The sequence below is a fragment of the Nicotiana tabacum genome, chromosome 22 (assembly GCF_000715075.1).
Source record: "Nicotiana tabacum cultivar K326 chromosome 22, ASM71507v2, whole genome shotgun sequence".
Classification (NCBI taxonomy): Eukaryota; Viridiplantae; Streptophyta; class Magnoliopsida; order Solanales; family Solanaceae; genus Nicotiana; species Nicotiana tabacum.
The window spans coordinates 210,331,926-210,404,014 of record NC_134101.1 but is presented as its reverse complement, the minus strand read 5'-3'; the positions used below and the strand labels follow the sequence as shown (position 1 = coordinate 210,404,014).

Sequence of the window (72,089 nt, the reverse complement as noted above, 5' to 3'; positions counted from 1 at the left end):
CATGCCTAACAAGATTGGCGCCCATAGCGTGAGGGCACGATCAGAGTCGGACCCTCCCAAATCATTTTCAAGAGCAGTTTCTGATCCCATTTCCTCAACAAAACCTTGTTGACAAATGGGACATTTCAATTCCACCTCCATTGCGGGGTCCACCCTCCTTGAACACTGATGACACCAATATCTTGATGCTCCTCTTCCATCCATTTTAATCTTCTTTTTCTGTCAAACAAACAACAGATAAGTTCATAAAAATTTCACCCCTTCATTCAAAAAATAAAATACTACAAATGAGAAAAATGGATATGGAGAATTGAAAAATAAATAAAAGAATGTAACAAGAGTGTATAAAAGTTTGAGCCTAGCCAACAACAGATAGTTCATAAAACTTTTATCCCCTTGTTGAAAAAAATACACAAAAGAAAATCCAATAAGAAAATCGATTCTTTTAGGAAAAAGCAAGAATGACTGAGTCTAATATTAACAAGATCCTAGCATCAAATATTAGGGCCTTTATTCTCTGTCAAACAAAAAAAATCCAAGCAACAACAAGAAAAAGTTCACAAATATTTGAGCCCTTTATCGCAAAAACATACCAAAAAAAAAAAGGACATGGGAATGCAAAAAATAAAAAAACATATTAAAAATGGAGAAAAGCCATATCAAGTTGCTGAGGAAGAATCTAAGCTTAGGTGATCTTACCTTTGTTTAAGAAGCTGGAAGCAGAAATTAGCAAAATTGCCGAGCTGAAAACAAGAAAAATAAAACTCTATTATTTGAAACAATTTTTTGCAGATCTAGCTCAAAGTTAGAGATATAAAAATGTACAAATTAAATAATTTTAAATGGGGTTTAAATACCTAATAAACAGGATTTTGAACAAACAAAGGTTAGGTAAAGATGAGAAATAAATAATAGAAGGCTCTGGAAGTTTCAAGAAAGTTGTGATAATTTCTTTATCCAGCAGCCATTGATGATTACAACAAAGAAATGGACATTAAATTAAAAATGGAGAAGTCAACAAATTAAAGCGAGAAGATAACTCTAAAAACGTGTACACGTTAACATACACAAATAAATTAATTACCAGAAAGTAAAAAAAAAAACTTCAAGAGGGCTCTCTGTATTTCGATTTTGCTTCTTTTGTTGTTTGTTTGTGAGCTTCTTTTCTGAGTTTAACGCGTTTTTGTGTTTCTCTTTTTATGTGGGGCCTACATGAATCAGCGACAACCCCCACTTGCTTTCTGATTTATGGATTTAAAAAATTAGCCGTTTAATTTACTCCTTCATTTTTTTAGTTTATTTTTATTCTTACCATTCAAAAAGTGGTGATTCTAAATTTCATGAAGTAAGGCATCTAATTTTGGATGGAAATCATTTATTCCCGCCAGCTTTATGTTAAAATTAAATTAATTTTTTTAATTTTAAATATATACATTCTTCTCCTCCTTTTTCAAAAATCCGATTTCAAGGTGAGAAAATGGAAAAAAAGATAACAAAGGATATTGTATTACAAGTTAGCGATTTATTTATTTGCATTTTGAATAAATTTAGAATAACAATAATTATAGGTAAAATACATAAGGTGATTAAAAAAATTTAAAAAAAAAACACAAAGCTATAATGAATTTCATGAAAAGTGAAAAACATACAAAAAATGAGAATAAGATGTTTTGTAGAAAAAGATAGAAGGTTGATATTTTGGAAGGTTGAATTAACAATGTCTTTCAGAAAATCACCTCCCAATATTTGGATTATGAGAGCAAAGAACGTCTGTGGTGTAAGTCATAAAGTTTGAGGAGGAGTTTGATTTTCAACGGAAAATTGGAGAAAATAATTTTTACCTTATTTAATATTTAATAATAATTTATTATTTTTAAATAATATTCATATATGTAACTACTATATTATAACCATGTTTTTATACTTAAACAGTATTTATGAAAATCTTAGTACTAAAAGATATCTATAACTGCGTAGTTTGTTTTTTCATTTCAGTATTAGTGCTCAGTTAGTTGCTGAAGGGGATTGTATGGACCATTTTTCTTTATATTCCATCTCCTCCATTATTTCTTTAGCATGTGACTAGTAGATCCTTCTTTTCTTCCTTTTGTTATTCTAAAAGAAATATAATTTTCTGATATATTGAACAACATATATAGAACAGATGTTATACGTTCTTTCTACCGGAATAATATCTGATTGCACAAAATTCATTTTATTTTCCTTTAGAAAATTTTGAATCTCCTTGTAATTACTTATTTTTGGAGGATATCTAGAACTGCTTGTTTCTCTTCTTCAAATTAAGAGGGTAATTTATAACGCCCAACTCTTGTCCTAAAAAGGGTAAGTGATTGCTACAAATATAATCCAGTCTAAAAGCCCGGAATCGAATACCATAGAGAACTAAGGTTTATGATAGAAATTATTAACTACATAAAGTACTATAAGTAAAAATTCTTATAAGGCGCACTTTAGTGTGAATAACTAAAATACGTCATCAGCCATGGGAGGGCGAGGAAGACCTAAGAAAACTGTCACGAAGATCCAACTAGCTGAATTCATAGCAACAACGAGCAGAAACAACGAATCGAACAAATCAACTCCAAATCAAGGTGCACAAAATCGAGATCTGGAGGCGATAACACTAAAGACAGAAAGGACTGAAACAGCGAGTACAAGTAAGAACTTGAATGAGCAATTTACGGCAAAACAAGCTAAAATACAACAGGAAAAAGTACAAAACTCGAATAACACAAGTAGTAAAAAAGATGATGGAACGCATGCAGAGGAAATCCACATTGAAAAACAACCTATCACGATAGAAGCAAATGCAGAGAAAGTCAATAAAGGTAAATCATGGGCAAATTTAGTCGTTGGTAACACGTTTGCTGCTAGAGGAATGAGACTATCGTTCGTGGCACCAGTGATACAAAATGGTGAGAAAATAGTCGAATTGCAAAACGAGGAAATCGAAAAGGAAGCTGAGAAGTGGAAAACATCAGTTATCATGTATGTGGTGGGAGTTACACCAAGTATTAGAGCAATTGAGAGGTTTATTGCATCGCAATGGAATTTTGTAGCAAAACCAAAGGTGTACCACCACAACGATGGATTTTTTGTTGTGAGATTCAAAAATGAAGAGGAGAGGAATGAAGTACTCTACTCAGGCCCATGTACAATCCAAAATAGACCAGTAATCACTAAGGCATGGACAACAGATTTTGATTTCAATGAAAAAGTGCTGAAAACTCTGCCGTTATGGGTTAAATTACCAAATCTGCTACTGAACTGCTGGGGAATGGATTCACTGAGCCGTATAGGGAGTGGGTTAGGAATTCCGATATATGCAGATGAATGTACAACAAGAGTGTAAAGGATATCCTATGCTAGAATCCTTGTGGAAATGGACATTACCAAACCATTACCAACAAAGATAACAGTCAAGGATCCGAATGGTAGACAATTTGATCAGCCAGTTGTCTATGATTGGAAACCAATATATTGTAGTACTTGCTTACAATTAGGACATAACTGCCAAACTAAACAAGCACAAGCTCTGATGAACAAGCAGCAGAAGATGAAGCCGGAATGGAAACCAAAAGAGCAAGAGAAGCAAGGAAGCATGAATCATAGGGCACAAAAAGCAGAAGGACATACAGAACAAGTGCCAAAACTGTAGAATGCAATGAAAGCAACAATGGAAGAAAACAAAGGATGGAAAGCAGCAAAAGGTAAATCAGCCACAAAGAATTCCCAAGCAGCACCAGCAAGAGAAATACTAGTGGGTAATGGATTTGATATTCTAACAGAAGCAAGCTCTAATGATATAAACAAGGAAAAAGAGGGCAATGTAGTTATGGGGGAGGTGTGCAGGTTGGGATAACAAACAATATAGTGCAATGCAATTAGTTACTTGGAATGTTAGGGGTATGAATAAGCTATATAAGCAAAAGGAGATGTATAAGTTTATTAAAGATCATAATATTAGTATTATAGCTATTATAGAGCATAGAGTACAAGAAAAGTTTTCAAAAAAAATTATCCAAAAAATAGCTCCTAGATGGGAGTGGTGTACAAACTATGATGGAGGAGGGAAGGGTAGAGTATGGGTGATATGGGATCCAGCAGAAATAAGATTCATTATGAAGGAAGTTAAACCACAGTACATACATGGGGAGGTAGTGGTACTAGACACAAGGCTAGAATTTGATTTCACAGCAATTTATGGGTTGCATACAGTGGAGGCAAGGAAAAGTCTATGGAGAGATTTAACAAGCTGGAACCATTATCAGAGGAAATCATGGTTATGTATGGGAGACTACAATGCAATAAGGGCAGTAGAGGACAGAATTAATGGCAGCACAGTCCATGAGAATGAAATAAGAGATTTCAATAACTTCTTAATTGATACAGGAATGTGTGAAATGAGAACTGTTGGCAGGGAATACACATAGACTAATACCCATGTGTTTAGCAGAATTGACAGGGCAATTATAAATGCTGAATGGATAAGCACCATGCCAAAAGTAGATGCAGTGATCATGGATCCTTTATTCTCAAATCATTCCCCATTATGTGTCAAGATTGGAGAGGAACAAAAGTCCCCAAAACCTTTAAAATTCTTCAATTGTCTAGCTGAGCATAAGGATTTTTTAGATGTAGTAGGGGAAGCATGGAATAAAACACTAAACACAGGCAGAATGGCAGAAGTCTGGAGAAAGCTGAAGAAGTTAGATATGCACTAAAGAGGCTGAATACAAAAGAATTCAAAGCACTAGATTTGAAGGTTAGAAATGCAAGACAAAGGTTACAGGAGTTACAAGGGCAGATGGGAACTACAAGTGCAGCAACACAGAGGTCTGAAGAAGAGAAAGAGCTAAAGAAGTAATTGGAAAAATGTATAACTATAGAGGAAAGTATATATAAGCAGAAATCTAGGAATCAATGGCTGAAGCTAGGGACCACAATACAGCTTTCTTTTTTGTTAACATGAAGAATAGAGTAAATCAAAATAAGATTAGAAGTCTCAAAAATACAGCTGGTGAAATTATTCAGTCTAGAAAAGCAATAGAAATGGAAATAGTGGGATTCTACAAAGGGTTATTGGGAGCAGCAGTTGATAGCATACCAGCCATTCAACCAAGCATCATGAAGAAGGGCAATGTAGTAGACAGAAAGCAACAGTTAAAACTAATTGAAGATGTTACTATGGAAGAGATACAATTTGTAGAACATTCTTATGGACTTGAAGAACAGAGGCTTCAAAAAGAGCCTTGCTATCATGGAAAAAAGTGTGTTCACTAAAGTCAGCAGGTGGTTTCAATGTTATGGATATTCAAATATGGAACAGAGCTGCCATTTGCAAATTATTATGGAACCTATACAAAAAGAAGGACAAGTTATGGGTCCAATGGGTCTATCTATATTATGGGAAGAAAAAGGAAGTTTGGGAGTGCAAACCAAAGAATACCTCATGGATGGTACAAAAAATAATCAAAGCAAAGAGCTACATAGAAGAAGCAGGAACCAACAAGGAAGAAGTAATAGAATGGAACTACTTCTCTATCAAGAAGTGTTATAATAGCATGCGTGGGCAATATCAAAAGGTATCATGGAGGTGACTAACATGCAACAACCTAGGAGCTCCAAAGTGGATTTTTGTGCTGAGTTTAGCTATACAAAATAGGCTATTCACAAGAAGCAGACTACACAGATGGGGGATTACAGATGAAGTAAGTTATCCTATATGTACTGAAGCAGAAGAGACTATTGAACATTTATTGTTTAACTGTCGAATTACTGGAGAAATCTAGAGCAAGATACTACACTGGCAAGGAATAACTAGAGCTCCGATGGAATGGCAAAGGGAGATACAATGGGCTGAAAGCAATGCAATTGGAAACAATGCAGCAGCTCAAGTCTATAGATTGACCCTGGCATGTGCAGTGTACCACATATGGAATGAAAGGAACAACAGAATATTCGAAGACCAGAAGAAAATAGTAAAAATGATAGTGAGACAAATTCTAATAGAGGTAGCAATCAGAGGATCGATGAATAGTAAGACAGGAAAGAAAATAGCAGAAATAGATACTTAGTGTAAAGGAAGATAGAAGAAATGTAGAAAAGGGAATGGAACTGGGAATGCCCTGTTCCGGATTGAATTTTGTACATATTGCTATTGGTAAATAAAATCATTTAATTACCAAAAAAAAAGAATTTAAATGTCCACCAAACTATATAGAGAACCAGGTTCTCTATTAGTTTCCACAAGACACATGCACACTGCAATAAGTAAATGACACAGAGCAATTTTACGTAGAAAATTCCCAGCTCACGGTATAAAAAACTATGACCTACCCTTGTAGGATTTCAACTCCACTATTGATCAACTATAGAGTATAACCTATCGCAACTTAGGAATTAACCTCTAAATCTCTCACTAACTTATAACACTCTATTACAAGCCACTTTGCAATAACTCTATTACAAAGACTTTATAACTCGAATAACTCTAGCCAAGACACAAACACAAGGGTTTTGTGATTTACAAAGGGTTTCCTACGCAATGTTTCTATCTAAGCTAAGTAGGAATTACAAGTAAAGAACTCCAACAAAGGTACAACACAACTAAGGACATGTAATAACTCAATAATGGGAACTGGTCCGTTGCTATGTTGTTCTTGTTCTTGATGCCGTAGAGAGTCACTTGCAAGATTGATGATTGACCTGAGAGAATGCTTGATCAATTATTGTATGTGCAGGTGATTTTGTTTTACCTTCCTTGATATTAATAATTTATTTGTGACATCACTTAGAATGATGTAAGCAAGTTAGGTAAAGGGCATTCCTCATAAAGTTGACTGTTGTATTGTTTCTGTACTGTAGCATATGCAGACAGCAATTTTACAGCTGGGGCAGTTAACTTGTGCAGCTTTCTCAAGAACTGGCAGCTATCTGTTCCCTTTTGTTCCTTTGATTCTGAAGAGTTGAACTGTGTCCCCAACTGGAGACTTGTTGATTTTTAAGTTCTTGAGGATGTGTATCAGGTTTTTTATCTGGTTCTTAACGGTAAGTTTGTTAGATCATCAAAATATAACAGGGGTACACATATAACCTATCAATTTCCCCCTTTTTGATGATGACAAACTTATAATTCAAGTTCCCCCTAAGAACCAAAATGATATTAGCATTTCCTATATTCCCCCTTAATCTATTTCTCATCATGTTCCCTCTTAATTATTTTCCCCCTTTTTGGCATCATAAAAAGACCAGTAACAGACGTTAAGAAAAAAAGAAGTCTGGCTTGAGTTAACTCATGCCACTTATATGCACACAACATGATTAAAAATAGAGTATAAAAGCAAGGCATATACAGCAAAAAGGGAAAAACTTCCATTAAAAAGTTTGGATTTTAAGACAGGGAGCAGATTCAATGTTGCTAACAACCATCCACAATTCAGTACAAAAAGAGAAAACAAGTACCACAAATATCATCATAAACTAGCCTAAGAGACCGACACTTAAGACTTGACACTAAGGGGACACTGTATAGAGAGCACTGGAAAGAGAGGGATTAGAGGCAGAGGCAAGGGTTTGGAGGACTAAATCCATTCGAGCATTCGCCGACATTTGCTCATTGAGCAGTTTCTCTTTCAGGTCCTCCACCTGTTTCATGAGCTGAGCATTCTCCTTGGTCAGATGGGCAACCTCTTTGCTTTGAGAGCTACTAGAACCAGGTGCCTCCTGAAGCTGATTCAACTGACTCTCTAGAACAGCATTACTTTCTTTCAACTACCTTATCTAAGTAGTGGCACTGTTCTGAGCGTTGATCAGCTGAGAAATGGTAGAAGTGCTTCCAACTCCCCCAGCCTTATAAATGCCCTCACATTCTTTGAGAGTGGACTTGGAGAAAGTTTGTTTCTTAGTGCCCACTTTAGATTGTCTTAGAGGAACCTTGAAGAACTCAAAAACCTTGGTGAGAAGGAACCCATAAAGCAACCCATGAATATCATCTTTGAATTCTGCCACTTTCTATACATGTTTTATCATGATCCCAAGCAAGTTGATGATAGTGTAGTTGTCCAGTGCTTCCATGAGAACCAGGTATGCACGAGAAGTAATGGATCTTCTATTAGCATGAGAGATCAAGACCTTGTTCACCATCTCAAATAACAATTGGTATAATGGAAGGAGGGCCTTCTTCTGTACCCGTTCCCTTTGTTGAACTGCTCTGTCCTTCAGGATACCGTTCCCTGAATAGTAGACAACCCTTCAGCAGGTACACCTAGAATAGACCCCAATAAAATAGAGTCCATTACCATATCAACTCCATTCACCAGTACGCAGATGTGATCATCCTCAGCTTTGAAGAAGTCGACATAGAAACTCGGTACTTCTTCCTCATACACATTTGGAGCATTACTTGTGAACAAATGTGTCCACTGTTGAAACTCACAAATTTCAACCAATTATCATATTCCAGCCTCCTCCAAAATATCAGAGAAAAATGTGCAGCCCCATAGTACCTTTTGATTCCTTAATTTCTATTTCCCAGCACTCTGGGGATCACTAACTTTGGCCTTCTTGGAGGAACCAAGTTCCTCGTAAGTATCAACTTTCCTTTTTACAGATTTGCGACCACTTTTTCCCGTCTCAACAGACTTCACAGACTCAATCTTCTCAGACATATTTTAACCTAGTTCTTCAACTACCTTGTCACTAGACTCTTCCACTAACTTGTCAGCAAAAATATCACTTTCAACTATCTTGTCACCGGATTCTTCCACCAACGTTTCACTAGAGATAACATCATTATGCTTGTTTGGACTTTTAACACTCATAGAAGATTTCTTTTTAGACTTGGAGAGAGAGTGCTTTTGTGAGAACTTTTGAGTCAAGGAACCAGGTTCTTCGTCCGCTTCATCATCCACAGTGACAACAGGCACTACCTTCTCATGCACAACCTTCCCATCCTTCACCAATATCCTCCTTCTTTGACTGACTTGGCTTTGCTTGAGAGCGGACTCAAGAGCCTCCTTCTTTTGTAACCTTGTAGTGGGTCACTTAGGAATTGGCTCTAAAGTGGCAACTACTCTACGTCTAACCCATATAAAGCTAGCAATAGTTATATCATCCAAATCCTCTTCATTATCCCCATGCTCTTCACTAAATACAGATCTCATCTCAAGCACCACCACAGACAAAAGCTCAACATAAAAATGAGGAGATAGAGCAAGATAAATACTGACCTGGGGCTCTTGAGAGAACCCCTGAGTTGGATCCTCTGAGGAGGGATCAAGTCCTTCATTAGGTAACCCAGTAGTATTATCTTGTACCAATTGTTCAACAGGCACAAGCTCTCTAATTTCTACCAAGGTCTTAGACTCTTCCCTCTAAGGCTCAGACCTATCCTCACCTCATTCGATCATAACCCCTTTATTATCTATAAATAGCATGTTTTCTATTGCTTCTTTCTCTTGTCACTCCATGGAAAACACAGGAGAATGATGAGTGTTACCTGTGGACTCAAGATTAGGAACTGTTTTTGTTAAGTTAGCATTCTCAGAACCAGTAGTTTGGTCTACATTTTTGCCTTCGTCCATAGGAAGACTAGACATTTCCTGATTTTCCTCTTCGTCTATTGTACCCTTTTCACCCAGTTTTTTTGGCGAGGCAGGAGGAGAGCTCGTAGATACAAACCTTTTGGTCGAGATTTTGCGGCTCCGATGAGAACTAGAACTCGATTGGGTAGGAGAGGAGAGTGAGTGTGGGGGTGACTCTGACCTAGGGTTTTGTCAAGTAGTGGTGTTGAGTAAGGAGTCTAATATCGGTGTTTTAACTGGTGAGGACTCAATATGGGTATTACTTGGAACACTCGAGGTTTCGTGATTTTTAGCCATGGTGAGAATTGGTGAGTTGAAGAGAAGGGATTGGTAGTTTGAAGAGAGAAAGAAGAAGGAAAATTTTGAAGTTTGATATGAAGAGTTATGACAGTGATGGATGTATTTAAGATGGATGAGGGACCGGGTAAGAAAGGGCGGCAGTTTTGGGAATCAGGTCGATTATCAACCGGTGAGACATTTGGGTTCAAAAGATGCAAAGAAAAGAAACTGACACACTGATGTTGTGGCACTTATTTTAACCGTTCAAAATTGTGCATGAGAGAACAGAGAATCTACTAACCTATGTCAGGAGAACCAGGTTCCCTGATGAATCTTGCACCTATAAGCTTTGCCCTTTTTACCAGCGTGCACTGCATCAATTACTTATTTTGCTCTGTAATCATCATGCGTGTCTACCTGTAATGGTATAGAGATAAGTTAGACTTTTCTAGAAAATACTTTTTAGCTAATTTTACTTGGACATTTCTTTCTTTGCCAATCATCGAGGGACCGGGTTCTTATTGGGTTTTATCAACCCCAGTGCCATACGATTTCTTTCAAAATATTCTCTGCTTAAGGCCTTGGTGAATATACCTGCAATCTGATCTTCTATGTTGCAGAATTTCATGCAGATGAGCCCCTTTTCAACATTATCTCTAAGGAAGTGGTGACGCACATCAATGTGTTTGGTTCTCTTATGTTGGACGGGATTTTTGGCCACGTTGAGTGCACTTGTATTGTCGCACAGGAGGGGCACACAGTTAGAAAACACTCCAAAGTCTTCCAACTATTGCTTGATCCACAGCAATTGAGCATAGCAAAAAGCAACTGCTACATATTCCACTTCTGCAATTGAGAGTGTCATCGAGTTTTTCTTCCTTGTACCCCATAAGATCAGACAAAAACCCAGGAAATGTACCATTCCAAACGTGCTTTTCATGTCCACCAGATATCCTGTATAATCAGCATCAACATACCTAACAAGATCAAAGTTGTCTCTTGGCGGATAGTAGAGAACCAGGTCTTGCATTCCTTTGAGATATCTAAATATTCTTTTGGTAGACTTCAGATGAGATTCCTTTAGATTAGATTGAAATCTTGCACAGAGACCCACACTGAACACAATATCGGGTCTGTTTGTAGTGAGATACAAGAGTGGCCCGATGATGCCTCTATACATGGTCTGATTTACAGGGGAACCAGGTTCATCCATGTCTAGACGAGTAGTTGTGGCAATAGGAGTGTCAATCCCTTTTGATGCTTCTATGTCAAACCTTTTTAGCAGCTCCTTGATGTACTTCTACTGACTTATCAATGTTCCCTTTTGAGATTGTTTCACTTGAAGTCCCAGGAAGAAATTTAATTCTCCCATCATACTCATCTCAAGCTCACTCCCTATGAGTTTTGCATAATTCTTCACATAAATTTACTGTGGCTCCAAAAATGATATCATCAACATATATTTGCACAATGAGCAGGTTTCTTCCTCGTTTCTTCAGAAAGAGAGTGTTGTCAATTTTCCCTCTTGTAAACCCATTTTCTAGAAGGAATTTTGACAACCTTTCATACCAAGACCGGGGAGCCTGCTTTAGCCCATAAAACGCCTTATCCAGTTTAAACACATGCTCAGGATACTCGTGATTTTCAAATCCAGGTGGCTGCTTGACATAAACTTCTTCTTTTAGGAGGTCATTTAGAAATTCACTTTTGACATCCATTTGGAACAATGTGAACTCCATATGTAATGCAAAAGCAATAAGGATTCTGATAGATTCCATTCGAGCAACTGGAGCAAAAGTTTCATCATAATAAATCCCTTCTTCCTAATTGTAGCCTTGAACTACCAGCCTTGCCTTATTTCTTGTTATGTTTCCAAACTCATCAAATTTGTTACTGAATACCCTTCTGGTTCCTATAATAGTTCGATCTGCAAGTTGAGGAACCAGGTGTCATACTTTGTTCCTTTCAAATTGATCCAGTTTGCATCTTTCAATGCTTCTTTGCTATTTTTAGGCTCTATTTGAGAAAGAAAGGTTGAGAAGGAAAGTGAGTTTCTAGCTTTTGCCCTGGTTTGAATTCCTGAATCGAGAGAAGTAATTATGTTGTCAAGGGGGTGTGAACTTTTGTGCTTCCAATTTGGTACCTGAATCTCATTGGTAGAAGACCCAGGTATGCCTGACTGAGGTTTTTGGCCGCTTCTTGTTTCAGCAAGTGGAGTACCTTGGACCGCATCAATAATTCTGTTTTCAGCTTTAGTTGTTGTGATCGTGGGACCAAGTGTCTCTCCAATGAATGGATATGTATTTGCATCATCTTCATTGGATTCCTTGACATAACTCATCATGTTTGTCTTTCCATTTGACATGTCAATAACTTCACCTGGAACAGATAAAAGTTCTCTATCTTGATCAACACATCTGTCCTTATCACATGAGAGGTGAGATTCATCAAAGATCACATGTATACTCTCATCAACGCATTGAGTCCTTTTATTATAACCTTTATAAGCTTTGCTTTGAGATGAGTATCCCAAAAAGATTCCTTTATCGCTTTTGGCATCGAATTTCCAAGAGTTTCCTTTACATTGTTGAGGACAAAACATTTACACTCAAAAGTCCTTAGATGTGTCAGCTTGGGCTTCCTTCCATTCAGCAGTTCATATGGAGTTTTGTTTAGAAGGGACCTGATCATGCACTTGTTCACCAAGTAGCAAATAGTATTGACAGCTTCTGCCCAGAAATTCTTTGCAATCCCACTGTCAATTAACATTGTCCTTGCCATGTCTTCAAGAGTTCTATTATTCCTCTCCACAACACCATTTTGTTGAGGTGTTCTTGGAGCTGAAAAATTCTGAGTGATACCACTTTCAGTATAGAACTCATCAATATGGCATTGTCGAACTCTGTCCCATGATCAGACCTGATGCAAGCTACCTTATTACCCATATTCACTTGGACCTTTTTGACGAAGGCAACAAACACTTCAAAAGTTTCATCCTTGGTTCTGAGAAACAAAGTCCAGGTGAATCTAGAGTAGTCGTCAATTATAACGAAGATGTATTTCTTTCCTCCTCTGTTTGGCACCCTCATAGGTCCACATAGATCCATGTGAAGAAGATCAAGTGGCCTTGAGGTACTGACTTCCTTTTTGGGCTTGAATGAGAATCTAACTTGCTTTCCTTTTACACATGCATCACACACTTTGTGATCCTTGAAGCTTGACTTGGGAAGACCATGAACCAGGTCCTTCATGACCAATTTGTTCAGCAACATGAAGCTTGCATGACCTAGACTTCTATGCCATACTTTAGCATCATCATCAACAACACTTAGACAACTGAGATCACCATTCTGCAGAGACTCAAAATCAACAACATAGATATTTTTGTATCTTTTTGCCACTAGCACCACCTCACCAGTCACGAGGTTTGTGACTGTACATAGTTTTAACAAAAATTCCACCTTGTTTCCCTTGTCACAGATATGGGAAACACTTAGCAAGTTGTACTTCAACCCGTTCATGTAGTACACATTTTCGATTGAGTGAGAGAGAGACTTCCCAATCCTTCCAACTCCCAGAATGTATCATTTCTTACCATTTCCAAAGGAAACACTCCCTCCGTGTAGGGCCTTAAGTGAAAGAAAATCATTTGTACTTCCAGTCATGTGCTTCGAACAGTTGCTATCCATGTACCATTGTTGGCTGCTCCCTTTCACTATTCCTTGCACAAGGAAATCAATGGTTAGATTTAGAAACCCAAACAAGTTTGGGTCCCTTGTAATGAGGAAAGGGGTGAATTAGGGCTCTTTCGGTCCAAACATGCATTATACATTTTTATGTGAAGGACCAGGTTCCCTAGTAGTAGTTACTTTTTAAGCAAAAACTTTATTTTTCTATTGAGATTGGAATCTGGCCTTACAGATTTCCTTAAAGTGCCAGTGTTACCATAGTGAGTGCAAAGACAACTGTCAGGTATAGTAACATACTTGCTATGAGAGTTATAGGGAGTCTTTTCCCTTTGGAACCCAATTCCCTGCCTGTTTCCCCATTGTTAGTGTACATGGTAGTGATAGCATCAGAGGACCAAGTCCACTTCAGTTCAAGATCACTCTTTAATCTTCCTAGTTCTTCCTGAAGTTGTTTGTTTTTCTCAAGCTCAGCACACAGACTAGACTTCACTGATTTTAACTCACTTTCAAGCTTAAGGTGTGTCTCACTTGCAACTTCCTTTCCCTTTTGAGAATTTTCAGGCCTACTCTCCATTTTAAGTTCCTTAATTATTTCCTTCAGGTCCACTACCACCACTAATAGGTCATCTCTCTCATTCTCAATGGTAGCAACTCTCTCAGTTAAGACTTCTTTTCCTTTCTGACACACTCAATGGTCTTTTTTAGATTTACCACAACAACTATTAGATCATCTCTATCATGATCTATATTTGCAATTTTTTTCATTTAAGGCTTCCTTCTCTTTCTTCTGGTTCTCAATTGTTTCCTTTAAATCAACCACAACGACTACTAGGTCATCTCTAGACTGTTTTGCTTCTCCTAACTTCACAGTTAAAGCATCTTTATCATTTATAAGACTGTGATAAGCATTAATTAACATATTTGCCAAAGAACATGAGTTTTTTAGGAGAGCAAGATTTCAGATTTCTCTAAACATCTAGAAAGTTTACCTCATCACCGTCGTCATCTTCATCATCATCGGACTGAGCCATCAAGGCAAAGATTGAGTCATACTCAGTTGCTTCACCTCTATTTCAATCATTGAACTATCACCATGATCATTTTCTTTTTCAGATTCGTTGGAGGAGTCTCCCCATGCAGCAAGAGCTAGTTTCACAACATTATCAACGACATTTTTCCTCTTGAAGTGTTTATCAGGAACCAGCTTCCTCTTGGTTGCTTTGTCAAAGTTGTTTTTGTATTAATCTTGCTTTAGGAGAGGGCAATACTTGATAAAATGTCCTGTCTTACCACACTTATGACATAGGTCATAACCTTTTGGCTTGTTGGAGCTCCCCCTTTTTGGAATGCCTATATTCTTGTGAACCATCTTCTGGAAACATTTTGTCAGGTAAGCTATATCAGCATCCTCGCCACTTGAATCATTGCTGTCAGTCTTGAGGACCAGGTTCTTCTCCCTTTTGGATATTTTCTCTCACTATCCTTCTTCCTCTTCTTCATTTCATAGGTTTTCAGATTACCGACAAGCTCATCAATGGTTAGCTCATGTAAGTCCTTCGCCTCTGTGATAGCATTCACTTTGCTTTCCTAGGAGCTGTGTAGGACACTGAGTATTTTCCTGACAAGTTTGTTTCTTGGAATGATTTTTCCAAGATAGTGAAGCTCATTGATGATAGAGGTGAAACGAGTGTGCATGTCTTGGATGGATTCATCATCTTACATCCTGAAAAGCTCGTATTCAGTTGTAAGCATGTCAATATTTTAGTGCTTGACCTGTGTTGTTCCTTTATGAGCTATCTGAAGAGCTTTCCATATTTCTTTTCCTGATTGGCATGCCAATATCCTTTTATATTCATCAAAACCAATGCCACAAACAAGAATTTTCTTTGCACAAAAATTCTTTTCTATGGCCTTTCGATCAGCGTCATTGAATTCCTTCCTCGTTTTGGGAATGGTTATAGCTGGGTCGCCAACAGTCTTGGTAGAAACAAAGGGTCCATCACAGATGACATCCCAAATCTCGGAGTCTTCTGCCATTATGAAGTCGTGCATCCTAGTCTTCTATCATCCATAATATTGGCCATTGAACCGTGGCTGTCTGTAACTAGACTGGCCTTCTTTGAAGTTTGGCGGAGTAGCCATGAGGATCATTTCTAGGTGTTAGCCTGATAGAAAGAACCAGATCTGATACCAATTGATAGAATTTAATGGTACACCAAACTATTTCCACAAGACACACACACACTTCAATAAGTAAATGAGAGAGAGGAATTTTACGTGAAAAATTCCCAGCTCACGGGATAAAAAATCATGACCTACCTTTGTAGGATTTCAACTTCACTACTGAGAAACTTTAGAATACAACCTGGTGTAACCTAGAAATTAGCCTCTTAATCCCTCACTAACTTGTAACACTCTATTAGAAGCCACTTTGCAATGACTCTATTACAAAGACATTACAACTCGACTAACTCTAGCCAAGACACAAACACAAGGGTTTATGAGTTATAAAGGGTTTCCTACGCTATGCTTCTAACTAAGATAAGTAGGAATTACAAGTAAAGAACTTCAACAAAAGTACAACACAAGTAAGGACATGTAATAACTCAATAAGGGGAACTGGTCTGTTGATATGTTGTTCTTTGTTCTTGATGCCCTAGAGAGTCACTTGCAAGATTGATGATTGACTTGAGAGAATGCTTGATCAATTCTTGAATGTGCAAGTGATTTTATTTTAATTTCCTTGATGTTAATAATTCATTTGTGACATCACTTAGAATGATGTAAGCAAGTTAGGTAAAGGGCATTCTCCATAAAGTTGATTGTTGCACTGTTGCATTGTTTATGTATTGTAGCATGTGCAGACAACAACTTTACAGCTGGTGCAGTTGACTTGTGCAGTTTTCTCGGTAACTGGTAGCTATCTATTCTCTCTGTTGGTCCTATGATTATGAAGAGTTGAACTGTATCCCCAACTAGAGACTTGTTGATCTTTAAGTTCTTGAGTATGTGTATCAGGTTCCTTATCTGATTCTTAAAAGTAAGTTTGTTAGATCATTAAAATGTAATAGGGATACACATATAACCTATCAGTTTAGCTATAGTTGTTCACTATTATCAAGAAGACAATCTTGAACAATTCCTAAGTTATAAATATTAAGATTCTTATGTATAACTAATTATCTAACAAATTAAAATAGTAAATTAACAACTAAAGATGCTAAGGATTGGAGACAAGATTAAGGAGGTCTAGAGTTATGATTTTTCCAATTGTCGGAATCCTTCTCTCTACGTCTCCTATAATTTTGCCTAATCATTCTCTACTGACCGTGAGCACTTCAGGTGTCGTAATTATCTCCCGAGAAACTACAATAATTTACTATATGTATTCTCCCAAACTACGTTAGCTGGCACAATCTTAACGCTCACTATGACTACATCAAAGATTTGTTATTCCTAAACCCACCTTTAAAATGGCCATATTGATTCCTCATATACGTTAGGAGTGACATTGTTTAACAACTACCTAAATATGTACCCTTTCCCAAGCAATACATAATAAATAGGTACAGTCAAGTGATGGTCATTCATTCAACAAAAATAAGCACATAGTTGAACAAGTAAAGATATTCAAAGGCTAAATTATATTACAACTTAATAAGAATTCATACTCCAAAAGGTTCCATCAAAACCCTAAATAATAAATTAGCTACTCATAGTAGTATGTGAAAATATACTAAAATTCATAACCAACAATAGAAAACAGGACGAAGAAAGGAAAAACTCGTGGTTAAATCTTTCTCCTTGCTCTTAGTGTACTCTTGCCTCCAAAGGTGTTGTGTAACCCTAAAGTAGTGTCTCCTCCGCCAAAGTTATGTTTTAGGGTTCATTTATATGACATATTAGGGTAGAGGGCCATCCAAGGCAATCCAAAATTGGATAGGAGAACTGGAGGGTGCGTCTGCCTTCGTGCAGCATGTGACCATAGACGCAGACTTTAGCTTTTGTAGTTTTTTAGTTCGCGAAGCGATCCGTGCCTTCGCTTTGCTTCGCTGTTTTGTGCCTTCATTTTTCTACTTTTTCGCATCCATTTTCGTGCCACGCACGAAATTGGAAGATCTCCCAATTCTTTCCACCTCTTCTTTTTGTATTGAACTATCATCTTTTGATCATTTATCATCCAAACTCGTTCCTACACATAAGAAACACATAATGAGCATATTTCACTTCACAGACAATGTAATCTCCCACGACTCACACAAGAATCAATATGCAAATATACTAAAAATGTGCATTGTTCATTATTTATCACCAACCCACACTTAAACTCTTGCTCGTCCTCGGCCAACTTAAAACTAAGCGCATAGGCAAGAAATACCTTTCAAAGCATTCTCAAGCATCACACTAATGACAATGGTTTATATCAATGCTTAACCCAACATATGCACTCTACATACATTTCCTCAAGTTCTAAACTCATACCAAGATTATTTAAAATATTTGTATGACTCTTCTAACATCTTAGCCTAAAAAATTGACTCCACTACATTCCTCTTTGTGACTCGCTTCTTGTGAAAACTAAAGATACGAGTTCCTTACCAATCCATTGTAAAGCATGTCCCCTCAAATATGACTCTTCTAATATTTGTCCGCACACTCAAATATGAATTCAAGTATAATTTAAGGACTCACAGAATGAAAAGGTAAATGTTTATTTTTTCGACTTCAGCGAAAATGTTCAAAGCACCGCCTTCTTCAATTATCTTAATGTCAAAAGGGAAGAGGACAGGGTCTTACATACGTAAAAGTAAAAAAGAAGAGTTAGGGAAGGCAAAGGAAGAAAGCTGGGCATGTTCTTTAAGAAGGCGCCAATTGACTCCCCATAGGTAGAAGATTCCTATCCAGTTGGGGTCCCTTAGAGCGAGTTCCATTCTTTTGAATTCACTCACTCTCACAAAGAAACTCATGTGCCCCCAAAAGCTCGTACCATAGGCTTGCCCGTAATGTAAGTCTCTACTAATTTAAGCTCGCAAAGTCTAGGATCAATTAGGTCTTCATGGATTGTAATGTAGGCTAAGAGATGGGTAGGATATATATGGATAATAGTGACTAAACCTCATAAGCAATTTTAATACAATACACTTAACTTTTAAGCAAATCCTCTTCATGATCACTCAATATATCGCTACGACACCGTAAATAATGTAGCTCATTGACTTTAGGCACATTTACATAAGTACTAACACATATCAAAGTGAATTGGAGGGATTTTTTTATTTTGTATTTTTTTTTTCAAAATCTTTTGAACACCCTCTATAAATTGGTATTTCCAGCTAGTGGATCTCTCAATACATACATCCACATTTTGGCCTTTCTATGGTTCCACTCAAAAACTACCCAATCTCTTTTCCTTCTCTTCTAGAGACCTAACTGCTTTCGAAGGTAAAGGTTCGAAAAGATTTAATTAATAACAAAAGGGATTCGTCTTGTAATGTGGGTACCAAAGAAAAGGTTTACAAGCTCAAACGGGCTAACAAAGGATAATATTTATCACAAGTAGGCAAATAGACTGAAGGGTCAATCAAAGAAATATCTATATCATTTCCTAAACTCACAAGACTTAATCATTTTGCTTCGAGTCACACACGGGGCAATTTCTAGACTAACAATGGATGACACAGAGTACAACTAAAATCTCATCTCACACAATGTACATGACTGACTCAGGACGGCTCAGGCCCCACTCTCAAGTTAAAGCAACTAGCACAGTCATCATATAATCCAAACACTAGGAAGAAACAACATGAGTCAAAAGATGAGCCCAAGCGTCAAAATAAACACATATACTCTCAAGGCATATAGTCACAAGAATAAAGAACAAAGTACTCAGTGCAAATGCTCCAGCTATAAGCCCTAACATAAAACATGTCAAAAAACATAGATACTCAAGTTCTTCCCATTATATTATCAGTTGAAAAAAAAAAGACAAAATCTTTTTATATTTTTTTTAGACATTAAATCCTCAAGAAAACTGTTTAGGAAGTCCATCGTTGGGAAAAGTCCAAAACTTTTTAAAAATTCTACTTGAAAAAAAAAATTACTGCCCGGTTCAAAGAGTCATCCCTTGAAAAAGAACCGTAGTCATAAGAAAAACCAAGAGGGATTATTTCTACCTAATTTTTTTATTTTTTTATTTTTCCAGCAGCATAAATAATACAACTAAAATAACATAGAAAACCACTCAAACAGTCTCTTCACCCCACACTTAAAATTGTGCATTGTCTCTAATACACACCAACAACTATAAGAGGGTAAAAGAAACTCCCTGGTAGGTCAAAAGCCAAAGCATTAGTAGCTCATGGGATACTCAAACTTCTCCCAGACTTAGTTCTTTTTGCGGGCACCCCACACTTCGTTCTAACCATCTTACTTGCCTTTGCTTTCTTCCAATAGCCTTATTTTCCATGTTTCTAAATAAATCAAAAACAATACTACAATAATAATACAATAATAAAAAATAAAAATAAAAATAAAAATAATAGAAAACAGTAAAGTTGTTGCCTCCCAACAAGCGCTTGATTTAACGTCGCGACACGACGTGAATCACTTTCTGCCTCTATTTCGAACTTATGAATTGGACCCCATATTTAGATTATGCTCTACGATGATGCTCTTGGGGCGATACAAATTATTGCAAGCCAAAAATTAAATGATTATTTATGCACTTTTTGGCTTTTCCGTCGATGAGTGTCACTCTGCCTAGACGGCCTTAAAAATTTCAGAATATAGAGTTCATCTACCTCTTCCTTTGACTCTTGCATTGGCTCATACAGATCAATTTTCATTCCACCATATGAATATAATGTAGAGAAGTATTTGGAATGAGTTCCAACATACTCAAATATATGAACTTCAAGATTTTCAACTTCCTCAACACCAATCACACTTGAGTCAACTAAATTTTTATCTTCAACGTCCCTGCTGACGCTAGTATTACTTCTTCTGCATTGGAATCCTCAAATTCTAGTTGATTAGATTGTTGGTGTTCTACTCTGACCTCCTCCATTAGAACCTCAATTTCGGTATCTAATTCATGATTTTCTTGGCTACTATCCACAATATTGGCTTGTTGAGCATTAAATGCTTCAACTAGTTGACTCACTTGTGTCTCCAGCTTGCAAATAGTAGCATCTTGCCTTTTTATGTCCAGTTGTTTCTCATTATTTTGTTCCACAAGGCACGTTATCATATCCTTGATCTCTTTTAGGTCATCATCCCTAGGTTCTTTGTTCCTATTAACTTCACAAGAAAAAGAATAACCATCAAAGTAAGGAGTTAGGGGATGATAAAAAAATATGCACAACCATAAAAGTGACCATCTTGACCACCACAGATATCACACACATTCCACACATAAGATTGAGTTGGTGCACATAACTCACTCTCGGAAATATTTTTATTGTTTTTCCATGGGTGGTTTTCTCCACAATAAGCATTAGGAAGATCAATAGTAGAATTACCAACATCAAAACTCTCATAATTTCAAGAGGCCATGTCTCTCAAATAAACAAGTAAAATTCAAAATTAAAAAAATCAAATACTAAAAAAACAAAATAAAAGTTCAAACTTGAAACCTAGAAATATGTACACCTACAGATACACCGTTAGTTCTTCGGAAACGGCGCCAAAATTTGATCACACCCAACTCTAGTCCTAAGAAGGATAAGCGGCAGCTGCAAATATAATCCAGTCTAAAAGTCTGTAGTAGAATCCCAAAGAGAACTAAGGTTTAGCTACAACTGTTCACTATTACCAAGAAGATAAGCTTGAACAATTCCTAAGTTATGAATTTTAAGATTTTTATGTATAACTAATTATCTAAAAAATTAAAATAGTAAATTAACAACTAAGGATGCTAAGGATTGGAGACAAGATTAAGTAGGTCTAGAGTTATGATTTCCCCAATTATCTGAAGCCTTCTCGCTACGTCTCCTATAATTTTGCCTAATTATTCTCTATTGATCGTGAGCACTTCAGGTATCGTAATTCTCTCCCGAGCAACTACAGCAATTTACTAGACATATTCTCCCGAACTACGCTAACTAGCACAATCTTAACGCTCATATGACCACATCAAGGCTTTGTTATTCCTAAACCCACCTTTAAACCTACCGTATTGATGCCTCATATACGTTAGGAGTGATGTTGTTCAACAACTACCTAAATATGTACCCTTTCCCAAGTAATGCATAATATTTAGGCACAGTTAATTGATGGTCATTCAATCAACAGAAATAAGCATGTAGTTGAACATGTAAAGAAATTCAAAGGCTAAATTATATTCAAACATAATAAGAATTCATCCTCCAAAAGGTTCCATCAAAATCCTAAATAATAAATTAACTACTCATAGTAGTATGGGAAAATACAATACTAAAATTCATAACCAACAAAGAAACAGGAAGAAGAAAGGAAAAACTCATGGTTGAATCTTCCTCTTTGCTCCTAGTGTATTCTTTCCTCCAAAGGTATTGTGTAACCTTAAAGTAGTGTCTCCTCCCCCAAATCTTAGGTAGGGTAGAGGGTCGTCCAAGGCAATCCAAAATCGGATAGGAGAACTGGAGGGCGCGTTTGCCTTCGCGCAGCGCGCGACCATAGACGCGGACTTAGCTTTTGCAATTTTCAGTTCGTGAAGCGATTCGTGCCTTCGCTTCACTTCACAATTTTGTGCCTTCATTTTTCTCCTTTTTTGTGTCCGTTTTTGTGCCACGCACGATTGGACGAGCTTCCAATTCTTTCCACCTCTACTTTTTGTGACGAATTATCATCTTTTGATCATTTATCATCCAAACTCGTTCCTACACATAAGAAACACGTAATGAGCATATTACACTTCACAAACCATGTAATCTCCCGCAACTCACACAAGAATTAACATGCAAATATACTAAAAATATGCACTTTTCATCATTTATCACCACCCACACTTAAACTCTTGCTCATCCTCGAGCAACTTAAAACTAAGCGTACCTTTCAAAACATACTCAAGCATCACACTAATGACAATAGTTTATATCAACACTTAGAACCCAACATATGCACTCTACATACATTTACTCAAGTTCTAAACTCATGCCAATATTATTTAAAATATTTGTATGACTCTTCTAACATCCTAGCCTCAAAAATTGACTCCACTACATTCCTCTTTGTGACTCACTTCTTGTGCAAACTAAAGATACGAGTTCCTTACCAATCCGTTATAAAGCATGTGCCCTCACCAACAAAACAAAAAGAGAGTAATCAGTCCGCACATTCAAATATAATCAGTCCGCACAATCACAGAATGAAAGACTTCACTTACTCTTGCAAAGAAACTCAAGTGCCCCCAAAGCTCGTACTATAGGCTTGCCCATAATGTAAGTCTCTACTAATTTAAGCTCGCAAAGTCTAGGATCAATTAGGTCTTCATGGGTTGCAATGTAGGCTAAGGGAGGGGTAAGATAGATATGGATAATAGTGACTAACCCTCCTAAGCACTTTTAAACAAATCATCTTCATGATCACTCAACATATCGCTACGACACCGTAAATAACATAGCCCGTTGACTTTAAGCACATCTACATAATTACTAGCACATATCAAGATGAATTGGAGGGATTTTTTTATTTTGTATTTTCTTTTTCTTCTTTTTTCTAAAATCTTTTGAACACCCTCTATAAATTGGTATTTCCAACTAGTGGCTCTCTCAATTCATACATGCACCTTTTGGCCTTTTTATGGTTCCACTCAAAAGCTATCCAATCTCTTTTCCTTCTCTTATAACGACTTAAGTACTTTCAGAGGTAAAGGTTCGACAAGATTTAATTAAGAACAAAAGGGATTCGTCTTGTAATGTGGGTACCAAAGAAAAGGTTTACAGGCTCAAACGGGCTAACAAAGGATAATATTTATCACTAGTAGGCCAATAGACTGAAGGTTCAATCAAAGAAACACCAATATCATTTCCTAAACTCACAAGACTTAATCATTTCGGTTCGAGTCACACACGGGGCAATTTCTAGACTAACAATGGATGACACAGAGTACAACTAAAATCTCACCTCACACCATGCACATGACTTACTTAGGACAGCTCAGACCCCACTCTCAAGTTAAAGCAACTATAATAGTCATCATATAATCTAAACACTAGGAAGTAATAACAAGAGTCAAAAGATGAGCCCAAGCGTCAAAATAAACACATATACTCTCAAGGCATATAGTCACAAGAATAAAGAACAAAGTACTCAGTGCAAATGCTCCAGCTCTAAGCCCCAACATAAAACATGTCAAAAAGCATAGATACCCAAGTTCTTCCCATTCCATTATCAGTTGAAAAAAAGAAAAAATCTTTTTGCATTTTTCTTTAGTTTTAAACCCTCAAGAAAACTGTCTAGGAAATCCACCGTTGGGAAAAGTCCAAATTTTTTGAAAATTCTACTTCAAAAAGAAAATTACTACCTGGTTCAAAGAGTCATCCCTTGGAAAAGAACCGTGGTCATAAGAAAAATCAAGAGGGATTATTTCTACCTAATTGTTTTTCCAATACGCATAAATAATACAACTAAAATAACATAGAAAACCACCCAAACAGTCTCTTCACCACACACTTAAAATTGTGCATTATCTCCAATACACACCCATAAATATAAGAGGGTAAAATAAACTCCCTAGTAGGCCAAAGGCCGAAGCATTAGAAGCTCATGGGATACTCAGACTTCTCCCATACTTAGCTCTTTTGGCGGGTACCCCACACTTCGTTCTAACCATCTCACTTGCCTTTGCTTTCTTCCAATAGCCTTACTTCTCATGCTTCTAAAGAAATAAAAAATAATACTACAATAATAAAAAATAAAAATAAAAATAACAAAAAATAGAAAAGCTGGGTTGCCTCCCAACAAGCGCTTGATTTAACAACGCGGCACGACGTGAATCACTTTCTGCCTCTATTTCGAACTTATGAATTGGACCCCAAATTTTGATTCTGCTTTACGATCATGCTCTTGGGGCGATACAAATTATTGCAAGCCTAAAATTAAATGATTATTTATGCACTTTTTGGCTTTCCGCCGAGGAATGTCACTCTGCCTAGACGGCCTTCAAAATTTCAGAATATAGGGCTCATCTACCTCTTCCTTTGACTATTGCATTGGCTCATACAGATCAATTTCCATTTTACCATCTGAATATAATATAGAGAAGTGTTTGGAATGAGGTCCAACGCGCTCAAATGAACTTCAAGATTTTCAACCTCCTCAACACCAATCACAGTAAAGTCAACTAAATTTGTATCTTCAACGTCCCTGGTTGACTCTAGTATTACTTCTTCAACATTGGCATCCTCAAATTCTAGTTGGTTAGATTGTTGGTATTCTACTCTGACCTCCTCCATTACAACCTCGATTTTGGTATCTAATTCATGTTTTTCTTGGGTACTATCCACAATATTGGCTTGTTGAGCATTAAATGCTTCAACTAGTTGACTTACTTGTGCCTCCAGATTGCAAATAGTAGCATCTTGCCTTTGTATTTGCAGTTATTTCTCATTATTTTGTTCCACAAGGCACCTTATATATCCTTGATCTCTTTCAGGTCATCATCCATCGGTTCTTTATTCCTATTAACTTCACAAGAAAAAGAAGAATTGTTAAAGTAAGGGGTTAGGGGAAGATAAGAAATATAAGCACAACCATAAAAGTGACCATCTTGACCACCACACATATCACACACATTCCATATATAAGATTGAGTTGGTGCACATAACTCGCTCTTGAAAATATTTTGATAGTTTTTCCATGGGTGGTTTCCTTCACAATAAGCATTAGGAAGATCAATAGTAAAATTATCAACATCAAAACTCTCATAATTCCAAGATGCCATGTTTCATAAATAAACAAGTAAAACTCAAAATTAAAAAAATCAAATACTAAAAAAAAAAGTTCAAACTTGAAACCTAGAAATATGTACAGCTACAACGTTAGTTTTCCGGCAACGACGTCAAAATTTGATCATGCCCAACTCTAGTCCTAAGAAGGATAAGCGGTCATTGCAAATATAATCCAGTCTAAAAGTCTGAAGTCGAATCCCAAAGTGAACTAAGGTTTAGGTACAACTGTCATTATCACCAAGAAGACAAGCTTGAACAATTCCTAAGTTATAAATATTAAGATTCTTATGTATAACTAATTATCTAACAAATTAAAATAGTAAATTAACAATTAAAGATGCTAAGGATTGGAGACAAGATTAAGGAGGTCTAGAGTTATGATTTCCCCAATTATGTCGGAAGCCTTCTCGCTACGTCTCTTATAATTTCACCTAATTATTCTCTATTGATCGTGAGCACTACAGGTATTGTAATTCTCTCCCAAGCAACTACAATAATTTACTAGACATATTCTCTCGAACTACGCTAGATGACACAATCTTACCGCTCACTATGACCACGCCAAGGCTTTGTTATTCCTAAACCTACCTTTAAACCTACTGTATTGATTCCTCATATACGTTAGGAGTGACGTTGTTCAACAACTATCTAAATATGTACCCTTTCCCAAGTAATGAATAATAAATAGGCACAGTCAACTGATGGTCATTCAATCAACAGAAATAAGCACGTAGTTGAACAAGTAAAAAAACTCAAAGGCTAAATTATATTCAAACTTAATAAGAATTCATCCTCCAAAAGGTTCCATCAAAATTCTAAATGATAAGCTAGCTACTCATAGTAGTATGTGAAAATATAATACTAAAATTCATAACCAACAATAGAAAACAGGAAGAACAAAGGAAAACTCGTGGTTGAATCTTCTTCCTTGCTCCTAGTGTATTCTTTCCTCCAAAGGTATTGTGTAATCATAAAGTAGTATCTCCCCCCTCCCCAAAGTTATATTTTAGGATGTATTTATATGACCTAGGTAGGGTGGAAGGCCGTCCAAGGCTATCCAAAATCGGATAGGAGAACTGGAGGGCGCATTTGCCTTCGCGCAGCGCGCGACCATAGACGCGGACTTAGCTTTTGCAATTTTCAGTTCGTGAAGCGATTCGTGCCTTCGCTTCGCTTCGCTTCGTTGTTTTGTGCCTTCATTTTTCTCCTTTTTCGCGTCCGTTTTCGTGCCACACACGAAATTGGACGAGCTTCAAATTCTTTCCACCTCTTCTTTTTGTGTCGAATTGTCATCTTTTGATCATTTATCATCCAAGCTCATTCCTACACATAAGAAACACATAAATGAGTATATTTCACTTCAAAAACCATGTAATCTCCCGCGACTCATACAAGAATTAATAAGCAAATATACTCAAAAATATGCACTTTTCATCATTTATCAATTAACTTGATGAAAAGTGAGTGAGGTTTAAAATTTGTTAATTACTTAAACAAAACAAATAACTTTTGGAAGATCTATAATTTTAAAAAAGAGTTGGGATTATTTTAAATTAAAAATAGTCAATTCTGCAGTGAAGTTCTCTTCTTGCTTCTCTTTTCTCTATTCATGGGCCAACATTTTCGGTGGAAAAAAAAATTAAGAATGAGAGAAAAGAAAAACAAAAAGGATACTTGAAAAAAAGGTGGAATAAATAAATTGGACACGGCATAATTTTGTTTATCTTAATGAATTTAGTCAATTTTGCAGGGCAGTAAAGTTTAGCAAAAGAATTACCCCGATAAAAAGTTTGAGACAAAGAAATACCAAACGGAAAAGTTGAGAAACAAATAACGACAAACAGTTGGTATGTGAATAAATGCAATTTTCGTGAGATGAATGTGAGCTTTTGACCCTTAATTAAAAAATTTAGGCACGAGCTCCATGAACGATACCCTTTAATAAATCATATATAATGGGAATCTGAATTAATGAAATCAGTAAATATAAAATATCATATAATTATTAAGAAAATAAAAATATAATAAAAAAACAGATTTTGTGTATTAATTCCACGGTCATACTGATCCTTTTGTATTATCTCTCATTCTGTCCTTTCAAAGTTTCAATTATCATTGGCGAGTTGTCTAAATTCTGATGTTTTTGGTCGCGAGCTTAATCACATTTGCACGATGGTTGGAGCCCAACTTCTGTTAAACTGTTTGAATTTTGAATTTGGTTATTTTCTTTAAAAAGTCTTTGAAATATAATTTTTGAAGAAAATGTTGTATTTATATTAATTTTATGAAAATAAGTTTACATTAGTTTCTGCAAAAAAGAAAAACCCCTATTTTAAGAGGTTCTGCGTTTTGAAATGTTTTCCACTGAATTTTTTAAAGAAAATGTTTGTCTGAAGTTTACCAAAAGCTGATTATTTAAAAAGTTTTTGGAGGAAAAAGTGTTTGTTTGGGGTTTCTTTTTTTTGCCAAAAACAGTCAAACATCTATATATTTTTCAAAAATTCAAAATTGAGTTGCAAACTCAAGTTTTTGGAAAACTTTAAACAAGCACCAAATAGGTCGTGTAAGTTTAAAGTGACATTTGTTTTCTTTTTCTCTAAAAAGGTGAGCTTGTGAAAGAAAAAAATCTTGTTTGTTCGTGCTATTTTTACTACACAAAAGTTGACGTTTTCAAACTCAGGATTAGAACTTGAGTGTTTGTGCAAACACTGAATTTGAATCATATCACTGAATAAAAAGTATTTGTAAAGGATATCAAACATAGCTCGAAATGAGCTACAATGGAGGTCGGAAGCTTCTGGAAAGAAGCAAGAGTAGAGAAGAAGAAAACAGAGAACATGTGAATGGAAAAGAAGAAATCTCAATCTGATTAATTGTATGTAGGTCCCTTTATATACAACTAGTAACGGGAATGTAAAAATGTCTAACCTAATGTGACTACAGGTGTCAAATACTAACTACTAACCACTAACTGTTGACTCAGCATAAGCTGACTAATCTGGAAAAGGAAGAAAATACAGGATAAATATTTAATCTCAATACACCCCCACCCCTAAGTTGGAAGTGCTGGCAACACTGCCAATTTGCCTAATACAACAGAATGTTTCACTCCAGTAAGGGCTTTAGTGAGGATGTCTACTAGCTGCTCATTTGTAGTGACATGGTATAGAGATATGAGTCCTTGTAGTTTGTCACGCACAAAATGGCAATCAACTTCAATATGGTTAGTCCTCTCATGAAACACAGGATTTCTAGCAATGTGAAGGGTTGATTGGCTATCACAATGCACTGAAACAGGCCTGGGATATGGTACATTAAGCTCATCCAATAGTCTACATAACCAAACTAACTCTCCTACTACCTTCCTGAGTGATCTGTACTCAGCTTCTGCTGAGGATAAAGATATGATCTCCTGCTTCTTCGACTTCCAACTGATAGGGTTGTTTCCCAGTAATACCAAAATAACCACTCCCTAACCTTCTTGAGTCTGGGCGTGTAGCCTAATCAGAATCACAGAATGCCATTAGTGTACAGTCCTCATCTTTAGACAGGAAGATGCCTAAGGTGGGATCATATCTTAACAAGTGGAATGCAGCTTTTAAGTGAGGTTCCTTGGGTTCTTGCATAAATTAGCTCAAGTGTTGAATACTATAAGCTATGTCAGGTCTGGTGTTGGTTAGGAAGTTCAACTTCCCAACCAATTTTCTGTAGTATGTAGGATCCTCCAGCAATGCTCCCTCTTTGGTTTTGAGCTTGACAGTGGGATCAAGAGAAGATGACAAGATGGTATGCCCCAAGCAATCATATTCTTTTAACAGATCAAGGGAAAATTTCCTCTATGAAATGATGATGCTATTAGACTTGTATAATACTTCTAATCCCCGGAAGTAATGCAAACAACCCAAATCTTTAATTCTGAAACTTTCATGTAGAAAACTCTTTAACTACTCAATCTCATGGGGGTTGGTTCCTGTTAAGAGCACATCATCCACATATACTGCCACGAAGACCATTAAATCTCCTTCTTTCTTATGGAACATTGAATAATCATGAAGGAAATGGTTGTAACCCCTAGAGCACAAGGCTTCAGTCAACTTAGCATACCATTGCCTACTAGTCTGCTTCAAGCCATACTTGTTTAGTTTACAGACAAGTCCTGGTTTCTCTACTATCAGACTAGGTGGCACCTCCATATAGATTTCTTCATGCAAATTTTCATGGAAAAATGCATTATTCACATCCAACTGATAGATTTTCCAGCCTCTTTTTACTGCATCAACTAACAATGCTCTAACTGTTGTCATTTTTACCACTAGGGAGAAAGTTGTTGTGTAATCAATACCCATTTGTTGAGTGTAGCCCTTCACAGCTAGCCTGGCCTTGAACCTCTCAATGCTCTCATCTACTTTATGTTTGATTTTTTACACCCATTTGTAGCCAATTGCCTTTTTTCCAACAGGTAGGGGAACTAAGTCCCAAGTGTAATTGGCATATAAAGCTTCAAGTTCTTGAGTTATTGTTGATTGCCAGGTAGGGTTGATAGTAGCCTCTTCGTATAAGGTTGGTTCACTATCATGAAAAACATTTCTAACAAGAGTCTGACCAGCATGTATTAGTACATCAGGTGCAATGTGGTTGTTATGAGAAAATAAAGTAGAAAAAGAGGTTTGACCAGTTGTATTTAAATCTGATGTTAATTTTGGAATTGAGATAATGTAATATTTCAGGTGAGAAGGAGTTTTAGGTTCCCTATATGATCTTCTTAATTGTGGAGTAGGTTGTGGGCTCTGAGGATGTTGTGTTAGAGAATAGTCACCAATGACCGGTGACTTAGGTGTATTGGAAGCAGCAGGGGTCACAGGTGAAACATGGAAAGAACTAGGTGGCATCTCATTAGGTGTAGTAGATGACATTTCATTAGGTATGACTTTTGAAACCCCTGAACCTCTGCAACATGATCTGAAAAATGATACTCTGTATCATTCAAACATGCAGGATGTGGAAGTGAACTAGGTACAATAGGAAATGAATAAAAATTGGAATCAGATAAAAGTGCAAAAGGGAAAACACTCTCATGGAAGATTACATCTCTGGAAATATGCATTTTCTAGTGGTTAGATTCAATACTTTGTATCCTTTTATTTTAAAGGGATATCCCACAAAGACATGAGGGGTTGTTCTAGGCTCAGACTTATCTCGAAGAATTTTGGGGATAGTTGGATAATATAAGCAGTCAAAGCTCCTCATATGGAAATAATCTGCCTTTCTTTGGCACAAGAGTTCAAAAGGACATTTGTTTTTAAGGTAAGTAGTAGGTAGTCTATTTATAATATAGGTTGTAGTCAAAATATATTCTCCCCAATATCTAATAGGCAATTAAATTGGAATAAAGGAGCTCTTGCTGTTTTTAGTAGGTATTTGTATTTTCTTTCCACTACACCATTTTGTTGTGGCGTGTAAGAACAAGTTCTTTGATGTACTATCTCTTTAGACTGGAAAAAGAGACTGGCTTCCCTGCTAGTAAATTCAAGCCCATTGTCTGATCTGATGGATTTTATGGTAGTATTGAACTAGTTTTCAATCAAGGATACAAAGGATTTAATTATTTGCAGAGTGTTACTTTTGCAGGTTAGCAGATGAGTCCATGTGGATTTACTATAATCATCAATCGTTGTTATGAAGTACTTGTAATTATCATAAGTTGCTACATGGTAAGGTCCCCATAGGTCTATATGCAACAACTCGAATATTTGTCTGGAGGTGCTAGTTTTGGAAAAGGTAACCTATTTTACCTTGCCATAGGACAACTAGAACATAAGAAGGGTTGTTTAGGTGAAAAAGTTACAAGTATGAATGTTATCCCTCTTATTTTCCAAAATGGTACATGACCAAGTCTATTGTGCCATAATAGATTCATACTATTTCCATGGGACATGCAAGAATTGACAATAGGAAACCGGTGCACTTTATTCAATGTTGGATTATTTACAGATGAACAAGGATTACAATGCACTCTATTGGGACATGAGTGACACAACATTTTATTCAAATCATAACTAGAAGAATAGGAAACAGAACTTTTAACTGGAGTTACTGCATCTTTGAGACATCGTGAACAAAGAAGATACAAACCATCCTCCACCTTACCAATCTCCAGAGGCCTCTTCATTGAAGGGGCCTGCAGTAGACAAGCGTTGTCAGTAAAGGAGGCAATGCCTTTTAAATTCAAAGTTAGACAATGGACAGAAATGAGATTGTACTTAAAGGAAGGAATGAAGAGGACTTTATACAGAATGATTTCAGGGGTCAATGTCATATTCCCACTTTCAGTCACCTTTACCCTATAGTCATTAGGAAGTATAATTGGGAGAGGATATGGTAAGGTTATGACATTGGTTAGTGAGGATTTATTAAATGTCATGTGGTTTGATGAACCTGAGTTTATAATCCATGTGTCAGTTCTTGATTTGAAACGTTTGCATGAGAGTTTGCCGAAATTAACAGAACTGACTTTACTTGAACAAACTATCATACTTGCAAAATTTACGGCTCCATTGATCACACAGCTTGGGTTCTCACCACCATTTTCAGTTTGAAAGTGTTGTAGACGGTTGACAAGTTGTCCATATTGCTCCTTAGTAAGACTTACATTTTAACTCATCCTTACGAACAGGTTCATCCCCCACCATAGAGGTTGTATCAGTAGATGCCCCATGTACATTTGCCACTATTCTCTTTCCTTTCCATCCATTTCCTCTATCTCCCTTGTAGTTTTGACTTGGATTCTGAGTGTTTTGAAAACTTTGAGGATAAACATGCAATTTATAAAATTTATCTTTGGTATGTCCTGGCTTTTTGCAGTAAACGCATATAGGTCGAGACCTATTATTTCCATAATAGTTGTTGTTTGGTGAATAATTGGTTCTAAAATTATTTGATCCTGTGGTGTTCACATTCAGCGAGGCATAATTCATGACAAGTTGATTATTTAGCCGGATTTCCCTTTGTTTTTCCTCTCGAACTAACAAGCAAAAAGCTTGTGGCATTGAAGGCAATGGATTCATCATAAGGATGCTTCATCTGACAATAGTATAAACCCCGTTCAAACTCATAAGAAATTGGATTAATCTCCTATCCTGCTCTGCCTTATACATGTTTTCTTTGGCTCCGCGGGTGCAATGACAACTGCATTGACTCTTGACACTCAGAGTGCTCAATTCTTCCCACAACTTCTTTATTTTGGTGTAATAAGCAGTGATGTCCATATTTCCTTGAGACAAATCATTAATTTCCTTTTGGATTTGGTACAGTTTTGCACCATTCGTCTGATCATAACGATCTTCTAACTCTTTCCACAATTCGACTGCATCGTTGACGTATTCAACTCCGTCGGCTATCTCCTTAGCTAGAGAATTCAGAATCCATAATGTGACCATATTGCCACACTTCTCTCACATGTGATACGTTCTGGCTTTTTACATTCGCCATTTATAAAACCTAATTTGTTCTTTACCGAAAGCGCTCGCAATACGCCTCTTATCCATGAATGATAACCAGTGCTATCAAACGAAACTTAAACTAGCATTGCATTAGGATTATCTGACGGATGCATGTAGAAAGGACAACTCGAATCAACACCATATACTTTAATTGATTCAACACTGATTTCAACATCAGATTGTTCAATCTCGTCGGTAACAACCATGATTTAGAGAACTAGGTTATTAAGTTTCTAAGACCCAAAATAAACTGTTGAACTCTAATTTTCAGAGAATTAGACCTAAATCACAATTGCATGTGGAAATTAAGCAATTGAGAATTAATGCGAAGTAATGTGAATATGGAATGGAGAGAAAACCTGTGTTGCTCTGATACCATATCAAACTTAGCTTGAACTGAGCTACAATGGAGGTCGGAAGCTTCTGGAAAGAAGAAAGAACAGAGAAGAAGAAAACAGAGAACACGTGAATGGAGAAGAAGAAATCTCAATATGATTAATTGTGTGTAGGTCCCCTTATATATAACTAGTAACAAGAATGTAAAAATGTCTAACCTAATGTGGCTACAGTTGTCAAATACTAACCACTAACTGTTGACTCAGCATAAGCTGACTAATCTGGAAAAGGAAGAAAATACAGGATAAATATATTATCTCAATAAGTGGTTTGACAATATGAAGTATGAATACTTAATAAAATTCAGAAATTTGAATCATATCACTGGATAGTATAAGTTGTCAAAGTATTGAATTTACTGTGTACTATATATGGCCCGTTTAGTAGGACTCATTAGGAGTTATAATACATGTTATAAAACGCAATATTCATTATGCAAGGTTTGATTTTCTTTTTCTATCCGCATAAAATTGGGTATAACTTATACATTGTTTGGTACTTCTTTTTCGTTCAATGGAAATGACAAGGATACTCTTCTATCTTTTATCTTTTTTCTCATCCAAAACTAGCTTTCTTATACAACCAGCCATCTCACAAGAAATAATTTCTACATTACAATTTCCTTATTACTAATCCCCGTATTGTCAATCCATGCATTACTAATTCTCACGTTACCATCCCAAAATATTACTAATTCTTTTTGTATTTTTATTTCTTTAAGTTCTCCCATATCCTTTAAAGAATTAATAGTGGCTCCCTAAATTACTAGTAATTCTTAATTGTCTCCCAACATGACTTATACCATTGACCCTTTGGTTAAGGTAGAGGTGTTTATATTTATATTGTCTCTTAGATCTGAAATTGTATAGAACTTCTTGACCTCTTAATATCTAAGAGCTAATTGCATTGTTAATTACAATTTTAAAAGTAATAGAGTATCACTATTTATATATGATGTCTTCAAAGAGTGGGTGTAATAAAATAAATGTCAACATGTTACTAAGTTACGCGTTTAGAATCTATTTAAGATGTTTTTTGAAGCATCTAAGAATTAACTATTTTCAGGTCCACCCATAAATAAATTAATTAAAAATATGGATAAGAATTTTACAGGACAGTACTTCTGAAATTGAAAAGGAATTAATGCATGCGTTTACGGGGCATTTGCATCTATACCCGTTTTTTGTGTCACGTTTTAACTTGTGGCCGCTTTGCAAAAAAAATTGCAAGTGTACCCGCTTTTTCGTATAACTTCAGCATACGGGGCTAAAGTAGCAAAGGCAATCACGCAAAATTTCAGCATTCTAGTAGTCGGGCCTAATGTTAAGCTCTAGAGCTGAAGTTTTTGTTTTGTAACTGTCGAACTTCAGCTCTAGAGCTGAAGTTTTTGTTTGTACTGGCAAGTTTTTGTTTGTAAGCTTCAACTCTAGAGCTGAAGTTTTTGTTTTGTAACTGTCGAACTTCAGCTCTAGAGCTGAAGTTTTTGTTTGTAAGCTTCAGTTCTAGAGCTGAAGTTTTTGTTTTTGTAATTGGGGAATTTCAGCTATAGAGCTGAAGTTTTTGTTTGTTTATAATTTCATTTGCCACACCATCTTAGCCAAACTGAAAGAAAATTAATTAGAGACAGCAGGAGAACACTACACCACAAACTTGCAAATTTTGTTAGATTCTTTACTTTGCATAGGATCCACGAAACACTGTAAATATCCTCAGAGAAATTAGAGAGGCAGATTCAATCCATTCATTCATTCATTTATTCACTTTTTTGTCCTTATACAGAACTGTACGATTATTTGCCTCAGTAATTTCATGACTTTTACTGCTGCTACTTACCAGATTAGGTAATTACGAATAGTAATTAATCAAACAAATCACCGTGTGTGTATATATGCATGTCACGTGATAGGAAGTGACGAAGAAAGCAAATTGGTTGTTTCAGATGTATAGGTTGGCGTGAAAATTTATAGGACTCACCGGAGAAATAAGAAGAATCAGATAGGGATGAACCTTACTTCTGGAAAAAGAAAAGATAAAACTTTGAGGAGGAGAAGGAGGAGGAGAAAGAGGGCTGAAGTTGTTTAAAAAGTGGGTACAAGTTAAAAGTTTAAAAAAAAATGGGTATAGGTTAAATGGATGCGACCAAATAGAACGCTCCGTGCAATTTTTACGGCGTTTACGTAGAAATTCAAGGATCGTGATCGTACCATATGGCCCAAATCATGGATCGGCATTTCTCATGCTTGTCTGGTCTTATTTCATATAATGTGTTTTATTATTTGTTGCGTGGGGTATGAATATGATAACTCTGTCCTTCAATGTTTAATAATAATGAAGCTTTGTAAAGTTCGAGCAAGAGCGAAGCTTCCGATTACATTGGAATTAGCTTTCGGGTCTGTTTGGAAAGTATATACGGTCGAAATCAGATATATCCGATTTCACGGGTTCGAGGGGTCGCCTAAAGCCCGAGTTCAGGATGGGTCGAGTTCGAGCTCGATGGACCAAGCTCGAGCCCTATGACATAGTACAAGGCCCGAGAATCGAAGTACGCTATAAGTATCGAAGCCGAGTATGCTCAACCCCAAGATGATGCCGTTATGAGATTGTAACAGAAAGAACAAGATTCCCGCCATGTCCCCAAAATCATGGCGTAAATTCTGGAATCGATTTGTACGAAAGGTACGAATCCGTACTAGGCAGTTAGACAGTTGTCCCAATAAGATTCCTTACTGTAAATAGAAATGTACCTTATTAAGGGTTCCCCTATTATATAAAGGGGACCCCAATCATTTGTAACTATCATCAATCATTGGCAAAGAATATACTCTCTTACTTTCTTACTCACATTTCATCAGAATTGTCCTTTAACTTTATTGTTCTTGACCTACCTCAAGGCCACCTTAGCTCGAGGCCGAGACTGGCTTCCTTACTGGCTTCATTTATACGTTAGGTTTCTTGGTTAATAATTAGTATTAAACTAAATCATGTATCTTTAAAACCATAAACAAGTTTAATTGTTACTCGTATTTTCGAGGTAAACAGAAAGTCACCGAGTAATTGAAATTTGTGTAATTATTAGGATAGTAATTACATATTATTATAATTACGACAACTTGTTTGTTTGTCATAATATAATTACAGTGTAATTACAAGTGTATTGTTTGGTTGCACAAGTATAATTACACAATTAGATTAACTTTAACTATAAAGTTAATAATCAAAAATTAAAAGCTAAAACTTACCGAATATTTGCCTTTATAAATAATATTAAATTTGATATTTAAGATAGATATAATTTCTTGAAAATATATTAATTACTAATCATATATTTGTAACTAATATTATTAAAAAAATGATATATATTTTTTAAATTAATAATATTTTACTTTAATAAATTATAAAAACAAAAGGTACATATTTTGTAAAAATATAGGACTGCATGCTTGATAAAATAATTAAATTTATAAATATAACTCCACAATATTACTCAAATGTTTTACGAAAAAATAATCTATCAATTTTAACTGAAAAATAAATGGCATGCAATCTAAATTAATAAGAGAATACTATTAAAGCAAATAAAATGGAAGCAAAAATATAATGTAAATTCAAAATCCAATAAAATAGATAACATAATACTCGTATGTAAAATTACAACATAAAATAAATTAAGTTTCAATATAATTTAAGTACGTATAATTCAAAGAAAAGGAAAAATATAAGTCTATAACTTCATTCAACTATGAGATTCTACTTCAATGATATCACTAATTATATGCTAGGTTTATTAATGATTCATTATTTTTAATATTAGGAGGAGTAGTTTCAAAACTAGAATAATAGCACAATTATGCTAAATGAAAAAAAAAAAAAAAAGAAGAAGAAGAAGAAGAAGGAGCAACTACATGGAATCACAAAAATAAAGGTCGGAAAATACAAATATTATTTAAGTATTAAAAATTAATCTTATCATTTTAACATAGTTAAGTTTGCATATAACCTCATCCAATAACAAGGTTCAACTTTAATAACATCATACATTATAAGTCAAGTTTGTGGATGACTTATTTTTTATAAGGTTATGGGGTATAATTTCTTAGCAAACTAAGGATAATAACATAACTATGTAATAAAGAAAAATAATTAAGAAAAAACAAAATATGAGAAATTATGTAGAACACGTGAAGTAAAGATTGGGAAATGAGAAATAAGGAAACAAAAAAAATGTAAAAAAATATTATTTGAAAAAAAAAATTAAAAAGAAAAAAAAGAATAGAAATAAAAAGTAAATTAAAAAGAAAAGAAAAGTGATTCAAAAAACAATCTGGTAATTATACCATGTAATTACCCTCCCTCTTGAATTTGGGTATGAGAGAAGATGAGTTTGTGTATGTTTGGAAGATGAGAGGAGATAGAGAGAATTTTTGACACCTTGGAAATTAAGAAGTGAAGAAAAAACTAAGGCCTAATCAATTTAAAGAGGAAGAGTTTAATTGGATAACAACTACGTTTTTCAGAAGTTCAGAGATCTAATCAAAGTAGGAAGCAGTTTGAAGAGACGTTTATGATTCTCCCTAGAATCTAGGCACTTATTGTGTTTTTGGGACTCTTTTAAATCCCACGTTTAATGGATTACTTATAACTTGATAAATGCATATAATTTTTAACTTAGGATTTACCATTCTTACTTCAAAATATTTTTTGAATCTTTTTCATTCATGAGGAGCAACAAGTTAGACTAGTTGATAGTTGAAATGAGTTGATTTTATGCTACCTTCAATTGATGAAAAGGCAAAAAGCTCACATTCCCATAGAGCAAGTTTTATTACTGACGGCATAAAAAGGGCTTTTAAAACATGTACTCGACCAAAATTATGTACAGCCCCTAGCTAATATACATGCACTATACACAAAATGTATAAAGATACATTTTTCCGGGCTGCTATATTAGTTAATTACTCTAAAAAAATATCCACACAATCATGTCACGTATAAGGTTATTACAACTTTTGTGATAAGTATTAATCAATATTCAATAATATGCGATGAGAAGTTAACATTAACTAATAGTATAAAAAGAAAAAAGAGTTAGCATATATAGTTTAAATTCTTTTCCATATAGTGAAAGACAAGGGCTAGGGCAAAAGTATTCAACTAGCACAAAGTGCAAGTATCAAGACACTCCTGAAGCATGAACTGCAATGACAATACCTGCCAAAGAATAGATGAAAGATGCAAATTGCACCAGCTCTTGTTAAGTACCCTCCAGTTACTGCAAGACTTCCCCGACATCACCTCACAAGCATTAAAAATGCATCTCCAGTCACGGCGCAGTTTTGCTTCCATAGATAATAAGCTAAACGAGGACCAGTAACATATCGAGCCACATCAAATCAAGTCCAATACGAATGTGAGGAAGATACAAGGGAAGAAATAGAAGTCGGTTACCAGTGCAATTGAATTCAAAACCTATCTTCACTTGATGAACCTCATACTGAGACATCTTCAAGACGCTTTTACTTGAAAGGTGTAAAATTGCATTGCCAAAATATGGGAACTTACATGATTATCTTTACATGACAACAAAAAGACAAGGTTTATCATTTGTATTTATCCTGGAAAAGAATACTACCATTTGGTGACTGTACAGAACTCACTACCATACACAAACCTGCCGGATCAAGTGAATAAACTAAATCTCCAGATAAAAAATGGAGAATGGACGTTTCCCAAATGCTCATCGAAAAACAACCAATTTCAGACATGATAGGGACTTCTTGCAGCATTCTCATCCTGCAAACAAAACTTAATGAATGAGCTAGGAAAAGAATCTATCCTCGAAATTAAGTACAACTAAAAAGTATATCTATGTATCACCCAAGTAATCAATTTGCCAGTAATACCTCCTCTGACAATCTAAATTAAGAGATAAAAAATGCTGCTACTTATCCTACTATTTCACAGCCAAATGAAGCACATTCCAATGTTTGTAGTACGTTATCTTAGGTCCAATGTTTGCTGGAGTTTTTGTCTTTTATGCCAATAGACAATGTAGAGAACTTAAAAGTAGAAGCAAGTTTAAATATATGCACTGCAAGTTTAGCCAGCATAAGACTAAAGTTGCTGTGAGATTACAGAGGATTGTGGTACCTAAATGCAAACAACTCAGTTATCTAGGCTCGCTATTTAAGGAGAATGAAATAATAGACGAAGATGTTACACATAAAATCAAAATCCGATGGTTGAAATGGAAGTGCGACTGGAGTGTTCAGTGACATAAAGATGCCTACCACAGTGATAGGCAAGTTCCATAAAACTAGTGCTGGCAAAATGAGCCCATATTTTGTCAACCCGGCCAATCCACCCCTATTTTAATTGGTTGGATGAGTGATATTTAAGTTGGGTAAAATTTAGGCTTCCATCCATATTCAACCGTAGAAATATGGTATTCATGGGTAAAATACGGGTTAGCCTAGTGGGTTATCTTCCAACTTTTGCTCACTCAAAATACATGATATCATTTTTTAAATTGAAAATGCTATAAAGGTATTCTAACTCCTTTTCCTTGGTATGTTTCTTCTCACTATAGTTGACTATGTGAGTTTTTTTTTTCTTCTAAATATTGTAAGTATTGTTTACTATTGTTTAGCGTCTTTGTTCTTTCTAGATGCGTACTTGCATACAAAAAATAGTTTAAGTAGAAGCAAATTTGTATAATTTTTCATTTGTTCTTGAAGATTACATGTTAAGAAAGAGAATATTTTTTCCCACTTGAAATACATCACTTTCAATAAAGAGGTACTCAAGAGTACATTAAGGATATGCTTGGTATGAAGGAAAATATTTTTCAATCTCCCCCCCCCTATTCCCCATCCCCACCAACCCACCCCTACACCCCCACTCACACCCTCCCTTTTACAATGTTATATCAATGTTATATGGGAGCAAATGTTGGGCTGTAAAAGTCCAACACGTCCACAAAATGAGTGTCACATAGCTGCGGATGCTATGATGGATTTACGACCTCACAAGATTAGACAAGCTGGAAAATGAGCACGTTCGCTAGAAAGTGCAAGTAGCTCACATTGGGAATAAAATGAGAGGTCTTGAGATGGTTTAGTTATATCCTACATCGACCTCCAGATGCACTGTTATGTAGGTGTGAGATCATGTAAGTGAAGGTGTAAGATGGAACGAGGTAGATCTAAATCACATGGAAGGAAGTTGTCTCGAAAGATCTACGATCTCTTGGAATCCATGGACTTAGCGAAAGATAGAGCACAATAGAAGAAAAGATCTATATATGCGATAACCATTAGTTGGGAATATGTTTTAGACCTGATAGCACACTACTTCAGGTCCTATGCTTTCTAGGAGTATATATTAGTCCTATTATAGATTATTATGCCCGGATAAAATATAGAGAACTTCTAATGCTTTTATTTTTATTCTTATTTTGTATAATATTACAACAACAACCCAGTAAAATCCCTCTAGTGGGGTTTGGGGAGGGTAGTGTGTACGCAGACCTTACCCCTACCCCAAAGGAGTAGACAGACTGTTTCCGGAAGACCCTCGGCTCAAGAAAACAAAATAACAAAAGGAGACAATATTAGTAATCCACATAAATCGTAAGAAAAATAAGAACAATATGAAATGTAGAAGAAAGATGCAAAGCTAAAGGGAAAGCTAATAAAAAGGTCCTGTAATGAAAAGTGAGATAGTAAGACACAACATTGCCATTAACTAACTATCTTAGACAAAAAACCCTACTAGACTAGTCTTACAAATGTACGAAGTAATGCGTGACTCAAATGCCTCCTAACCTACAACCCTAATACTCGACCTCCACATCTTCCTATCAAGTGTCATGTCCTCAGAAATCTGAAGTCTCGTCATATCCTGCCTAATCACCTCTCCCCAAGATCGATGTAAGTACTTGCACCAAAAGAAAATGCAAAACATATACTTTACAACACAAGATGATCCAAAATATACAAAGTGTTCTTCCTATTGAAATTTCAAAGCAGTTCAAGTGCAGCAGAAAAGAATCGTACTCTTCTCAGATGCTAATGTTTCGCAGATACGTTAAAGACTAATGACAGTAGAGACTAGATGGTATCTGAGGTATCAATGGAAATTGTCTGAAGCCTTTTCAGAGGTAAAATTGGAGATTATTAATAGTATAAATAGGAATAGTCCTGTCTGGTTGACTCGCAAAATCTCGACTCAGAAGGTCTCTCTTTGGAATATACATTCAGATCTCCATTGTCGTCTGAGACCTTAAATAATACTAGGTAAGAGAACAGCAGTAACAAGAGAACTATCTCTTGTTTAGTACCGGACATTTTAAAAGTTGTTCACAATTGACGCTAAAAAGTTAGTCTAATAATGAGATCCAGAAGAACTTCCCAGATACACGGGTTAAGACAGGTAGATCCCTTATCTCCCTTCCTCTTCATTTTAGCCATGGAAGGACTCAGTCAGATGCTCGATAAAGCAAAGCAGCTACAATGGATAGAAGGAAACCCTTCAACAGATTCTATTTCAGTTTCACACCTATTGTATGCAGATGACACAATAATCTTTTGTGGTGCTGAAAGATCTCAGGTACAACACCTCAATCTCACTCTACTCATATTTGAAGCCAGCTCAGGCCTGCATATCAATATGTTAAAGAGTGTACTATTCCCTGTCAATGAAGTCCCTAACTTGGAAGCTCTGGCTGCTATCTTATGCTGAGATGCTGGTGCCTTTCCAACTACTTACTTGGGCCTTCCCTTGGGGGCTAAATACAAATCAGCTGGTGTGTGGAATTGGGTCACTGGAAAGGTGGAAAAAAGACTGTCAACATGGCAGCTAGAATACATTTCAGTGGGTGGCAGACTGACCTTGATAAATAGTGTCTTGGAATAGCATGTCAATCTTTCCCATGCCTAGTAAGGTCCTAAAATCACTGCACAAAGCTAGAAGAACCTTTCTCTGGAAACGTAACTCTGAAGGTCATAAGCTCCACCATGTCAAGTGGTCCAGAGTAATACAGCCAAAATCCCAAGGTGGACGGGGATTCAGAGACCTCACAAAGCACAACAAGAGCATGGTAATGAAATGGCTAGGAAGATTTGGAGATGAAGGCTCTAGCTTATGGAAAGAGGTGGTTGCTGCCAAACATGAGCAACAGTCCCACTGGTGCACTAAACACAACAAAGCACCTCATGGACACATCAGCAGCCTATGGGAGGAATTCTCACAGAACACATCATTCAAGATTGGAAATAGGTTACATGTCAAGTTCTGGAAGGATAAATGGTTGGGCACAAACACCCTGAAGGACAGTTATACATCCTTATATCAAATGGCCAATGCTCCAGACTCAACAATAGCTAAAAACAGATCAGAAGGAAGGAGGTCCAACTTGGGACCTCCTGTTTAGAAGAAACATACAGGACTGGGAACTGGAAAGTCTTTTGGAACTCTATGGAGGACATGGAATCTTCTCCATGAATGAACAAGCATCAGTCAGACTCAAGTAGGGCAACTCTGAATCAGGCTCTTACACTGTGAAGGCAGGCTACAGACACTTCTGCGAGTAGACTGAAATCATTGATTCCTGGCCCTGGAAACTGATTTGGAAGACAAAACTGCCCAAAAAAAGTAATATGCTTCTCATGGACACCACTTAGGCCTTAGGGGAGCCTGTCTCACACAAGATAACCCTCTGTAGGAGGAGTTCTCATGTGGTCTATGCTTTTTTCCATTCTGGTAAGCTGGACCCTACCTCAGGGCATTAAGGAAGCAGTTGAAGGGTGGAACAAGTGGAAAGTTGACAGAGCCATCAGGAAAATCAGGAAGATGATCCCCCCTTGTATCTTTTGGGTTCTTTGGCAAGAAAGGAATCGCAGATGTTTTACTGGAATTTCAACTCCTCCTCCTCCCTTTTTGAAAGCTAAATGTCTAGTGTACCTTTTTAGTTGGAGCAACCTAACCCCTCTAAATAATGTTGCCTCACATCTAGATTTTATCAGTTCACTTATTTTGACTTGGGCCATGCTTTTGTTCTTTTGCTTTTTTGGTTAGCTCCCTGGCTGGAATTGAAACAAATTGTAGTGGAGCTAACATTGACCTCGTTAGTATTTCTGCATCTTCTGGATGCCATCAATGAAACATCTTACCTCATCAAAAAGAAAAACTTCCAGATACCCTTCTCATTCAATGATGAAAATATCAGTGGCAGCCACCTAGTAAAGAACTCAATTTTGTCCACGAAAATCAAAGAGCTCTTCAGGATTCAAAAGTGTCATTTAGTAAAGAGGAGGTGCATTGCAATCTATAACTTCATTTAGATCATATGAAGTCCAAAACTAAGAGTTATGAAACGCTAACTTGACAAAGTCAACCATATTATGGACAACTCACGTCGGTGATGCGGATAGATCTGCTCATTGATGGCTTAAATTGAATTGTTTTCGCCGTAGAAGGTGATCCAATCACAATGCCATTATTTGGACTACCCTAAGAACAACAGAATGAGAATATAATGGTCATCAAATATAGCATAACAAGAATTTTATTAGCTAATCATGCTTCAGGTAAACTCAAAAATGCAGAAAAATATGCACTAAATCTCAGAGTAAAAAACCACAGTAAAATATAGCCATCATGCGCTTTGTAACAACTGCCCACTGCAATTTCTGCTACAGAGATGTATCATTGTGCTTTTACTAGCTTCAGAAATACTCCTATTTCTCCAAAGTTATGTACCACGCTTTCTATTTTAGGATGTCCTAAATATTTATCTCGCCTTTCAAAAGTAATAAATGCATACAAATTTCACGAATCCAAACTCATTTAACAATTCAAATCTAAGTCATGATGTTTCCCACATCGAACTAACTTTTGAATTACTAGTTTAATATTTCCAGTCTTTTGAGGTTTTTGCACACCCCTTAAGAAAAATATTTAATAGCCTTAATCATAAGAGTTTTTGTCTAAACTACCCTTTATTTCTCTTTTAAACTTTTTTCTTTTAAGTGGAACATTATGACCTTCGATTCAGATTAGTAACAACATCAGCTACATAGTCGAGTGAAAGATTAATTTTCTTTCAGTATACTAGTCTCTCCTCTATCCATGTCTCAATCTATTCGCGTGTCACTTTCCATCAATTCTTACTTATCTCAATAAACCCCAATGAAATTTAATTGGTGCTAAAAATTTCAACTAGAAGATTTTATTCTGATAAAGAAATGGATATTGGGTATAATTCAATCTCAAAAACTAGCCCATGAGGTGAAGATTGCCCAAATCATATAAGGAGACCAAGTCCCCCGTCCCTTAGCCGATGTGGGAGACTCAAGACCCATCTTCCCCCCCCCCCCCTCCTCCTCCCCCGCACGCCCAGGCCTACCAGCTGGAGCATGGACAAATAATATGGGGACCCAACATCGGTGAAACAAAGAACTGGGATGGGTTTGGCTCTGATACCATGATAAAGAAGACCAAGTCCCTCATCCCTTAGCCGATGAGGGAGGCTCCACATATTTTATTATACTAGAATTTCAGTATTTCCCACAAAAAACTATCCTATAAAAGAAGACTTAACTTTCTTAAATGCAAATAAACATGGACACAAAACTGAGTTACCAAATTCCATCAATTCAATTATATCTAAACATGATTGTTGAACCTGACAATGATTATATTGCAACATGTGTCTTGATCTCAATATTGATGTATTATATAGTTCCTAAACTTAATCTTAATTCAAACTCTCCAAGAGTTGAGACATTTGTAGATATTGAATTTTCGGCTCTACATTTTTTAGATACAAATTTGCATCAACTTTTGTTTAAAATAAATATATAATAGGAGGTGAATGACTACTAATCTAAAGTTAATGTAATTTAATTGCTCGGGAAGATACCCACTTTGATCTAGTAATTGTCAATAAGCTTGAAAAATGAGTAACTAGTGATTGTATTGACGGTTGAGAGATTTTTAGAAAAATGTGTACCACCTCCTATCTACATTATTTGCGAATTTGGCTAAATGAATTTCTTTCAGAATATTTAAAGATTCAGAAAATGAGAAAGGCATTTGTTTGCAAATCTACTCTTGCTCCAGTAAGTAATCTATACAATTATCTGATTAATCTCTCAATTGTCATTAGAATGTTGAACACACCATATAGTCATTAATCACTCATTATCCAAGCTTATTAACATTTACTAGTGGAGAGGTTTTCTAGGCAAGTAAATTACACCTATGTTAGAGCAGTAGTCATTCATCTTCTATTATAAATTTAATCTTGACCATCGATGTTGTGATTTAGATTAGGTACTTGTTGTCTACCAACATAATTATTGCCAGGTTCAACATGCATGTTTAAATCTAATTGAATTGATTAAATGTGGTGGCTCTATCTTGTCCATGTTTATCTCAATGTTTAAGAAAGTTTGCTCCATTTAAATTTCTTTGAGGTTTATTGAGGTAAGTAAAAATTGATGGATGGCACTTGAATAAGGTAAGACTTGGATAGGGGAGAGATTAATGTACCAAGAGAAAGTTAATCTTTTAATCGACATGTAACTATTGTTTGAATAGATCTCAAGAATCATAATGTCCACCTTAAAAAGAAAAAACATGAAGGATAGTTTAGATAAATACTCTTATGATTAAAGCTATTAAATGTCTTTCTTAAGGTGTGCGCAAAAATCTTGACGACTAGTATAGGAAAGAGGTTAGTAAATCATTTATTGGAGCAACGATAGATTGGGAAAATGTAAATAAATGACTCTTGGTTTTCTAAAATGTCAAATATGTTGAAACAAATTCAAATGATAAGAGATAGTATAATCTGAAAAAATTCTCAGTCTCAATGCCTAGCCAAACACATAAAATAGGACGAATGGAGTAAATATATAGAGATCTTTTTTGTGGATATCGTTTAGAAAACCTTATCTAGTTTGGTCCAAAAAATCATTTAATGCTCGAGGATAATTCACAGATCAAATTTTACTAAGCGCTATTTTCTTGACAGTTAACTGGCTTCGCCGCAGGAAAAAAAGGTTCTTTAGTAATTTTCAGTCTTGAACCAAGATCTTTAGTAGCTAATAATGGGAATTCACTTTGACAATTGAATATTCAAATAAACATTCTTCAAATATAGCAGTTAACGACAGAGCTAGAAAAACACGGCCCATGCAGTTCTAATAGAAAAATCCATTTGAATCATAATAGTTAAATAAATATAATGTTGAAGTTATGAAAATCATGCTTTAAGTTTTGCATAAGAACTAACATGCACACAATCTTCCAGTTCAGCTTTCTATTGATGATTATTAATCTATTTCATCATATAGCTTTATGGTATTTTTGAAAATAAGGCTTCATTATACTGATCACCTGTCTATCTTGGTATAGGTAATGGGACATATCTCTAATTGATTACCTCCCCCCTAAGACTTGAGTGTTCTGGAACTCGAAATGTCAAGTATTTCTGTCACTTCCTCCTTGATATCTTGTGTCTTACTCCTATCTCATTTTGTCACACAACCATGATTTTCTTATAATATTTATCTAGCACTTTTTAATTTATTTTTTTCCAGAAATAGTTGGGCAAATTTGCTAGATGAACAATGTTTAGGAGTTCCTTTAGTCAGTTTAGAGATGTGCATGTTACTAGAAATTGAAAAGAATCCTTTTTTGGTAAAGAACATTACATATTAAATATAGGAATGAGACGGAAAATGGAGGAAAATGGATAATGAAGATTCATATAACCGAACTGAACTAACAGGATTAAGGAACAATTGTTATTGTTGTTGTTAATGTAGTTAGACAAGATACTCAAATGATACTGGCTTAGCATCCATAAAGGAAATATTGTGACTTATACGAATATTCATATATCTTTTTTTTGGGGGATAACTGTAGCGTTCGGGCTAGGTAACTCTATCCACCAAGGCTGGATAGATGGGAAGAAATCACCTAGATTTTTTGCCTCCGCTGGGATTTGAGCCTGAAACCTCATAGTTCTCACCCACTTCATTGACCACTAGGCCACACCTTTCGGTGCACGAATATTCTTATATCTACAATATGTGATTTATCTACTATTCATATAGTATCTCCAATACAAAAATTACACGTCCAAAATCAACTTGAAAGTTAGTAAGTTTGACTCCATATAAATCTTAAAAATATGTGGTTTATAGCAATATTCGTACAGTATCTCCAATATAAAATTATAATCAATATTCAATATCAACTTCAAAGATAGTAAGTTTGACTTCCAGTGTTCATTCTTCTAGCGGGCAGAAAGATGAGCCATTTTCAACATAATAGAAGTGTGTATCAGATTCGTGAAAAAATGACTAGGTCCATGGGGCCTGTTGCGAAAATTGAGAAATGAAGTGCAAGTTTCAAAAATTAAAAAATACCAAACATGTATGAATTTAGTACTGTAATAATCACACTGCAACTAATATAACTAATTTTAGTATCTAATTTATAATGCTGCTGAAATTGATCCAAACTCCTGAAAATTACGATTCAAAAAATCAACCGCTTCTCGTTAGGATCACTTTGTGTGTCACTGTTTGAAGTGCACACTTCCCTGAAGCGCATGGCTTCACCACAAAGCGATAACCCCTCCTTATCGCTTCATCGCTTCAACCGACAGGGTGATGGCTTTTAATACAACTCAATTCTAGTGCTACATACACCCTTTTATCACAAACTGACTATTCTACTTTCTATGGTTTTCTTTTACTCAATATTGTGTACATGTAAGGACGTATATTGTTTCTCAACATTCTTCAATATTGTTTCATATTAACAAAATAATGCTAATGATTTTTATACAAAATAATGTCATGTATCCTTCAAAAAGTTGATTATCTCAGTTCGTAAGATCCGGCTATGGGGAATGGATGGTGGCAAACAATATCGATGAGAGGGCCCAAAAGCCAACAGGGACAGCTCTTTGTAGTCGCGGTCCCAAAATGGAGCATATAGAGAGAAATCATATTTCTGGATCGGAAATTATAATCTAATTTAGCAATGCAACTTGTCAGACCATAGGTCACGGTTTTTTTTCTAATCATATTTTTTTAATCGGAAATCTAATCTAATCATTTTTTTAAGGGGAGCATTAGAGCAACTGTCAAGTTGTCTCCATGTGAAGGTCACGGGTTCGAGCCGTGGAATCAGCCACTTATGCTTGCATTAAGGTAGGCTGCCTACATCACACTTCTTAGGGTGCGGCCCTTCCCCGGATCCTGCATGAAACCGGGATACTTCGTGCATCGGGCTGCCCTTTTTTAACATGTCAAACCACTGAACATTGTGTCACTCAAAAAATATAACAAAAAAAGGAAGGATTATGTTGGTGCTAAAGAGATCAACATTTCAGCAATAATGAAAAGAGAAAACAAGGATAATATCAAAATGTAGGGGGGAAAAAAAGAGGAAGATGAAGCAAAGCATCTTCAAGTGGCTGAAATTTCCAATATGGAATCTTAAAACCCTACGGGACCCGTTGTGCTAAAGAGATCAACATTCAGCAAATAATGAAAAAAGAAAATAAGGATAATATTCAAATGTAGGAAGAACAGAGGGAGATGAAGCAAAGCATCTCCAAGGGGCTGATATTTCCAATATGGAAAGTTAAACCCCTGCAGAACCTAAAAGATGAAGGCAGCAGTAACATATGAATTATGAAAAGGAGCTGGGGAACTTCTAGAATTTGTACTCGTGGTGGCAATTATGAAGAATTATTGTATGCGGAGTACATGAGGAAGTCATGTCCCAGAATGATGTCCACTTTGGTTCGCTGGAGTTGGGAGTGCTGGAGTAAGGCAGCTTCAAGGTTTTGCCTTTTTGGTTTGTGTCCCTTAGTGTAAGAAGAATATGGTGCATCTTATTAGATAGATAGTAGGCTAAGTTTTAGTGATTTTATTTGCAGACAGCCACTGACCAAGCGAAACTAAAGAATTATTTTATTTAAAGTAGAATTTGTCTCCACCTATATCAGCCAATTGAACCAGGACATCCATATCTGGAAAGAGGGTATACTTATTAAGCTTGCTTTCCAAATGTCGTTATTATGGATGCTGTAGAAGATGTTTCCTTATTTTAATTAGAAAAGATGGAGTAGCACCAAGGAATGTACAACAACTACTCTTCAGTCCCAGACAAGGTGTGGTCATCTATATGAATCCTCTGACAAAAACTAGAAAACCTTCTTAAAAACATTATTCTGTAAAAAACGCATTTAATTATCTATACTAAATGGAATATCATAGGTGCTCCCAAGAGAGCCTCCCCCTTGTAATGATCCATCCACAGATTAACCCCCCATGTGAGCTTATTATCTAGACAGTTTCTGCTTACCGGTGCCACTACTGCACCATTCTCCCTCTACTCATGGTTTGTAAGTAAAACTATTACTTCTCATTTGCACCAAAAACAAAACCTCCCGCGAACACTCTTCTATTTCCATCCTTCCGTACATTCCACATAAGTGAAAAAGGTACCGCTTCCCATCTATGCTTTTGTGCCTTTTTCCTTTAATCTTCCTGGAATTTCGATTATAAACTGCTGTATCATTTCATATTATTTTGGAGAGAGTAATTTTTTTTTTCTAAGTATATCAAAATTTAGTGAAGCTTCATACAGGAACAAATAGACCGGCATGCCATAGGAAAGAGTCTCCAAGATTTACAGCCCAAAAAAAATTACAGAGGAATTTGGTTTAAATTCTAATCAAACAAACTAGCAGAGAAATACCTTGACAATCAAGAAATGGAGTTCTATAAGTTAAGGTGGTAAAATTTTAAAAATAAGGCAATCAAGTGTATATCCCTAGTTCATAATCTCCTCTTGCAAATTTATAAAATTATTTCTTTTATTAACTGTTGCTAATATTGTAGAATGACCCGAAATTATGCGCATTTCCAAGGTTGAAAAGTTTTGCTCATCTAAAATATTAAACATTTTTCAAACCACCTTTTTTCTTTGATAAGGTAAATTGTACGTATTAATCAAAAGGGAGAGAACTCCCGTATACAGGAAGTATACCAAAAAGTAGAGAATTTACATCAGATGATTCTCTACAAAAGACGCCCAATCTTTTATACAAATAGGGGCTATATGAGTGCACCAAAAAGCGATCAAAGATAAAAGACTATTCTTAATATGTGAAAAAGGAGACTCAATCCCCCCAAAATTCAAACAACCTTTATAAGTTAGAACATTGATCATCCAATCAATCAACAAGATTCAACCCCAAACTAGTAGCAAATAAGTTAAGTTGAGTTGAGTTGTAATCTGACCTATTCCTCAATGTAATATAAAAGCAGTACATGTTTGTATTCCTATCAAGCTAATTATTTCAAATCAAACAAAAATATACCGTGTGGATTCAGGTTAAGCAGATTATAATACTCCTTATAGCACTCTATAGCCGACAACTTTGCCCCAAACCCAGACCATATATCTCAAGCTATGAGCCCATTATGTATATGAGCAAATATTTTTCTTCTTTACTTCATCTTTATTTTCCTCTAGTCAAGCGTAACTAGATCAGCAGTTGTTCCGGTCAAGTCACCAGGTCAGCATCCCAATTATATCATGTTTCCACATCCATTACGTTTTATACATTTTGTAAATGTGTAAAGCAAACAAGTTGGAGGAATAAGTCATGGAGAGTTCAAATACTTCTGAAACAAATCAAATTCAAGGTCCACATCACTTACTAAGACAATACAAAGCAATTGAAACATGACAAATTCATATTACATATAAAAGGATAAAGAAAGAGAGGAAGGAAAGCGCCAAAGTGAGCTGCTTACCCTGCAAAAATATGTTTCGTCTTTACCGTCTTCGAACAAGGAGGAATAATATGCAGGATCATATACAGAACCACCTAGAGCATCATCAGAATTGGATGGCTGTCTAGTTAAGGGAGTTGCAGGATTGAGAAAACTGTTTCTCATATCAACATCTGCTTCTCGGGGAACTGAACTCTCTATATAAGAAACACCCAGCCTATACATTTGAATCCACAATAGTGAAGATGATAATCTCACACAAAATCCAATAATTTGCATGGAGAGAGTGAGTTTCACCGAGAAGATAACAAAGGTTCCATAAATTGTAGACGAAATATTCCTGCATGGATAAATGAAGTTCAGGAAGAAATTTTAACTTTTATAACATTTAAGGACTGTGGTAAATTTACTGGACAAGGATGTCTGAGAACACAATATATGAGTGATGGCTGGCTCTACCTGCATTCTTAGAAAGTGATGCAGCAGCCAATGATGTTACCAACAACAACAACAACTACTACTACTACTATGCTTCAGTCCCAAACAAGTTGGGGTCGACTATATGAATCCTCACTGACCACGTACAAAACCAAAAAACACATCCAGAAAGTGAGCAATAGAGAAGATTCTATTCTTAGGGATTGTTAACTACTTGTGCTAGAAGGAATTCAAAGAACTAAAGCTAGAAGTTAATTACTTCAATGATATTTAGCCCAGACACCCATTTATTAGACTATTATTTGATTGCTTTCTAAAGAGGAAAAGATAAGGGTGTGTACTTATCATCAGTCTAGGATTAGTTATGCTACACGGACACAGGGCAATTCTTCTAGAATATTATTACATGGGGCAACAGGATCACAGAGGAGGAACTTCTTCAATAGCATTTGATAGTATCTTTTCTTGAGTCAGTCAGTCTCATAGTATTTTCCATATCTGATATATATTAAATAGAAAAAAATGAATTTGGAGAGTGTGTTGATCCTTAAACATAAAAAGAGGAGGCCTCGCTAAGAAGCTACTTACGAAGTATAGATAGCCTATCCATAGAGCTCCAAAAGATGATGTCACTGATAATCTGTGAAACCTAGATTTCGAAAGTGGGGAGATTTGGGTGGATTCGGAAAAATCAAACAAGACAAGTAGAAGTTCCTGCATAATTATTTCCTGCATCTATGCAGAAAAGAAGCTGGAAATAACTTTAAAATGATGCAAACTAAGGGAGATAAGATGATAATGAGGGAGGTAGGCGCAAAATATTTTACAATTCTTTCACTTGTAGCTTCCAGAAAGAGGAGATAAAATGGAGGTGTGGAAACTGAATCTCCGAAAAATGTAGCTTTCTTTGATTGTTCTGCAAGTGGAAGACACTATTTTAAAGGCGTACAATCTGGAAAAGAGCAGGATGATATTGTGTGATTTGGTGCGGCATGTGCAAACTGGAGAAAATGCTAATCATCTCTTATTACATTGCAGGTTCGCTCATGAACCCTGTGTTCTCATTTTTCAATATCTCATGAGCATTACCGAGGACAAATGGGAGATTACTGAAGATCGGCAAGAAAGGAAGGCAGCATGGGAAAAATACTCCATTCTTTCTTGTTTGAAGTTGTGGGCACCAGCAAGTATATGTTGTCCTTTAATCATTGGTTATCAAAAAATATCAGCTTTCCTTTAATCATTCTTGGGTGCTCACAGTGAATAACCTTTAAACCCAAGTCCTTTCTCATGTTCTTTTCCAGACAGAATTTCCAGGTCAGTCCAGATTCAAATTACTATTCAACAAGAGAAGACCCATTACCCCCCCCCCCCCCACACACACACACACACACACACATATAGCGAAAAGACCCCCGCACTTGTGCAGCGTCAATCTTGGTGCCAAAGAACAAGTTTAACCCTGATTTGAGAAATGACAAAACTACAAATTCGTTCAAGCTTAATTACCTATATATTCAGCTCTATTTATAAAAACAGTTGGAGTATCTCTGTAGAGCCTTACATTGAACCTAAAGAGACACATCACAAAAGATATCAATTATTTGTCTCTTATATTACTCCAATCTTCCATTAACACCAACGCATTTAGTTGTGAGAACTCTTAAACACTTCATCTTTCCTCCACCACGCTACTGTTAGTATCATACTTCTAATTTCAGATACTCATAAATTTTCAATTCCATGCTGGCATTTTTAACTTCCAATTGAAAGCGTGAACATCTGATAAAGCTTCTCCAGTGCATCTACAACTATAACTAAGAACAGAAAAATGAAATTATCTTTTTATTACTCACACATGGTGGTTTCAATGCATAAATCATAATAAATGCCTTACATTTATATTTAAAGGCTGTAATACATTAAAGCTAGAGACTACAATGTACATATCAATTGGAACTCCACTATAGCTCACTCACTCCATTTCTAAAGCACATGCTGGTCGAATATCTTAATTCATCGATCACTAATCTGCATCAATAATTAACTTTAACAATTTGCATCTTCAGAAAAATAATTAATTCAAAAAGCAACAAAAATTTTGGATGGATGGCGCGTTAATTTGATGAGATAGAGAATACTATATCATATGACATATCACTCAGCCTTTCATGTTTCGTTATTGACACGACAATTTTGTGCACTAACAAGCACAAAATAGCAATGAATCATATGATTATCAAGACATTATGAAATCCCCCAAAACATTGAAAGCACAAAATAGCAATGAATCATATGATTGTCAAGACATAACGAAACCCCCAAAACAGTCCTTGTATTCATTAAGATTTCACTTCTTTCTTCTTTGATAACCAAGAAATCCCCAAGGGTTAGTGGTACACGATTTTAAACTCGGTGGATAATGCCCCCCAACCCTTCTCCACCTAAATACCACATTTTTCTCTGTTGGCAAGGTTCGAACTTGTGACGTGCACTTAACTCACAAGTCTTGAGTCTTGCTCTTACAAATAGATCAAAGTCCTGGAACTCATTAAGATTTCATTTCTCCGATCGTCAAATATGTTTAAAGCAAGTTTGGCATCAAAATATCCTCTGAATAAGGATACCTTAAGAGTGTGATTCTCAAATTTCGAGAGATTTTTAACACACACAAGCAGCTGAGGTAACAAGTTGTTAGTGAGTTGTGTTAACTTAATACATCACTCAATACTACAAAAGATATTCAAGTGAAATTTTATAGTGGTTTGTTATTTTATAGTCTCATTCTTAATACACTAAGGGGTTGTTTGGTTGTTGGTTAGAGTTATGCAGGTATTAGTAATGTATGGATTAGTTATGCAGGATCAGTTATGCAGGAATAGTTATATATGGATTAGTTATGTATTATACAGAGTTTTGTTATGCATGGTTTAATTATGAAGAGATTAGTTATGTAGGGATTACTAATGTATGGATTGGTAATTTAAGGATTGTAATGTAGAGATTATTTTCTGTTAAATGTTTAATTTATTTTCATTATCCAATGTGTTATTAAAAATAAATATGAGAGTTTTTTGGTCATTTGAATGTTTAATCCATATATTACGAATACATGTATTAGTTATTATGTCCTACCGTGCATAAATAATACATAGATCTGTTGTATTTATACCCCAACATAAAAAGCAACCAAACATAACATTAGTTATGCTGACTTGTGTACAAACTAAAGGCTACCAAACATGGTATTAGTTATGTTACTCCTAATACATGAATAACTTACTACCAAAACGACCCCTAAAGCTATACAATTATGAAAAGTTCACTAAGTCTTCCTTTTACTCTATGAGTTAAAATATTTACACAATAAGGTCACTTAAAAGTAATTGTAGGTAATTTGATTTAATAGTAAGAATTTGTAACCTAGAATAAATGGCAAGTAACCTAGAATCAGGTTAAATGGCACTGATGTAAAAAATTCATTACAGTCAGTGTATAACTTACCAGATTTCGGATGCGAAAAGAAAGAACCAAGAAACGTCGAGTAAGATGGCACAGAAGAGAAGGAGAGCGTAAGTTCTACCAAGACTCTGACTGCTACTCTCAATAGCCACCAATGCGAATAACCCAATCCCTAAATTGATTAGTGAAACGCCGTTGTATAATGCCCCAAGAGATCCAATCATCGCACAACCAATCTGAACATTAAGTTAAATCACAAATTAATATAATAAGTTTATTTATTTATACCCAAAAAAAAGAAAAGAAAAATCAAAAATTACCTGAACATAGATGAGAATAACAGCAAAGGATTGAATCCTGTCATAATCACGAAGCCACGTCTGTATCTGAGTTCTAAATGCAGAACAAAGCATCATATACCCAAAAAAAATTGAGGAAAAAAGGAGTAGTAGTAGAAGATTGATGATCGTCGCGGGCAATGGGTTCTACATTGAAAATCCCGCAAAAGCGTTCGAATTTCGCTTCTAAAAAACGATGACAGTTCCTACTATTGATTGTGCTTTCATTGGATCAGTGAAGAAGTAAGAATCTTGTTGCCTTTTAGAATTGCAATTAAGGCAGTTATGGGGAAAAGGGGCCAGCCCAGACCCAGAGCAAGGAAAGCCGATTTCCGGGATGTGTTGGTTTCTTTCTTTAAAAAAATTCGACGTAATTCTTGATTTTTGCCGTATTAATTTTTAATTAAATTGGCAATACCTTTTTTTCTTTTTTCTTTTTCTTTTTCTTTTTCTTTTTTCTTTTCTTTTTTAATACAAAATAGTTACTTATGTTTGCGACTATCTTTTTTTTGGCAGAATAGCCTGGGATACACTAATACTTGTTTCGATTTGTTATCCCTGTCCTTACACTCCATAAAGTTTCATCCAGACAAACTTAATCAAAACAAAACTTTTAAATCCTTCTGGTCGTTGACCGAGTTTATGTGGCAGGTAAAGTGGACAAAATGAGTGATTTACACGCACATTAAGTGCGTGAGCTGATGATTTTTCTTTATTAAATAAATAAATAAATACTACCAGCTATTCTAATATGAGAGAAGACTCCCCTTCGTTCTCCCCCCACCCCCCACCCCACCCCCCACCCCGCCCATCATTTCGTTCTGCCCCATCCCCTCTTCTTAGTCCCTTCCCCCTTCGTTCTGCCCTCCCCCGCCCCCCTCTTCTTCTTGTTCAGTCCCTTCCCCCTTCGTCCTGACCCTCCCCCTCCGGCCTCTTCTCCTGTCTTCTTCTTTAGATCCCCTTCCTTCCCCTTTTTTTTCATCTTTCTTCATCCCTTCTTTCGTTAGATTTTCTCCTTGGTGTGTATTTCTTCTTCCATCATGTCATCTTTCCCTTCTCTATGACTCCTCCATTTTTTCCGGTGGTTTTAGTTTTCAAATTTTTTCACAGTCCTTCCAAATTGGGGTAGAAGAATAAGTCAAAATTCAAAAGACTTAATTCTCTGTTCATGTATTTTTCATGGATAGATAATTTTCTATAAAAAAAGAGTGAAGAAAGTAGTGGTACTCGTGGTGGAGGAGTCATGGCATGCGGGTTATTCTTTTAAGAAGGTTGAGTGGGTGGGTTTGAAGAAGGGAGGAGGGGTTTTCTTTAATTTTAAATTTTTGATTTTTTTTATTTTTTGTTTATGAATTAAAATTTTGTTAAATAATATTATTTTGGCATAGAATCTGATGTGGATGTTGATTTGTCATTCACGTCAAGCAAGTGAGCATCACACGATTCCAGAGGTGTTTAAAAGTCTTGTTTTGATTAAGTTGAAGTGTTTGGATGAAACTTTATGAAGTGTAGGGACCGGGATGACAAACCGGAACAAGTACAAGTGTCTCCTAAGCTATTCTGCCTTTTTTGTATGAATGGACTTTAGAAGAGGGTATTATTGGAAGTTGCCAAAAGCAAAGACGGGGAAGCTTTTCAAGAATACAAGAGGATTAAGAAGAAAGCTCTAGACTACTTGTAACAAAAGCTAGAGACAAGAGAAAGGGAGAAATAAATGTTTAAACTAGTGTGATTAAGAGAGAAGAGGGGTAAGGATTCAAATTAAATGAAGTGTATTAAAACTGATTCTCAATAAGTGTTGACAGGAGATAACGATATCAAGGAGAGAAGAAGAGGTTATTTTGATCAATTGTTTAACTCGAACCAAGAGGATAGCATTATAGACCTCCAGGCGCATGTGTCTGATAAAAAAATTTAGTTATACACATAGAATTAGGCCGATATAGGTAAAAAGAAAATGCCATAAAAATATCAAGGTTAGAAAAGCTTGTGGTCGAGATAGTATCCCTATAGAGGTCTGGAAGTGTCTTTGGACGGTTGGAGTGGTATAGCTCACCAAGCTATTTAATGATATATTAAGAGGTGATAGGATTCCTGGAGAATGGATGAAGAGTACCATGATTCTGATCTATTAAAACAAAGGACATATTAAAGTTATGCGAAAGAAAAAAGGACATATTAAAGTTATGCGAAAGAAAAAAGGACATATTAAAGTTATGCGAACTATCATGGAATTAAACTCATGAGTCATACAATGAGACTTTGGAAAAGAATGATAGACCATAAACTTAGGAACACGATAAGAATGACAGAGAGCATGTTTGGATTTATGCCCAGTAGATCTACAATTGAGCCTATATTCTTGCTAAGAAGTTTGATGAAAATTTAATGCGAAAAAAAGAAGATCTACATATGGGATTCATTGACCTAGAGAAAGCATATGATAGAGTACCACAGAAGGTCCTTTAGTTTGGCAGGTGATGGAGAAGAAAGTAATTCATATTAAAAATCTAAATATCATCAAGGACATGTAAGAAATGGTTGTCGCTAGTGTAAAAATAGTAGAAGGAGATACAAAAGAGTTTCTCACAGTAGTGGATTTATACTAGAGTTCTACATTGAGCCCTACTTATTTACCCTAGTTATGGATAAGCTTACCAACGCAATACAAGATAAGATCTTAATGTGTATGTTATTTGCTGATAATATTAAGCTACTAGTAAGGGTGTCAATCAAAAGCTTGAGCTATGGAGAAACACCTTAGAGAGTAAAAGTTTTGAGATAAGTAGAAGTAAGACTGAGTACATCCATTACAAGTTTATTCAGTATGAAAAGAGCGAAATTGAGGTAAGACCAGATGAAATTGCGGTGCCAAAATACAAATGATTTAGCTATCTAGACTTGTTGTTTCAAGAGAATGGAATGACAGATAAATGTGTTACTCGTAGGATTGGAATTGGATGGTTGAAATGGAGAAATGCTACTCGGTGCTACGTGATATAAGTATGTCTACCAAGTTGAATGATAAGTTCTATAGAACAACTATAAGACCGAATGTTGGGCTGCTAAAGTTTAACATATCCACAAAATGAGCGTAGCAGAAATACGAATGCTAAGATGGATGTGCGGTCACATAATATTAGATAAAATTAAAAATAAATGCATGCGCGTGAATGTACAAGTAGCACACATTGAAGATAAATGAGAGAAGACAGTTTGAGATGGTTTGGTCATGTTATACATGGACTTACAAATGCACTGATCCCTAGGTTTGAAACTACGATGGGGGAAGCTGTTAAAAAAGGATGAGGTATACCTAAAATTACATGAAAGGAGTTATTTTGAAAGACCTAAAAATCCTTAGAATCAATGCATACTTAGCTAAAAATAAGGCACAACAAAAGAGGAAAATCTATATAGGTGATACCTACTAGTTGGGAATATGTTTTAGATTTGGTAAAGAACTTCCATCATTTTGGTAATGGTAAAAAAAGATATATATATATATATATATATATATATATATATATATATATATATATCTTTTTACAATTACTTCATTCTATTTTAATAATGATGATGATATACGTTGAGCCTAATAAAAGGAATGAGGATTCATATCGCGAACATTGACTTGTTTGGAACTGAAGTATAGTAGTTATTATTGTTGTTGAATGGACTTCAAACCCAATGCATATTTTCACACATTAGAATTTTTTAATTTTGTCACCATTTTAATGAATGTGTAAAACAAAAATAAAATAAAAACTTCAACTAGTTATAACATTCGCAAGTTATGATAGGCAGCTGATTGAAATAAATGCTTACATAAGTTATGTTCATGATTTTGGTATAATTTTTATTCTATCTATCATGTTAAATTGTTCATAAATCATGTTGTATTGATAAAACTTGTCTTTTTCAAAAGTTATGCTGGCAAGGCACAACTTTGGTATAAAATGTTCACACGTTCTTCTGGAGGGACAAAACTTGCCTTGTTCAGTAGTTATGTAGGGCGAGTAACTTTGGATGTACAAATTGTTCACAAGTTCTGTTAAATGGATAAAACTTTTCTTGTTCACGGGTTATCTGGGGCAAGATATAATGTCATAACCCAAAATTCCATCAATGGTTATGATGACACCTAATCCATACTGACTAGGTAAGCCAACAATAATAACCAACCAAACCAAGACAATAAAGAACAATCTACTAACAAAACATAGATAAAGCATAAATATGTCTTAACTCCACAATACCAAAACAAGAAAAATCCAACAACTCTTAAAATCTGGTATTACGAAATCATGAGCTTCTAAGATAAAATACAACTGAGTCCCAATACAGAGATATTAGTTGGAATAAGATAACAGTATGATAATGAAAAGAAGGTGACTTCAAGGGGTTTGCGGTCGATCAAGCAGCACTACCTTGAGTCTACTATTGGACACTCTCTTGAAATCCACTAATGTCAATACTAGAATCTGAACAAAATATGCAGAAGTATATTTTGAGTATTAAAACAACGTGTACCCAATATCTATCAAGTCTAATCTCGAAGAAGTGATAACGAGATTTTGTAAAAAGCATGATACTCACTTTCTCAACCTGGGCAGTCCATATTAGCATAAAATCACAGAAATAATTTTAAAAAAAAAAGCAAATATAGTAATGAGGTGCAAAGATTAGAAATAGGATAAGCATGCCTCTCAAACAGATAACTAGAACACAATTCTACTGTTAAATCCATATGTAAAGATGATATGCACCAAGTAGCATCTATATGAATGCTTCTAAATAATTCTAGGATGATCATGTATGCCCAAGATTTTATTACAACCAATATTCAGCATATCACATGTGCTCCAATAGGATCCAATATGTCCTACGTACCCAACACGATACATGTATCACGTACGCTCATAGGATCAATATAACATAGGTAATCACCCAACTGCGGAGGGATAAATGCATATCCAAGTGTTGCACGAAAATCTTACGTACCATAACATAACAATATCCCAATAAATGTACGATATAAAGCATTATACCATAACAATATCAATATTATAATAACGCACAGTATAAACAATCGTGCCATAACAATATCAGTCTGCCTAGATGTCCAAATATAACATAATCATATCCATTTGTACCAACATCTGTATCTCGAAAGATGTATGCATATGTTCAAGAAATAATCAACAAAATGCACAAAGACATAATAAATAAAGTTGTGAATGTGTGCTCTAGATATAAAGTATGACTACAGTTAAATTAAGTATATCAACAATTTTTAAAATAGTGCATCATGACCAGATAAGATGTCATAACCTAAGACATATTTTCTAGCATGAATAAATAGGCTCACATAGTTATACAATTAAATATAGCATAAGTCAAGAAGAACAAATGACCAAATAAGGCTAAAGAAGCCTAAAACTACCCCACTCATGGTATAGTCTTAGTGTACATATATATGTTTTACACCTCGCGTAAACGTCACCCCAATCATGTAGCATGTAATACATAAGTCCAATTTGTAAAATAAAATAAAAAAAAATAAAATAAAAACTCTTAATAAGGTTAAACAAGAGACTTACATCCTCCCTGAACCGCTTCAACCCTCAAATACCATTTTTTCTTTGAAATTTTCCTCAAGCTGATCCAAATCTAACCAAACAATACTTAACGGGATCAAATAAAGTCATGAAAACTAATTGCAAGCTTTAATCTTTAATCAAATCTAATAATTAAAAAAATCAACTGGGGCCCACATGGTCAAACCCGAGTTCAAGGTCAAATTTCGTTAACCCATAACCCCATGAGTCCAAATATGTAATTAGTTTCCAAGTCTGAGTTCAAATTGATATTCAAAATCCCAAAATATACTTTCTTAAATTATAGACAAAAAGCCCAAATTTTACTCTTAAACTCCATATTTTAGGTTTAGAAATATATAGGGAATCAAGATATATAATCAAAACCAAGTAAGAATTACTTACCCTCAAGCTTGAAGAAAAAATATCCTAAACAATTGCCTCCCCCGAAGTCTAGGTCTCAAAATAGTGAAAATGAGCTAAATCTCGACTTAAATGAATCTGCCAGGCATATTCCAGGTGCGACATCTTATATGCAAGTGCGACCTCACATGTGTGAAACCTTGCACCACAAGTGCGCATTGGCCAGCCCTAGCGCTCCTTCGCAGATGTGGACTTATGCCCGCAGGTGCGAGCTCCGTACATGCGGCCTTAGGCTCGCAGGTGCGGCAGCACCAGACACATAAAAATCTCACTTAGCTCAAAATAATATAAAATCACCCGGAAGTTCACCCGATCCCCTTGGGACCCCGTCTAATCATCCTAAGTCCTAACAAGTTCGTATATCCTATAAAAACTTGTCGAAAGGCTCAAAAACTAAAAATAACATCAAAATCAAAATCAAGAATCAAACTAAAAATCTCAAACATTTTAAAGTTCAAAATTTCAACTTTCGACTATAAGCGCCGAATCAACCCTGGGCCACCCTCGACCTAAACCAAACATACGTATAAGTTCAAAATTATCATACAACCTACTAGAACCTTCAAAGTACCGAATTGGGGTCGTTTACGTATACTATTAACTTGGTCAACTCCTCTAACCTTAAGCCCAACTTAAGAACTAAGTGTTCTAAATCACTCCTGAACCTCTCAAAAACCAAACCAAACATCCCCACAAGTCATAAATTATTAAGCCAACCTACGGAAAGTCTCAAATAGGGGAATGGGGTTCTAGAACTCAAAATAATCGGTTGGGTCGTTACATTCTCCACCTATAAAATAGACGTCTGTCCTTGAACGTGTTTAAAAATGTACCTGGACTACTGAAAATCTGTGAATATATACTCCGCATATCTGACTCGGTCTCCCAAGCAGCCTCCTCGCTCATAGAAAGGACCTTCATCTAAACGATCTCCTTTGACCTCAACTTCTGAACCTGCCTATCCAAAATAGCTACCAACTCTTCTTCATAGGAAAAATTCTCATCTAGATGTATTGTGCTGAAATCCAAAACATGCGACTTATCTTCATGATACTTCTGAAGGGTAGAAATATGAAATACCAGATATACCCCCGATAAGCTAGGAGGCAACAAGCCTATAAACAACCTTACAAACTCTCTCTAATACTTCAAATCGACCAATAAACCTTGGACTCAACTTGTCCTTCTTCTCAAACCTCATCACGTTTTTCATAGGTGAAACTTTCAATAATACTTTCTCACCCTCCATAAATGTCACATCACGAACCTTCTTGTCTGCATAATTTTTCTGCCTACTCTGAGCTGTTTGAAGTCGTTCTTGAATTAACTTCACCTTCTCCAAAGCATCACTTACCAATATGTGCTAAAAAACTTAGTCACACCGGTCTCAGACCAACCAATAGGGGAATTACACCATCTACCATACAAAGCCTCGTATGGAGTTATGTGAATGCTGGACTAATATCTATTATTGCAAGTAAACTCTGCTAAACGCAAGAACTGACTAAACTCCGCTAAACGCAAGAACTGACCCCAATGACCTCCAAAGTCAATCACACGAGCTCGCAACATGTTCTCAAGAATCTAAATAGTTTGCTCGGACTGACCATCCGTTATGGGTGAAAAGTTGTACTAAGCTCGACCTTTATACCCAACTCCCGTTGTTTGATTTTTTGTTTTTTAAGCCCAACGTCATCTAATCATCGGGAGTTGATGGAGCTGTGCTAAATATTTTTCAGAACATTGCAATCTTATGCATTAGACTGATATAAAAAGAAGTGAAATCAGCTAGACTAATATGAGAACTAATCTCCAAAAATACTAATATTGCATAAAGAAAACTTAGGTATTCATTTACACTAGGGGTGACATACGGGCGGGTCGAATATGGACGGGTCAAAAACGGATAATGTAAAAAACAGGTAAAAATTATCCGACCCGATCCATATTTAATGCGAATAAAAAATGGGTTAACCAGCGGATAATATGGATATCCATATTATCCATAGCTTCTTGAATATAATCACTTTTGGGAGAATTTCAAGTCTCCCAAACTTGAGGAACCCCCAATTTTAGTCTTTACTAATGTAAAAGTTAAACCCATTAGTTATTCATTGGTTATCCACTTGGTTATCCATTTTCTAAGTGGATAATATGATTCTTATCCATATTTAACCCGTTTTTAAAAAATTCATTATCCAATTCATTTTTAATGGACAATATAGGTGAATAACTATTTTTTTAATCATTTTACCACCCCTAATTACACCAAAGGCACAACAATGATCGTAGAAGAAAAGGTTAATATATCAAAAGTGTAAGGCGGCAGTCGCATCAATGATGGAGATAAACCGTTGACCCAAATCAAAGTTTAAACTATTAGAAAATGAGAGCTATATATATGATAGTTTATAGGTAATTGCATACAAAGAAGGGCACAAATATATACTCCAATTGATAACAGATAGGTCAATATGAGTCATTCTTTATGTACGACCATAAAGAATTCAAATGGTCCCTTAATCGAGGGCTCTCAATACTTGTGATGAAACTATTTTGGTTAAAATGAGCTTGCGAAGTAATAAATGGCCAAATAACGAACAAAATTTCCATTTTAGTTATTATTTCTGGTCAAAAGGTCATTGATACGTGGCCAAAGCGAACAAAATTTCGATTTCAAGTACTATTCCTACTCAAAAAAGTTAAACGGTACGTGGCCAAAACGCAAAAAGTTTTGGAGAAAAATTTCACACCTCGGCAGCACGGCTCAAGAAGTTTGGTAGTCTAAAGTCAAACTTTAATGGGAGGTCTTTTTTTTTTATAAAAAAAATACTAAGTATATATTTGTATTTGAAGCAGATTTTTCTAGCTTTTTCAGAATAAATTTTTAAATAATATTTTGCATAAATCATTTAATCTCTCTTGTAACATTATTGATCTTAAGTAGTAGAATCCGATTCAAGAAGTTAATAACTTTATATCAGAATAACTGTTTTATGTTTCATTATATTTGTTGCAATGATGGACACCTGAGAAAAAACAAAAAAGAAAAAAACAAATAAAAATGGAGTTTAGAAGTGTATTACTAATTTTCTAATGATAAATGTAATCTTTTCTTTATATAAAATATTTTACTTTTCTACTTTGAAATACTTATAAATATTTTCTAAAGAAAATTTGGGGTCTCACAGAAGAGTAGTAGTGTGATGGATAGGATCTTTCCTTCCTTAACACGAGGTATTCGATTCGAGTCTTGGGAATAAAAAAAAATCTTTCTAAGGAGCAGTTCCCACTTTAATGGACTTTACATGGTACGAATTCGAATTAATCAAAGATCGAACATCGAGTAGGAATTAGAAGAAAAAAAAATTGGGGCCCCTAAAATTTTGGGGCCTAAAGCGCGCGCTTTAGTGACTTCACCATCTGGCCGCCCTGCACCTAGAGCAAGTAAATATTTATTCATACCAGCTTTATATCAGGGGTAGGCTGCCTACATCATACACCTTTGGTGTTTGGCGTGCGGTCCATCCCGGACCCTGCGTGAATGTGAGATACTTTGTGTACCTGGCTGTCTATTTTTTTTTTTAACCATAAGACAAACTAAGGCTACTAGGGTCCTTTTTTTTTTAATAAATAAAAAAATTAAAAATGAAGTAAAAACATAATATAAGTTGTTTTACCTTTAGGTACTTCTGTTTGATGAACGCTGATAACATTATTTTTCCAATTGGTACATATAGCCATTGTGATCCAATCTCATGTTAGAAAATTGATCATTAGGATGATTTTCTCATTCGGAGTTGGGAATTCTTAGATTAGCTTAGCTTGTGACAATATTAGATTAATAAAAAATAAGAACAAGAAAATGTACAAGCTGTTTCCACTAGACCCTCATGGGGACAAAACAGGCAGATGTTTATACTCTTATATATTGAACAAAGAAAGTGCCAGAACATGAAATAAAACTGAAGTTCGTAAATCGTTTACCCTGGTGATGGCCTGGGGATGTAATTAGGGGAACAAAGAAAGTGTCAAAATATAATTATAATATAAAAAAGAAGAAGCTAATTGATATTAAGTATTTTTTGTATAACTGTATTAATTAGGAGCATGTGCAATAACATATGATAGTTAACAATAGTAAAGAACTAATAATTGTAATGAAAAAAAAATAACATGTGTCGTTTTTATTTATTTATAGAGTGTAAATGCCCGATGCAAGTACGTTTTACCTACTGGGAACCATTCTAGAGTAAGGTTCAGAGCCTTGGGGAGGAAGGCAACTCACTTATGTTTTATCTTCTTTAGTATGAGTAGCTAGATCATTTACTAGTATTATGAACCGAGTAAAGTAAATGGGTGTTCGATTATTTGCCCAATGTTAATTGGATTTGCTATTATCTCATTGAATATATGCTTTATTGTTATAATTGAGTAGGAATTAGGAATGCTTGAATGATAAGAAGGGCCAGACTTCACTCACATTTATAAAACTATGAACCTATTTTGGACAAGAATATCAGTTATGAGAGTTTTTTTGGATAGAAAGACGAAGTTTATCATTCATTAACAAGCATAACCACATAAGGATGATTCCCACAGGGGTTGCCAGTATTCTGCCTATCATAGCTACTAGTACTGAATGATTTAATTGATACTTGAAAATAACTAGCCCTTTAATTGATGTTCAAAATTTGATATAGGAAAACCCCCCTAAAAACCCCGCACAATATTTCCTTCTGAGACTGATGAAAGAGAAGTAGTAGTGTAGTACTGTCAAATTCCACACAAAGGAGAAGCACATTTTAGGTGGCAGTCTATTCAATAAAATGTCAGCAAAACTTTCCTTTCACCAACTGAGCCAAGAGCTGTAACAGCTTACATATTTTTACTCCATCTGCCAGTGTGTTGCCCTTTGCTTGCCTTGCCCTTAGCCAAAACGTAGAATCAAAGTGGAAAGGCCTAATTTATTCTAGTTTAGTGCATAGCATGTCCATCTCAAAATAATATGAATACTCACTCATCCACTGAAGTTGAGTGCAGTGCCAGTGGGGAGCATTACATAATGTTCTATTGGAAACTAGATGGTAGGACAACATTGATGTTCAATCCAGAGGAATAAATACTGATGAAAGCTTCAATAAGTTTTCCCTTTTCAATTTGAGCAAAGACATTGATCACACACAACTATGCCTTATAAAAAGGATTAAGCGGATGTTGCAAATATAATCTGAGTATTTAGCCCAGAGTCGAACCCACAAGAAATTAACCTATCAATTACTCTTGTTAGACTCACTAAATTCTACGTAATCAATTTCCCAAACGTTTTGAATCACAATTGAGGATATTTTTACTAACTATGACTGACTGCAAATAAGTAAATAAAGACTAACTATGATTAAGTTGTAAACAATTAAGAGAAAGATCTAAGGTAGTGATTTTCCCTATTGATGGAATCCCTTCCGGTTATATTTCACATATATTTGCCTAATCGTCTCTATCGATCATGAGCACTCTTACTACCGTAATTCTCTCCCGAGTAATCACGACAATTTACTAGACGCATTCTCCCGAGTTACGCTAGTTGGCTTTTAACACAGCTCACTTTAAATCGCAGTCAAGGCTTCGTTATCCCTAATCCCGCCTTTAAACCCTCGGTTATGGATCCCTCATATATTCTGGAAGTGGTGTTGTTCAACAATTACCTAAATATGCACTCTCTCCTGAGTAATACATACTAAATAGGCACAACTAATTGAGGATCATATCAATTAACTACAACAAGAATGTAGTTGAACAAATAGAGATTAAACCGAGCAAACTATATTAACATAACAAGAAATTCATCCTTCAATAGGTTCCATCAAAACCTTAGACTAAATATTTAGCTACTCATACTAATGTTTATCATAACAATAGCCAAATTCATCACAAATGGTAAAATACAAAAGGAAGAAAGGAAGAACTCGATGTTGAATTATCCTCCTTGCCTCTTGCCTTTCCTTGCCTTCAACTAAGTTGTAAAAACCTTCATAATATCCCTTTGGGTGAGCTGGACCTCTTATAGGTTAAGTAGAATTACCCCCGAACTTCCAAGTTTATCCCTGACTTGTATTTTTCCGAACTGGACTAGCGCGGTCGCGCTACTGACCGCACATATGGCATAACATTCTGCCTCGAACTCCTGGGCTAGCACGGTCGCGCTAGTGGGCGCGCTAGTCTGGGTCATCATTTCAGCCCTTCTTTCTCTCTTCTTTCAACGTACTCAGCTCCGAGGGGCTTCCCTTGCTTCAATTTAGCCCCAAATACAGTTCTAAGTCCTCATACGCGTAACTCGCTCCTGTAAAACACGAAACTCACAATTAGAGCCAATTCATCATTATTTAACTATCCTATAACAGTGAAACATAGTCAAGCTGGGACATAAACAGTCGTCAAATTATATGAATCTAGCCTATTATCAACACCCCACACTTAAATCATTGCTAGTCCTCGAGCAATCCCCCACACTTTATAAAGGTTCCTTCACTAAGCTTTTCCCCTAACGTATCACACCAAGAACAAATCACCAAAGTTACGCCTAGTAGTGAACAATCTTTGCCTCAAAAGTCGACTCTCAAGTGCCGTACAATATTCGTACTTACTCAAATTACTCTATACAGAAGTCAAAACTTACATTTCCTTAGTGAATCACATGCCCTCACATCACACAAGAGAGTAGTTTCACAAATAATAATATTAAGAACAATTAGGAACTCAGATAGACAAAATTCGCTCACTCTCAAAAAGAACATTCACATGCCACAAAGATGCACCATAAGCTTGCCCGTAGTGTACTACTCTACTAATCGAGCCCATTCAGTCTAAGATCAATTAGGACTTCACTTGGTTGTAATGTAGGCTAAGGGACGAGTATGATATATTTGATAGTGACTAACCTCCCTAAGCACTTTTAATACAATCACATTAACCTTCAAAACCACACTTATGTCAACCAGACATTCCACCGCATTTTTATTTATACCATCTCACTCCATTAGGTGCAATTGTATCAAATCACCACTTATCAACTACTACATTTACTCATTTTTTTCCCTCTTTTTTCCCCTTTTTTCCCCTTCTTTTTAAGTGGTGCTTATTCTTTTACTTTTCCAAAAACTGCACCTTTCCTCTATTTCATCGGTTCCACTCAAAACTAAACCACCACCCCACACTTTAACTTTTGCATATTTCAAGACCATTCAAGTGCTCATGGGAGGTAAAAGGGTTCAAACAGATAGGCCATTCAAACAATTGGTTAAGGTTCGCAATGTGGTTGCCAAAGAAACAGGCTTATAGGCTCAACGGGGTTGGCTACGATGTATTACATTTAGGTGAGTCTACTTTATATATCTGGCTTAACAAAGAAAATATTTCGTTTTGCAAACACACGGGGCAAGTTCTAGGCATCAAATGTAGAGCATAGAATACAGTACAACTCACACAGACATGGCACATGACTCACTCCAGATTGGCTTATCAAGACACTCTCATTTGAGTATTCAAGTCAGTTACAAAAATACAATTTAAGGCACTTTAACAAGAATCAACCACTGAGACTAAGCGTTACACTCTAGTATCTACTGTGTTCAGGTGTATCAACGCCAAGGGTTTCTTTTTCTATTTCAGCTCGTAGCCCATCAATACTAACTAAAAACTAAAAACAAAATAAACAAAAACTAACTACACCCGGTTCAAGCAAAAACCCCTGAAAAAGAACTGTGTCCCAAAGAAAAACCAAGGGGGAGTTACTACACTACCTAAAACAAAAAAAAATCTTTTTCGTATTTTTATTAGACTTACTTCCCTCAAGAAAACTATCTAAAAGATCTGTCATCAGGAAGAGTCCCCATATTCCTTTTTTTTAGATTTTTACGTCGACTTAGACCCTCAAGAACCCCGTCGAAAGAGATCCGTCGTCGGGACAAGTCAGCTTACCTACTTTAAACTTACCTAATTTGACTATTACTCAAACCACCAAAAACAATCAAGAAAAAAATAAAGAAACATCAAATAGTCAACTTGTTACATATACATACATACATTGAAGTATCCCCCACCCACACTTAAAAGGAAGACATGTCCTCATGGCATACAAAATAAAGAACAGTGAGGTAAAGGAACTTCCCTGAAAGATCACTCTTGATCGGAGACCGTGTTTGGGTTCAAATTGCAAGCACGACCCAGAGCTCTCAACCAGCCCAATATTTTCTTCTCCGATTTCACCTGCCGGTCAGCCACCGCGTCAACACGTGTACCAAAGTCAGCGACCGAGGTACGCAATCCAGCCACCTCCAGCTCTAAAGCTATGAACCGGGTAACCCGAGCAGCTCCAGATGGTGCTGCAGACCCAGATGGCGCTGCAGCTGCTGCAATTTGCTCATGAGCCTGTGGCTCGGCTCCCACATCCTCCTGCTCAGCCTCCTCATCCTCAGATCCATCAGATTCACGACTAGCATCACCACCTGCTGCCACCAGCTCCTTACCAGTAGTGACCTTGTTTGCTCAGAACTTGTGGTCTCTTGGTACTCTCCCATCCACATCTAGATTTTCCGGCACCCGTGCTGCCCGACAAAGTTTAGTAACCAAGGAACGGAAGAATAACCGATACCTTTTCACCGGACAATGGGTGAACATCTCCTCATGAATCCCTTTGGCCACGTCAAAGTTGTGACCATTAATAAAACACCAAATCAGAGCCACACGAGGACCATTCACCTCCGTAGTGTTGGAACACGGTATCAGGCGTTTGTTGATAACATAAAACCAACACTTCTCTTCAAAGGTTAGCACCGAGGAGTGAAACTTTTGACCATACTTCATCCAGACAATATCCTTTCCGGGTACACAGATTGTTTCAAAGAACCTCGCCCACTGTGTGTGAGATCTGTCATACCGCTCATAATAGTCATCATATGGATCCACAGGAGGGGGCAGCTGGTACATCGTCCGTATAGCCTCAACAAAGGCATCCACTGCCTTTCTGCGCATAGTTATTATGCCATTCACATGCTCTTTCACATTGGCATAAAACTCGCGGACAACCATCACATTCCCCTTGCCCGGCTCGTCAATGAAGGTTTGTAACCCCCGCCTTACCAGCTCCGTATACATGTGAGGGCAACCCAACTGGACCGACCCTATATCTATGCCCTTTTTTGGTATCGGCTTCTTAGGGGCCTTATCCGCAAAACGGTCTTGAGCCTTGGCAGATACAAACCTGCTACTATCAAAGGGACGAGCCGAAGCTGACCCGTGCACCCTGGATGATCCCGCTTGACTGCTGGAAGAGGCACCTGTGGTGCGGCGTTTCCTAGATGGAGCCATAGTACTTGGAAAAAGGAATAACATTAGCACATCCAAAAAAAAAACTGTGACGCAATGCGGTTACTCAGACTTCACGCGCACAATTAGTCACAATGACTCAATTATATTCAGTGAGGCATTTAAACAAACACCTTATGGGCATTATATACTCACACCCCATTTCAAACATGTTACAACCCCAATACCACCACAATGTCCCCAAAATCACATACGAATTCAAGCTACAACTTCACCAACCTTACCACCCACAATTACTACAACATATGCTACAAATTTCGACTAAGAAAAGAAAAGAAGAAGCTACTACATAAATAAGACAAGAAAAACGAAAATCTGAAAAAAAGAAGAAAATATTGGCACAAAGAAATCATACCTGTAGTGAGAGAATGTGGGGAGAAGTGAAGAAGAGTAGGGGAGAGCATGGCTTGAAACTTGGGGAAGGTGGGTTGGGAATTTGAAGAAAAAGGGGAGTTGAAGAAGATGGAATTTTTGAAGAAGAGAGGGGTTAGGGTTGGGGGGTCTTTTGGTTTATTTTTGGGTGTTGGGGGAATCTGGGGTTGAAGAGGGGGAGGGGGAGGGGGGGGGGAATTAAACTAAAGTAAAAGAAATTAAACTAAAAACTAAAAAAACTATTATTATTAAGTTAAGGGCAAAAAAACGCGTCAGATAGGCGGGACTAGCGCGGTCGTAGCGCGGAAAGCGCGACTACGCTAGTCCAGACAGAACACTTGGCCATATGCACGGTCACTAGCACGGCCACTAGCGCGGTCACAAGCGCAATCAGTAGCGTGGTCGTGCTAGTGCTTGGAAGCTGAGGCAGAACACTTGCCCATATGCGCGGCCTGTAGCGCGGTGGGTAGCGGGCGCGCTCCTGGGCACGAATCTTTTCACTTTTTTCACATGTTCTTTCCGCTTCCGATGGACTTGTCACCTGCCCAAGCTCACCTGCATTGGTTAGTACTTCCCAAACTCAAAATTAACAACTACTACTATCATTGTGTTGCCTCCCAACCAGTTCCTTAGTTAATGTCATGGCACGACGCAGATAAGCGCATTTAAGGCTCGCTCGACCTCTGAGGTTCAGTCAGGTGGATCTATGACACTTCCTTTGGTTTATTCATGCCCACATATAGTTTCAATATCTGCCCATTGACTCTAAACGTATGAGAGTATTTCTCTAAGGCAATCTCTACAGCCCCTGAAGGGAATACTTTGACCACTCGAAATGGGTTA

The 72,089-nt window shown here is 36.1% G+C and overlaps 7 protein-coding genes across 33 annotated transcripts in view; all 7 read right to left on the bottom strand.

Annotated features, from left to right (window-relative positions):
• Positions 1-1,164, bottom strand: part of LOC107811088 (E3 ubiquitin-protein ligase SIRP1-like) — a 2,311-nt gene extending 1,147 nt beyond the window's left edge. The window contains exons 1-3 of one of the 2 annotated variants that reach the window (XM_016635954.2): positions 1,085-1,164; positions 700-743; positions 1-219 (exon numbers count right to left, since the gene is read on the bottom strand). The exon at positions 1-219 is cut by the window's left edge and continues 1,147 nt beyond it. In XM_016635954.2, the coding sequence (XP_016491440.1) occupies positions 1-204 (204 nt within the window). In that variant the 5' untranslated portion in view covers positions 205-219; positions 700-743; positions 1,085-1,164. Of the gene's footprint in view, positions 220-699; positions 744-857 lie in introns of both variants that reach the window. The other variant, XM_016635953.2, reaches the window with a different exon arrangement.
• A 9,481-nt stretch (positions 1,165-10,645) lies between these two features.
• Positions 10,646-11,623, bottom strand: LOC142176248 (uncharacterized). Its single transcript, XM_075243374.1, has 2 exons — positions 11,454-11,623; positions 10,646-10,838 (listed from the first exon to the last, which is right to left on the bottom strand). Exons 1-2 carry the CDS (start codon positions 11,621-11,623, stop codon positions 10,646-10,648), a joined length of 363 nt encoding a protein of 120 aa, XP_075099475.1.
• Positions 11,624-14,968: 3,345 nt separating this feature from the next.
• On the bottom strand, positions 14,969-15,610 carry LOC107811085 (uncharacterized). Its single transcript, XM_075243373.1, has 2 exons — positions 15,347-15,610; positions 14,969-15,160 (listed from the first exon to the last, which is right to left on the bottom strand). Exons 1-2 carry the CDS (start codon positions 15,608-15,610, stop codon positions 14,969-14,971), a joined length of 456 nt encoding a protein of 151 aa, XP_075099474.1.
• A 14,314-nt stretch (positions 15,611-29,924) lies between these two features.
• On the bottom strand, positions 29,925-32,567 carry LOC142176246 (uncharacterized). The gene is made up of 3 exons (XM_075243372.1): positions 32,153-32,567; positions 31,461-31,938; positions 29,925-30,462 (listed from the first exon to the last, which is right to left on the bottom strand). Exons 1-3 carry the CDS (start codon positions 32,565-32,567, stop codon positions 29,925-29,927), a joined length of 1,431 nt encoding a protein of 476 aa, XP_075099473.1.
• A 12-nt stretch (positions 32,568-32,579) lies between these two features.
• Positions 32,580-32,939, bottom strand: LOC142176245 (uncharacterized). Its single transcript, XM_075243371.1, has one exon. The coding sequence runs from the start codon at positions 32,937-32,939 to the stop codon at positions 32,580-32,582; it is 360 nt and encodes a 119-aa protein (XP_075099472.1).
• A 5,970-nt stretch (positions 32,940-38,909) lies between these two features.
• LOC107811089 (uncharacterized) lies at positions 38,910-55,793 on the bottom strand. 2 transcript variants are annotated; one of them, XM_016635955.2, is made up of 5 exons: positions 55,450-55,793; positions 55,172-55,365; positions 51,251-51,569; positions 43,812-43,907; positions 38,910-39,188 (listed from the first exon to the last, which is right to left on the bottom strand). In XM_016635955.2, exons 1-5 carry the CDS (start codon positions 55,543-55,545, stop codon positions 39,153-39,155), a joined length of 741 nt encoding a protein of 246 aa, XP_016491441.2. In that variant the 5' UTR covers positions 55,546-55,793; the 3' UTR covers positions 38,910-39,152. The 2 variants fall into 2 exon arrangements, with proteins under 2 accessions (XP_016491441.2, XP_016491442.2); XM_016635956.2 differs by lacking the exon at positions 43,812-43,907.
• An 11,500-nt stretch (positions 55,794-67,293) lies between these two features.
• The window catches only part of LOC107811086 (putative disease resistance RPP13-like protein 1), an 18,503-nt gene continuing 13,707 nt past the window's right edge, over positions 67,294-72,089 (bottom strand). For all 25 annotated transcript variants that reach the window (XM_075245076.1, XM_016635941.2, XM_075245074.1 and 22 more), the window contains one exon: positions 67,294-67,830. The gene's annotated coding sequence lies outside the window, so the exon portion shown is untranslated. The remainder of the gene's footprint in view (positions 67,831-72,089) is intronic.

What these genes read in the sequence shown, in the direction of transcription:
- LOC107811089 (XM_016635955.2), bottom strand. Translation starts at nt 55,545, where the DNA reads ATGATGCTTTGTTCTGCATTTAGAACTCAGATACAGACGTGGCTTCGT. An exon ending in TTATTCTCATCTATGTTCAG is followed by an intron (nt 55,366 to 55,449) that starts GTAATTTTTGAT and finishes CTTAATGTTCAG; the next exon opens with ATTGGTTGTGCGATGATTGG. An exon ending in ACGAAACATATTTTTGCAGG is followed by an intron (nt 43,908 to 51,250) that starts GTAAGCAGCTCA and finishes TGTTGTTCTTAG; the next exon opens with GGTAGTCCAAATAATGGCAT.
- LOC142176246 (XM_075243372.1), bottom strand. Translation starts at nt 32,567, where the DNA reads ATGAATCCATTGCCTTCAATGCCACAAGCTTTTTGCTTGTTAGTTCGA. An exon ending in TCGTAAGGATGAGTTAAAAT is followed by an intron (nt 31,939 to 32,152) that starts GTAAGTCTTACT and finishes TTATAAACTCAG; the next exon opens with GTTCATCAAACCACATGACA. An exon ending in ACATTGAATAAAGTGCACCG is followed by an intron (nt 30,463 to 31,460) that starts GTTTCCTATTGT and finishes ATCATTTTTCAG; the next exon opens with ATCATGTTGCAGAGGTTCAG.
- LOC107811085 (XM_075243373.1), bottom strand. Translation starts at nt 15,610, where the DNA reads ATGGCAGAAGACTCCGAGATTTGGGATGTCATCTGTGATGGACCCTTT. An exon ending in CTCATAAAGGAACAACACAG is followed by an intron (nt 15,161 to 15,346) that starts GTCAAGCACTAA and finishes CACAGCTCCTAG; the next exon opens with GAAAGCAAAGTGAATGCTAT.
- LOC142176248 (XM_075243374.1), bottom strand. Translation starts at nt 11,623, where the DNA reads ATGGAGTTCACATTGTTCCAAATGGATGTCAAAAGTGAATTTCTAAAT. An exon ending in AAGCAGGCTCCCCGGTCTTG is followed by an intron (nt 10,839 to 11,453) that starts GTATGAAAGGTT and finishes CTGATTATACAG; the next exon opens with GATATCTGGTGGACATGAAA.
- LOC142176245 (XM_075243371.1), bottom strand. Translation starts at nt 32,939, where the DNA reads ATGGTCACATTATGGATTCTGAATTCTCTAGCTAAGGAGATAGCCGAC.